The sequence below is a fragment of the Podarcis vaucheri genome, assembly GCF_965113315.1.
Source record: "Podarcis vaucheri genome assembly, chromosome: 4".
In the NCBI taxonomy this organism is placed as follows: Eukaryota; Metazoa; Chordata; class Lepidosauria; order Squamata; family Lacertidae; genus Podarcis; species Podarcis vaucheri.
The window spans coordinates 35,362,094-35,434,182 of NC_138762.1; positions in this window are offsets into that span (position 1 = coordinate 35,362,094).

Genomic DNA, 72,089 nt, shown 5'->3' on the forward strand with positions numbered 1-72,089 from the left:
ATAGGGAGGCCCACCACCATAGGCAGGTGGTGGCCTAAGCAAGGGCAAAGTTGGTAAGTCCAGGGTCCCAAACAGACAAGAAGGCAAAATAATGGAGGATCAGCACCTTGGAGAGGGACTGAGGTGCAGGTTTCAGTACCAAGTTAATAATCCTATAACTGAGGCAGAACATACAAGTTGTCTCAGCAATGTCCTGGGGCATCTGTCTGATCTTTATAGCCTTGGCTAAGTATTTATTGAATCTAGCCAGTTAATGGGCCAGTGTCTTCTTCTGCAGCTGTTTTCTTAGACTTGTTAGTATGCCTCCTTGGGAGTCTCTTGATTTTCCAAGGAGTCTGTGGACCAAACATTGTAGTTCCATGGATTACAGCTCTACATGGGGGGTCATCCTTTTCTTCCTCAGGGCTGTTGAAGGACACTGTCTCCAAGGATTCCTGGTCTGGCGTCATGACACAGATCTTGTCAAACAAGCATCATGTCATTTGCTGCTAAGACAAAAAGCTTGGTTGGATCTCCTGATCAGCTGGCCTTTAAGGCTGGCCTTTATACGAGTTGAAGAAGGAAATCTACCCCTTCAGTCCAAAATTTACTTTTCCATAATTTGGTAAGAAAGCTTTCATGCAAGGGATGATTTGGCGCTCTGGTGATAGCAAGAGGGTGGGGATAAGATTCCTTCCAAAAAGAGGCAGCATGAACATGCACATTGCAGTTGTCATGTGGTGCATGAAAATCAGGCACGTATGGTACCATATTGGAAACAACCCACTGTTCTCTTTTCCCTACTGTTGTTTTTTTGCTGGATAAGCAAGAGGCATCTTATTATCAAAGAGCAAGGATGTCTGGTTCTCAAAAAACCATAAGGAACAATTCAATCACAGACACCCCCCCCCCAGTGTCCTGTTGCAGAGGACCACCTCCTGATTTACTGTGGCCTCCTGAAGAAGAACTTCTCTCCACCCCTCCTTCCACGCAATAGGTCATCTTTGCATTTCCCTTCCTTCCCTTTTTCTCCTATCAGCTCTTGCACAGGAAACCACACTGCTTTGCAACAATGCGCATTTCCATCCTAACTTCCTTCGACGTTGCCGAAAGTCAGCATGCTGAATTTATGCTGAGCCGTCTGATTGTTTTCATGACGACTTTTTGGATTTATTACAGTAGATATTGAATTGGTTGTTTTTGCTACACACTGCTTTATGACGAGCGTTTTCTTAAAAGCCTGTTATTTATTAAACATAAGGATGAAATCCTAAGGACTCGTTTATGTGTGTGCGTGTGCGTAAACTGAAGGTGGTTGAATTGCATCATTCACTGCCTTGAGAGGCTTGTGATAGCAGGTTGGGTTTATAGAATCACTGAATTCTAGAGCTGGAAGGGACCACAAGTTCAACCCCCTGCAATGCAGGAATCTTTCACCCAATGTGGGACTTGAACCCACAACCCTGAGATTCAGGCCTCATACTCTGAACCTATAAAGCTATTCTTCAGGGGGCAAACAGTTGTCTTGTATTCCTTTGTCATTTTCTGGTTCCTTTGGCAACTATTTCTTTCCCCATGGAAATCACAGAAGAGAAATCAAAATCTGCTAACTTGAGGACTGAAGTAGTTTCCTCTCTGATTTGTCTGGGGAGTCAAGAGGCCAAAGTGGTCTGCTCATGGCTTCAAATCTGTCGCCATACTAAATTTTCAGCCATACTGATATCAAAGTGCTCTCTGCATCCTACAAGAGTGAGAACTGATGCTTTCAATGGGCACCTCCCAGGAACTGCAGGATTTCAGGGTTAAATTTATTAGACTTCCCCCATTAACCTAAATTTGTTCCATGCATCTCCACCTAGTATCCCTTCGCCATTTTTGGCATGCTGGCCCCATCTGAATATTCCTTGCATAATCCATCTTCTATTTTTTTTAAAAAAATGATATTTATTAAAGTTTAACAATTACAAGAAAGAAAAGCAAACAATAAGAGAGTTACAATACTGCAAAAATATAAGAAAATACAATAAAAAGACAGTACAACAAAGCAATAAAAAAGAGAAAACAAAAACATTTAAAAGGAAAAACAAACAAACAAACAAACAAAAAATACATCCGGTATTTTCATATCTTTATCTTTCATTTACTTATTTCCTCGACATCTTCACACCTCCCTTTTTTGTATTCTAATTCAATTAGCTGTTTCAGCAAATCCTTTCCCTCTTTCTCAGATTTTGTTCTATAATTTATCTTAACGCAATTTAACCTTAAATTCTACACTTTGACCCATTAACAATCCATTTTTACTTAATTCTTTGTAACCTTTCTGCTAAAACCATGTAAGTTCATTCCAGCATCCTTCTAACATTCATTAATTTTACAATATTTCTGTAAATATACTTTAAATTTTTTCCAATCTTCTTCCACCGACTCTTCTCCCTGGTCTCGGATTCTGCCAGTCATTTCCACCAGTTCCATGTAGTCCATCAGCTTCATCTGCCATTCTTCCCGGGTAGGTAGATCTTGTGTCTTCCAGTGCTTTGTGATAAGTATTCTTGCTGCTGTTGTAGCATACATAAAAAAAGTTCTATCCTTCTTTGGCACCAATTGGCCGACCATGCCCAGGAGGCATAATCCATCTTCTATTTCCATAACTACCGGCATACTAATCTTTTGTAATATAATACAATTGGAGTTGGACTAAATGGGATTTGGGTTCCCTCCAATCGTGCAATTTTACGGCTGTATGATGGCACTGAAGAGACTGCTAAAATGGTCAAACCAGTTTCTATATTAAGTAAATAGCCTGTTAAGTATTGGCTGTGTTATGTAAGTTTGGGCCAAAGTGTTGCCACAGAAACTACAAGCTGAAGAAACTTCTAACAGGCGAACTGAAGGGGATAGGCCTTCTCCCCTCCCTTAGCTGGAGGTGACATAAGCAAGGGCTATGAAAGGGAACAAAGGTGAGGCAGTTTTCCAACTGGGCTGGAAAGCGACAGGGAAGCCTGATTTGGCCTCTGTGAGATTCCAGTGCTATGGCATTAGGGAGTCTCCTTAGAAACCTGGTGAGGTGGAAGTGTTCAGGAATTAAGTACAACCTGTTCTGGAAGCGGCTGCAGTCCCCCTGAAGGAACAGATTCATAGCCTGGGAATATTCCTGGATTCCAAGGAAGGCTTACGCCAGCTGAGGCTGATTTGCCAGCTACAGCTGTTCCTAGACAGGGATAACTTGGCCTCAGTTGTTCCTATTCTGCCGACCTCTCATCTAGGCTACAGTAATGCACTGTATGTGGAGCTGCCCTTGGAGACTTTCGAAGGCCGCGGCTAGTACAGAGTGTGGCTGCTAGGATGGTGACTGGAGCAGCCTCATGGGACCATGTGTCACGGATCCTGAAAGTTCTGCACTGGCTGGGCACAATACAAGGAGTTAGTACTAGCATAAAAAAGGTAAAGGGACCCCTGACCATTAGGTCCAGTCGTGACTGACTCTGGGGTTGTGGCGCTCATCTCGCTTTATTGGCCGAGGGAGCCGGCGTGCAGCTTCCTGGTCATGTGGCCAGCATGACTAAGCCGCTTCTGGCGAATCAAAGCAGCGCATGGAAACACCATTTACCTTCCCGCCGGAGTGGTACCTGTCTACTTGCACTTTGACGTGCTTTCGAACTGCTAGGTTGGCAGGAGCTGGGACCGAGCAACGGGAGCTCACCCTGTTGCAGGGATTCAAACTGCTAACCTTCTGATTGGCAAGCCCTAGGCTCTGTGGTTTAACCCACAGTGCCACCCGCGTCCCTTAGGTGTACTAGCATACACCTCCCTAAATGGCTTGTGAATCAAGTACCTAAAAGAGCACCTTCCACAATATTAACCATCTCAGACCGTATGATCAGCAGGTGAGGGCTTGGTGTTGGTGCCACCAGTGGGGTGTGTGTGCTCAGTTGGTGTTAAGCAGTGTCAGGGCCTTTTCAGTGGTAGTTCTTCACTTGTGGAATGCCCTCTCTGGAGAAGTGTGTTTTTCTCCCACACATTGACTTTCAGGAGAAACTGAAAAACATCCTCCATGTGTAGATGAACATTTGTTTGGTGAATGTGTGAACTCGCTCTTGGTCTCATAACTGGTGGTGGCAGCTGCCGTGGTTTTAATACCTAACAGATTATTTTATGTCAGCTACCATGTTAGGTGAGTCTCTTCTGTAAAGTGCTCTGAGGTGTGTTTTTTAAATGTGGTATATACATTTTATGAAATACAAACAAACAAACAATAAACCAGCCATTATCACTATCAGTACTATAACCATAATCAATACTAGTAGTACAGGCAGCATTTAACATGTCTTTAGACAGGTCATACTACTTCTGACACTAACCTATGTACATCTCAGGTAGAGAGGGGCAAATTTGTTGATTTCGGTTTTTTTGCTTTTCAGAATTTAAGTTCAGTTCTCCACATTTCTGCATCAGTTTGTGGGGTTCTTCCCCAGTTCAAATTTTTCATAATGCACATGTCTGTATGCATTTGGCCTAATATATTTTTTTTTGCAAAGCAATTCCCCCTAATCCCCCCTAATTATTTCCCCAAACATTTGCATTTTTTGTTGTTGCAAACTTGACCCTAATATATGCATTTTTATGCACATTGCTTGCCTGGAGATGATTCAGAGAACTGTGAAGGCTGTGTTTTGGCTTGCATGTTATTTCAGAAAGTGCCAATTGCCTTTAAATGCAAACTGAATCAAATTTCTCCCCATCCTTAATTTAATTTGCACGGGTGTGAGGAGTGCAGTGGGCATTTCCTTTCCACTGTCTCCTTGTAGCAGCCCCCACATCATCTCAGCCTACATTGTAATTTCAGCATGATTTCTGGGCATGCCTTTCTATAGAGTGCAAGTCCTGTTGTGTTAATTAAAATTGCCTTTCTCATCTTTTTCCTTGCAAAGACAGACTCTCATGTCAACAGATGCCCTGTCACCCAGTTAGATCAGCTTTGCAGTGAGCTGTCTGCAGAGGCTATAAACAAAAACAAAAGGGGAGTGAGAGCCATTCCGCTCCATGCAGTGATGTCTTAACATATGAAATCCCCTATGAATGGGAAACCTACCCTAAAGGCAAACACTTCGATCCACCCCTATCACCAGGGACCTTGATCTGGAAATACTTTGTCTGCTCCATGAGCATCTGACTTTGAAGTCTAGAGCTGTCCTACAGTACAATAAAGCCAATGAACAGGAGTGTATAACAATCAGCCAATCTGTGGCTCCAACAGAGTGTAAGATGAATACAGGGAATACAGGGAATTCAGGGTCAGGGAGCATGGGGATTATTTCTATAAATTTTACAGAATAAAAAAAAAAGATTTAAAGATGACAAAGAAAACAATTACAACTCAGAAAAAGAAATACAAAGACCCTTTGTACAGTTTATTCGCATGATGGTAGATTGTTCCTGAAAAAGTCTTGAAAATTGCATTTATTAATTTTGGGTGAATGTTAGTCATCCTCAGAGTAGACTCACTAATGTCAATGGATGTAAGCAGGATAGAATAGAATTTATTGAATTAGTTTGTAGACAATATAAAAACAAAGGGACACGGGTGGCGCTGTGGGTTAAACCACAGAGCCTAGGACTTGCTGATCAGAAGGTTGGCAGTTCGAATCCCGGCAACGGGGTGAGCTCCCGTTGCTCGGTCCCTGCTCCTGCCAACCTAGCAGTTTGAAAGCACCTCAAAGTGCAAGTAGATAAAAAGGTACCGCTCTGGCGGGAAGGTAAACAGTGTTTCCGTGCGGTGCTCTGGTTCGCCAGAAGCAGCTTAGTCATGCTGGCCACATGACCCGGAAGCTGTATGCTGGCTCCCTCGGCCAGTAAAGCGAGATGAGCGCCGCAACCCCAGAGTCAGCCACGACTGGACCTAATGGTCAGGGGTCCCTTTACCTTTACCTAATATAAAAACAAAACAAAACAAAAATTATATTTCAGCGCTACAGGCAAGTAGAATATGTTAAAGAAGTCCCCACTTAAAATCATGCATAAACAGATGTTTACTAAAATAACTAAAAATTAAAAAAATAGTGGGGATACATGTCACAATGAACTTATACCCTCAAAACGCAGAGGATGGAATCCATTCTAGCGCTAACTCCCTTGTTCCATCCGTACAAGGATTTCCTCTTACGCAATGGAATGTTTTCCCCTTTCCTCACTCATGAACCCAATAAATCTGCTTTTGGTATTTCTCCAACCCTCCAGAGCAGATTTGGGGAGGGCATGGGCAGCAGATGGGGTAGGACGGGAAAGTTCCTTTGCAATGCAAAATTTGGAGAGCTGCACATTTCAAAAGATGGCAATGTTTTGGTTCAAATATTCTTTTGGCAAGTGTGAATTAGGTAGACATGCCTTTAAAGACAAATTGAATTGAATTTATCCCCCACCCCTAACTGCCACCCACACAAAGCTTCTACCTGGCTTTCCCCCTCCTTCTTACCTTGCTCAGAGAAAAGGCCAAGGGTGTGTATTTTTCTTCAGAGTGATGCATTCTGAGCAAGGCGGTTGGGAGACTGCCTAGACCTGCCACTTTGCTGCAGTGGCTGGAAGTTTGGCTTTAAAACATCATAGTAGAGCAAACAGTTTCCTGGCCAACTTACCCAGAATTCATTGCTCTGAGGAAGGACCAAGTCCTGCTGCTTGGTCCTTTCTCAGAGTGTGGCGGGGGAGGAGGGGAGAAAAATAGGTTAAATGGGCAGTATGGTGACACTGATGCTTCTGTCAGCAGTAGCAACAGGTGGGGAATGGATGATGAAGGGTAGAAGGAGAGGAGGAAGAAGAGAGGGGGTGGACTCCCGCCCCAGGAGATACAGGCTCTTGTGCTGTCTCTGGTGTCATGGGTCACAAGGGAGAAGACTCAACCTTGCTGATTTTCCAAGAGACAAAATGGGTATTTGAAGCATGTCATCCTCTGAAAATCTTACGGGGAGGGTTCATAGGGGAGAAACTTTTGGTGTTCCAGTTGCTACAAAGAAGGTTATAGTTGGTCCATCGTCCTGCTCCCATTAGGACACAAGTAGCTGCATTCTGTATTGAGCATTTTCAGCTGCAGGATACATCATAATGAGTGCACCAATCATGGTTGATGGGCCTCCATCCTTCAGGAAATAATGGAGCTGTTTCAAGCCAGTGGAAGATAGTAAAATGCTTTCCTGGACTTGAACGCCAGCTAAACATCAGCTGGTATTGCCAGATTCGGTAGGAGGAGAATCTTCATCACCGATTGTGATCCAGTAAAGGGGGATATTTATCATTGATTGTGATTCACCCCTCCAGTCAAGATCCATGCTTACCAACCATAATCACTGCCCTTTGATGACACAAATACTTCCTGTGTTCCTCGGTGGTTGTCGTAGCCAAGAATACCCAAAAGATCTGTTTGCCAGTTATTCTGAAAGCATTTCCACTATATTTTAGGAATGGGGGATATAGATGGAGCAAAATAATTTTCTGATAAATACAGCTTCCTGCATTCAACTGCAGGTCTCTTTGTTATGCTTTGATTGTATAGTTTCCTTGTTTTAGTTTAGACTGTCTCTGTAAGCTATCATTTAAATGTGTCCAGCACAAAAATCTCCTCCGGTCCTTCCCAATGAGAAAACAAAAGGAAAAATAAACAAAACACCTAACTCAGAAAAGTAGAGGAGCAGCAAAGCAATGGAAGAATATACGTCAAAAGAATAGCTGTGTTTTGGAGAGTATTTTGTCTACACTTTAGGATCAGCAAACGACAATTACATTTCTCAGATGAACTGATAATTCTCTGAGTTGTTTTTCTGGATTTTCTCCTGTTTTGATATGCAGGTTGAACAGGGCCAAACTAAAACATTCTGCTGCCTGAGGCAAAGAACAAGATGGAGTCCCTGTCCCACCCCCACCTTCCAGGTACATTCACACAACCAAGTAATACTATAATGTAGGAATATTTATCCCTGTAATGTTATTATAAGCCCCAGAAACTTTCATACACACCATTTTAAATAAGTCCCGTCCCCCCCCCCATTGGTTCTTATTAAAAGCTCTGGGGGAGAGGGAAAAGGTCAACTGGTAATGTATTTTATTTGACCAAGTTTTCAGACTGCATTAGGTGAGATTTAGTGTTTGACAAAGTTCTCCCGAAGCTTGGAGTTTGGTCTAATCCACCCTAAGACATGGTCTGTACAATGAAAGGTATTACCTCTTTGTCTCTTATAGGCTAATCCACTGATAGACATGGTGGGCCCAATTAAAGGTATTAGCTCTCCCTCCTTGTCTCATGTACCTTGGGACCAGCCTTTTGACGGCTCCATCTGCACTGCAAATCATTTACTCATTGCTGGGAGCCATGCCTGATGGTTTCAAGTGCAGCTCAACCTTTATGCTTCATTTCACCCTTGGATTTCATTGTGATTAATTCCTCTGTAAGACATCAGGATGCTTTAGTTGAGATTCCTTCATAGCAGGGGGTTGGACTAGATGACCCTTTCCAACTCTACAATTCTAGTGATTTATATGACTCTAAGTGTCATGGCTTCTCCCAAAGAATCCTGGGAACTGTATGCCTCACAGAGCTGCAATTCCAGCACCTTTGATGAACTACAGTTCCCAAGATACTTTGGGGGAAGCATTGATCTTTAACTGTTTAGTGTGGGTGCAACCCATTTCACTGCCAGGTATACATAGATTTTTAATCTGTTACTTCTATGGCAATTCTAATGAAGTGCTTTGCACATTTATTTTCACACAGTAATTTTTAATAAAATATGCCTCTATTAGTCCCATTTTACAGATGAGGAATGGAGATGGAAGAAGGGAACGAATTACTTGCGGAGATCACTTTCAGGTCTCAAAGCCCCATGTTCATTACACTACACTATGCTCCGCAAATGTGAGATATAGATATATAGCTATATATAATCAAAATGGAATCCAAACAATTCTTTGAGGCTTCCTTAATACATTGCACAACTCAGATCTATTTCCCCTGAACACTGAACTCACTGGGCTGTACTTCTGACCAAACATGCACAGGCTTCAGCTACGCTACAGTGAATTGCGGACTTGAAAACTCCCAGTTTTCAGCCTCACCTCAGCCATGAACTCATTAGGGGGCAAACCACTCTTGGCTTCACCCAATGGCGGGGGGCAGGGGGCGGGGGGCTGGGGGGGGAGAGAAATCATTCTACTTTACAGAGTTGTTGTAAGAATTGTGGAGATAACATATGTGAAAGTGTTTGAACACTGAAAACATGTGTTGTTATGCTATTGATCTGTTTCCTCTGAACATGGGTCACTAGCTGGTCAGACAGGTGCCTTCTTTGTTTTTTGCAATTCAGACAGGCAACAAAACCCAGGTGGTTTACCTATTCAGCCTTGGGTGAGACATCATACATGGCTAGTGGTCTGCATTTGGCTTCGATAGATCGCCAGAGGAAGTGTTCAGAGGACATCCCTAAAGTGTCACAAGCGGTTGAAAAACCACATGCCTTGACCTTGTCCTGCTCTTTCCAGCTGCACACTGGGCGACTGTGAGGAAGGACACTACTCACAATGTCAGTGGGGTGTGTACGGCCGTGGGGCTGTGGACACAGTTTCACAGCCCCCTTGCACATTGTGAACTGTCCTGAGAGCATTTATGTGCTGAAGAGGCAGGACAGAAACAAATAAAACAAGGTAAAACTGGTGATGGTTTCTGTGCAGCTGGCAACACCATGATGCTTCTACTTTTGTTGGAGAGAGAGTACCATGTTGGACCTTGTTGGGGGTGGGAAACTTTTACACATTGTGTTGAAAGAATGTTGTTGGAGAGAACAGTAGCTTGATCTGAGGTACAGTATAGCCAAAGCTGACCTTTGTCTATGCTTAGCCATGGTATCTGTGAGGCAATAAGTTTTCCACAGAGCTGTGGCTGCAGCTCTGAAGTAACATCCTCTCTAGAAGGCTCCCAGTGCTAAAGTGTTGACTTGAAATACAGGTACGAGCAGTGGAAAAACACTGGGGTGAGGCACTGAGAGGCAACAACAGTATTCCCCTTGCGACTGAACGGTGCCTTGTCCCTTCCTTCAAGGCTGCTGTTCTGACTTGAGGCCTTGGCCATCGCCACTTGTTATGTAACAGAACTTGGCACCTGCCTTTGGGATATGCCATAGGGAAATGACGCCTTTTGGAATTGTTTGAAGGAGAAGCAGTGAAGCTGACGTAGTGAAACAGAGCCAAAGGTCCTGTCCTTAAATCTCTTGTACTAAACGTGCTCACTATAGGTAGTACAGTGGTATCTCAGGTTACATATGCTTCACGTTACATACACTTCAGGTTACAGACTCTGCTAACCCAGAAATAGTACCTCGGTTAAGTACTTTGCTTCAGGATGAGAACAGAAATTGTGCTCTGGCGGCGCAGCAGCAGCAGGAGGCCCCATTAGCTAAGGTGGTGCTTCAGGTTAAGAACAGTTTCAGGTTAAGAACGGACCTCCGGAACGAATTAAGTACTTAACCCGAGGTACCACTGTACTAGAAAACTCTATTACCTCCACCACCACCACTACTACTACTGAATCTGTATAAATAGTAGCACCACTTATTATGTATAAGTTCTGCAAGTAAAGAATATTTGTATATTTCCCCCTGTCTTGCATATTCTTACTGGTTGGCATAATTATGGCTGCAACCCTAGCCATGTCTCCTCAGAAGTAAGTCCTATTGAATTCAATACGGATTACTCCCAGGCACATGGGATTAGGAGTGCAGGTTTATAGTAATTTTGATAGTCCTTGAAACTGGCAAGGAACTACACAGGCCCATGACAGTTCAGTCCCAATGAAAGCTGAAGTCAAGGGTTGTCATGGTTGGGCCGCTGCCAAAACCAAGGCCTCAGCCAGGATGGGACAGGGGGTCCATTGCCAACTAGTGCCCTGATCCACCTTCTCTTTGTTGCCATTGCCTGTTTACTTGCTCATTCTGAGCGTCTGCTGACAGGAGAAAGAACAGCAACTTCTGTTCAACTTGTTCTTTTCCTTCTGAGCGGCTGTGCACATTGAACCCAGATGAAAAGTCCAAGAGAACAGGCAGCCATCACAGTGGCAAGGAGGTGAATCTGCTCTGGTGGTGATTATGAGGATGACGATTAAATTTATTACCCATCCTTCATCAGTAGGTCTTGGAGCAGGCTACAACAAGTTAACACTGAGGATTGAGAACAGGGGGGAGGGGAGGAACCTTTCACAGAGGTAGGGTGGGTCAGGGCAAAGAGGTGCATCTTGAGCATTCACTGAAAATGCAGTTCCCAGAGTGCTTTAACAATCAATGCCTCTTCCCAGAGAACTCTGGGAATTGCAACTCTGTAAATGGAATAGGGGGTGGCACTGTGGGTTAAACCACAGAGCCTAGGGCTTGCTGATCAGAAGGTTGGTGGTTCGAATCCCCACAACGGTGTGAGCTCCCATTGCTCTGTCCCAGCTCCTGCCAACCTAGCAGTTCGAAAGCACGAAGTACAAGTAGATAAATAGGTATCACTCCGGCAGGAAGGTAAACAGCGTTTCTGTGCGCTGCTCTGGTTCGCCAGAAGCGGCTTAGTCATGCTGGCCACATAACCCGGAAGCTGTACGCCAGCTCCCTCGGCCAGTAAAGTGAGATGAGTGCCGCAATCCCAGAGTCGTCCACGACTGGACCTAACAGTCAGGGGTCCCTTTACCTCTAAGAACTCTCAACACCCTTATGAAACAACACTTCTCAGAATTCTTGGGGGGGCACCATGACTGTTTTTAATGGTATGATGCTGCTTTAAATGTATTGCACAGATGGGGCCTGAATGGCAACCTTTGGCTATGCTGGTTAGGGCTGATGGGAGTTGGCAGTCCAACAAGATCTGGAGGGCCACAGGTTCTCTATCCCTGCCCTCCTTAAAGAGCACTCCTGTCTCACCAGACCAAAAGTACAGATGGAACTCTCTGCCTTAACAGCTGGAAGCAATTTCTTAGGGTGTCTTGATAAGTTGGCAGGCTTCTCTTTTCACAGAGCAGCAATTATGAGAGAGGCCAGAGTGGTGGTGGAGATGGTGGAAGAATCCATTTAAAAAGGTTTTATACATGGAATTTGGCAGTACTGACTCGGCTGACCTTTGGCCACATTGGACTACCTCTTGCATTGAGCCCCTGGACAATTCCAAGCCACTTGTGTTTTGTTTTGTTTTAATTTTAAAAGTAACCTAACTATAGGCAAAATTATATGCGGAAGTGTATCTTTTACCTATAACATGCATTAAAAAGTCAGGTGCTATATTTCTGTAAATTTGTGGTATGTATTAGCAATCAGACTTACTTTGTGTGTGCATCAGGGCGAAATGCAGCTATTGCTAACTCAGCTCCCTGTATTATAGAAATACTTCATTGCCCCCCCACCCCCCTCAGATCTTTAAGTCAGAACTACGGAAAGGCAACAGCACTGAATGCAGTACTCAGCTAACAACCCCTGAATTGAAGGGCTATTTTTAGGGCAACTTACTCTCATTCCTATTGAAATAAAGAGGCCAAGTAGTTCAATACAAGTCTCCATTTCAGGTTATTTATAGAGACAAAGAGCTGAGTTGGCAATAGGTGTATTCAGTGGTGGATGGTGCCCAGGTTTGGTGGAAAACAGGGAAACCAACAGTAGATGAAACCAAAGACAGGCAACTCCTTTTGGCCTCATCCTCATCCCTGTTGAGTTCTGTAAGGAGAAGGAAACTGAACCAGTATCATCTCTGGGCTGATTGCAGGTGGGAAGGCAGGCAGGCTGGGTCACTCACCTGCCAATCATCTGATGCCCTGATAACACCAGGCGACTGCTAGGTGTGCGGTCTCACCCACCTGTCATAGTTGACCCAGCGGGTCCAGGGCGGGGTCTGGTTTGCCTACAGGAAATGATCATCAGCTGATGAGTGGAGAATTCAGTCCTGCTCTCTGTGCACCTTGCAGGGAATGTGTTGGCAAGCAGAACTCGGCCCATCAGCTGATGTCACCCAGTGGCGCCGGTTGGTTGACAGGTGGGTGCAGTTTTGAGGAAATGGCCTTGTGGGCCAAAATGGCAGGTCAAGATTGGCCTGTGGACCAGAGGTTTCCCACCCAATGCTAGATGAAGACATGTGATAGTGAACATGTGGGTTGCCTTGTTGTTCTCCTCACGAAAGTACATTTCCATTGGAATTATGCAGCATGAGAATGAAGCGATCCTTTTATTTCCAACTAAAGGATTAGAGAATAAGCTGTTTCATTTCTTGTTTAGATGCACATCAGCATATAATGCTTCCTGTGTGGGGTTTGCACAATTGTTTCAAGGCATTCATCCTCCAGGTCTTTCGTACTGGTAATTACCAAGTTGTTAGCCTGTCTCGGACTTGACACGAAACACGGAATTGTACCTCCCCCTCTTTTGTAGCACTGTAGCCATCAAACCAAACCGAAGCTAGTAGCTACACCTACAAAGGAAGGAAGCAGTTGGTATGTTTGAATTCTAGCCTTTTCAACAGACAACAATATGCTTTTGTGCCTTTCTTCCAGGGGTATATCTTTATAAAACCTTAACTGTTACAACCTTCCTAGCAGGTGACTATTATTATCTCCAAATAACACACAGCAAAACAGTCTGTCAGTGGCAGGTTCTAAAAGGAATCCAAGCCTCCTGACATCTCTATTCTCTCTCCCTCTAACTTGCAGGACAACACAGGTAAAATGAAAGAGAAACTTTCCCCCCTGCCCTTGGGAAAGGGCTACAATTCCCAGAGTGGTTTAACAACCAATCTCTCTTCCCAGGGAACTCTGGGAATGACAGCTCTATGTGGGGAATACAGGGTCTCCTAGCAACTCTCAGCACCCTTAACAAACTACACTTCCCAGGATTCTTTGGGGGAAACCATGATGGTTTAAAGTGGTAAGATACTATTTTAAATATATTGTGCAGATAGGCCTGCGTACAGGCAACCCCATTTTGTGCACATTCAATGCACACACAACCATGTGTGTGGTGTGTTCAGCACCAGAATACAGCAGAACTGAGGCGGGGTGGGATTACACGTGCTCCACTGACGTACACAATGGGTTTGACTCTCTCATATAATTTTAGAATTGGAAGGGATCTTGGTTTAACCTTCTGCTCCTTGCAGGATAAAACATAGGATGCAATTGCAGTGTCCTTGGCTGATGGCTGTCCATCTCTGCTTAAATACCTCTAGTGAAGGAGAGCTCAATACCTCCCCAGGCAGTCTGCCCCAATATCAAACAACTCTTGCCATTTATGAAGTTTCTCCTAATTTTTAGCTGAATGTATGATATCCAAGCATTGGTTCTAGTCCTGCCTAAGCTGCCTTCAGGAGCAACAGGGAAGAGGTCTTCTCCATCTTCTGCAGAACAGCTTTTGGAGACAGCTTTCATCACTCCCTTTAACCTTTCCTTTTCCCAGTTAAACATACTTAGCTCTTTCAACAGTTCCTTGTAGGGCTGGCCTTTGAGTAAGTGTGCTTCAGGATGGCAGCTTAAAACTCTGACCTCAAACCAGATGAATTCCTGCTCTGAGATCTGAGATCTCACTAGGTATTGTCCAGTCCACACATGGATGCCACCCTACACCCACTGCTTTATGGTATATCTTTGCTCAGATTAATCCCTTCTTACAAAAGATGATCCCTGTTTGCTCAGACTAAATGTCAATATATCTCAAATTCCAGCATTCCACAGGTTCAACCAGAAACCAAAAGCGAAGCTTGAAGGCAACAGTCCTCTCCTTCTGTTGTTCCCTAGCAACAATTAATTAAACATTAATAGTTTGATTGAGAAATGGAGTATCTTCGTAATGGCATAACCAGTTGCACGAAAATGTACGCTGTTAGGGACAATGTAAACGGAATTTTGTTGTTATCCTTATCTTTCATTCTCTCAGTATTCTATTATCATTTCTCTTAATATTTTATCTTACTGTATTTCAGTAAGAACCACAAGCAGTATGAAAGTCCCTGTGTGTGAGAGACAGGGAAGGGGAAACCTCTCAGGGTTAGCGACTGGAAGAAGAGAGGGATGCCGCTAGATGAGAGCTGGTAGGACACATCCTTTTCTGTATGGGACAAATGTTAAGATATATTTGTGAGAGAGAATCCTGTATTTTTCTATCTCTTCTTTCTTCTTTTATTCTCTCTTTTTAAAAATATTTTTTGGTTAACTAGTTTGTCTTTTATTGTACTGTGAAAAGTGTTAATAAATCTTTATTTTAAAAAATAAACAAAAAGGGAAAACAATTATGTATTGTTAATCATTCTGCTTTTATTGTTATGAAATATCAATAAGTGCCAATTTTTGAGGGGGTTAAAATAAACAAATAGGGCCTTGAATTTCATGTCTTCCAACCACAATTTGCCTTCAGTTCCTTCAGGCATGGTTATGATTGTACTGTAAATGTGCCAGTCTTGTCTTGTAATGGGGACTGACACTTAAGTGAGACTGTTGTTGTTGTTGTTTAGTCGTTTAGTCCTGTCCGACTCTTCGTGACCCCATGGACCAGAGCACGCCAGGCACTCCCGTCTTCCACTGCCTCCCGCAGTTTGGTCAAACTCATGCTGATAGCTTCGAGAACACTATCCAACCATCTCGTCCTCTGTTGTCCCCTTCTCCTTGTGCCCTCCATCTTTCCCAACATCAGGGTCTTTTCCAGGGAGTCTTCTCTTCTCATGAGGTGGCCAAAGTATTGGAGCCTCAGCTTCACGATCTGTCCTTCCAGTGAGCACTCAGGGCTGATTTCCTTCAGAATGGAGAGGTTTGATCTTCTTGCAGTCCATGGGACTCTCAAGAGTCTCCTCCAGCACCTTAATTCAAAAGCATCCATTCTTCGGTGATCAGTCTTCTTTATGGTCCAGCTCTCACTTCCATACATCACTACTGGGAAAACCATAACTTTTACTATACGGACCTTTGTTGGCAAGGTGATGTCTCTACTTTTTAAGATGCTGTCTAGGTTTGTCATTGTTTTTCTCCCAAGAAGCAGGCGTCTTTTAATTTTGTGGCTGCTGTCACCATCTGCAGTGATCATGGAGCTAAGTGAGACTACCCATTGGTTAAAAGTTGTCTTTGAAGCTCCAAGTAGACAGGCTACTAAATGTGCTGAGCATTTTATTGGATAATTAGCACAATTAAAGATGGAGAACAAAAAGGGAGCAGGGGCTCTTAGCGCATCAGTCTCTTTATGCTTTTCCAGAGACAGATCCTTTTGTTTGTCTGTTTTGCATCACAAAGACCCTTAGCTGCCAGAAACCATTCCAGCTCATTAGCTTTGCCTTCTTCAAATGGGCTGTGATAAACCACCCCCCACAGCTTGCAATCATTTTGCAGACAGTTTTCCTTCATAGAATCATAGAATTGTAGAGTTGGAAGGGACCCTGAGGGCCTTCTTGTCTAACCCCCTGCAATGTAGGAATCTCAACTAAAGCATCTCAGACAGATGGCCACCCAACTCATGTTTACAAACCTCCAATGAAGGAAGCTCACAACCTCCCAAAGAAGTTCATGGGTACATCGGTCCTTCTTTCCCATGTAGCATTGCATGCCATCCTAACCTCTGAGCGGTGTGAGACGCCATGGGTTCAAGGAGCTCACCTAGGGCTTGGTTTCCTTGGAATGAGGGACAGCGGAGGTTGTAGCGTCTTTATGATATATGGTTTATTAACACACATCTACAGCCTGAGTCTATGATGGAGGGGCTCACAGCATTAACACCCAAGAAGGCCTTGCTTCTCCCATAGCCACAACCTAGGAATTGAAGAAAAATCAGGATGTCTCTCCCTCACAGCCTGCAGCCTGTTTCTCACCCAGCTCTCTTGCACAACTATATTGCTTTTGTCTTTCTCACTACCAGCCAGGTGAGGGAGGGGGCCCACCCATTTGCCCATTGGCACAGAGCAACTGCCTTTCTTATACTGATGACCCATACATAGGGCCATTAACAATGGGATCCTCCATTAGATTTTAACCCTTGCTGGATCCAGGAATTAGAAGGGACTCAAGACATCATGCAGCCTAACCCCACAGAAACCGACAACAGTATGATTTTCTTCCCTGTTTTTAGAGAGGGTTGCAGCCTTAATATACACACATGTGCCTCTCAGAGCAATTCCCATTGTATTTTATGGGACTTGTTTCTGAGTAGAGATGTAGTGGGGGGAAATTGAGCCTACTTTTTATTACCAAAAATAATAATCCAAAAATGGGTTATAATAACAATAATTTAAAACCATATACATATAAAGCAACAGGATTCGGGTGGCCTGTAACAATATTAGAGGTGGATGCCCTCCATCATGGAGCTTTTAAGAGAAACAGACTGGTGAGAAATTCAGTACTGTAGTGCAGTTGTTGCAGCTCCCAGTTGTGATCTATTAACTGATGTCGTCTACTGAGCTGAAACCTGAGGGTGCTTTTCTTAAGCAAACTCTGAACATAGCAACTGCTACTACTGCAACCATCCATTGTGCCTTATAAAGAAAGGCACAAAATTGCTCAGGGACATTTGGAAATGAAAAACACAGTTGCCGCCCCCTCAGAATCCACACACATCCAAAGGTCTAACAGCTTTCACTTGCAATTCAGGCATAACAAAAGCATTTTTATCAGCTGAGGATATGGACACAGCAATTAGATGTGTAGGTGGAAGTTGCACGCTGCCCTAGATTGAGAAGAGAGAAGGGGGCATATGCCCTGGGTGGCAGGTGTAGGGGTGTGTGTGTGTAACAGCACCCTACCCATGGGCACAGGCAGGATTTATATTGGGGGGCAGGACCCCCACCTGCCATCATCCTCTGTCTGGCAGTCCCCCCCCCACCTTCCCTTTCCACACCTGTCACTGCCTGAAGCAATGCAGAAGCAAGCCCCTTTGAAATGGGCTTTTTTTTACAAGGTTTGTTCTCTGCTGGGGGAAGTGGAGGAGGGGAGGGTCATAGCTCAGTGGCAGAGACTCCGCTTCATATACAGAAGGTCCCAGGTTCAAACCCCCCCACATCAAGCAGGGCCAGGTTGTGTAGGCAAGACTGAGCTAAGAAGTGACGTCTTAATTATTTATTTGCCAAATCTTATCCAGCTTTTCTTCAAGGGAAGCTGGGGCTAAGCTTCCCTGGAGGCCTCTCATCCAAGTATTAAATGCAGACTTGCTTAACTTGATTTGAAGTGGAGGGAAAATCCACCTGGATCATTACTGCGCTTTAAAATTTGTTAAGGTGTATCCAGGCAATAAGCATTGGAAAATGATTTTTTCCCTGGACCAGTGACTTCCAATCTCTTGTTATTTTGAATTTGCAGGTTTGCAGCTTGGAGTTCACAAGCAAAGAGTGGGGGGCACTTTGCAAAATTTGTAGATCTGGCACTGATTGCACAGTTCAGTCAATTTCCCCTTGAAAGCCAAGTACAGGATTATCGCCGCATAAGCTCTAAAGCTTGTGTTCTCTTACCAACAGGTGTTGATAAATTAAATGTTATCACCTTACTTGCTTTTGTGCCTTCTGGGGCTGATTTCAGCAAAATACGGGGGCAATGAAATCCTTGCTTGTTGATCTGCGGGTAGTGTAAGCTACTGTACGGATGCCAGGCAGGCAAGGTGGACTTTTTTTTCTCCCCAACAATCGCAGCTGAAATCTTTAATGGAAACATAAGGAGTGTGTCTTCTTTGGAATAAAGGAGCTGGACTCCTGATGGCAACTGGGCTGCTATTGCTCCAGCAGCCGCTTCCGAAAAGAAGAAGTGAGAAGAGTCTACTGACCTTGCCAAGCCTCTCCTACTTGCAGAGACTGGTGGAAGAGAGGCAAGAACTGAGGCAGGAATGTGGTAATACAGCAGAGAAGCATCACTAGAAAAGAAAATGGGCACAATCTGCAAGTCATTGCAATCAAGAGTAAGACAGCCACTGGTAACAATGGTGTTTTATGTGAAATTTCTGGAGTCCAATCTGGAATATATTCAATAATGGGCTTTTAAACTTTGCCAATAATCTTTCCCCACCCAGTGCAAATCTTTTGTGCCCTCCACAGTGGCACTCCAGAGAATTAGCAGGAATGCCATGGGAAATCCTTGGGGCCAAGCACTGAGGGTAGCTTTAAACATTACAAAATAGTGCCGACAAAGGCTGCCTAGTTTTTTTTGAGATAATATCTGGCTGACCCTTCGTTGTGTGATCCCAGGGTGGAATAAAACTAATGTAGCACAATTTACAATTTACAAATACAGCATTTTTTTCAGGAAACAGCCAGAGAACTACAATCTCAGCTCCTCAGTTGCAGCAATGCTGTGAATGACTCATGATTCATCTTTTTGCACATTCTGGGTAATGTGCAATGCATGGACGTGAGATGCACATAAAAGGAAGGAATGGAAAAGAGAATGTGCGCATTGTACACACATTTTCTGTCCTCATGTTCTTGGCAATATGAAACTGTGTATATTCTAACTTGGGAATGACACACAAGCCACCTTCACTTGACTTTCCTTCTGAATTTGTAAGTCACTCACAGCACAAGGCACCGAAGCTGTGACCTTTGGCCCTGAAAAAAACTGCCTTGAATTTGCCACTGCTGGGAGTAAGGGAGCAAAACAATATAATCAAAGGCTGTTGTTCTGAAATGTCTTTGGAGCTCACAAATCCAATTAACTTTAGAGCCTGCAGATGGGTTTAAGGTTGCAGCCTAAGCTGCAAACAGAAACAAAGCCACTGAAGAAAAGGTTGAAGAGATAAAGGACAATTGTTTTTAAAGTAAAGTATTACTGTTTGGAGTCATTTGAAAGAAAGGTAAAAAATGATGCTGAATGGAAGGCAGGGATAATCAGATTAAAATGCTGTAACCCCAGCAGCATAGGTCAGCACCACATAAAATCGGGGCTAGGCAATGTATAAAACCAGGGTTCAGTGGCGTAGCGTGGGTTGTCAGCACCCGGGGCAAGGCAAGTAATTTGCGCCCCTAACCCGTGGATTTGCGCCCCCTAACCCTAACCCCCAGATGTTGCGCCCGGTGCGGCCGGCCCCCCCTGCACCCCCCACGCTACGCCACTGCCAGGGTTAGGCAACATCTCCAGATTTTTTTGACTACAACTCCCATTATCCCTGATCATTGGTCATGCTGGCTGTGGCTGATGGAAGTTGTAGTCCACATTTGAAGGCCGCTACTAGGGATGGTGGGTTTTAGGTTAACTTCACACTTACTCTTATTCTGTAGTGAATTTGTATACCACCCCCCATCTGAAGGTAACAGGGCAGTTCACAACATAAAAATACACAATACGTAATAAAACAAAGACAAACCAATAACTCCCCTCTCACAAACACATTTAAAAGGCCTTAGAATGTTAATCAGGCAAAGGCCTGGTTATAGATAAGTGTTTTCAGCTGGTGCCTAAAGATATTTAGTGAAGACGCCTCATGAGTACATCCCACAAGCGGGAAGCAACCACAGAAAAGGCCCATTCTCGCGTTGTACCCTCTGGACATCTCATGGAGAAGGCAAGCAAAAACGAGTCCCATGTTACAATCACAGGGTCTGGGTTGGTTCATATGAGGAAAGGTGGTCCTTGAGGTACAGTGGTACCTCAGGTTATAAACACCTCGGGTTACAAACACTTTGGGTTACAGACTCCACTAATCCAGAAGTAGTACCTCAGGTTAAGAACTTTACCTCAGGATGAGAACAGAAATCACGAGGCAGTGGCAAAAATATAGGTCCATCACTGGTTGCAACATAAGAAAAGTAGTCAGAAACAATAAATACAACATCAAAAATACACAACCAAATTGAACAATCCCCACGTATATAATAATAAGATCTAAAATAAAGACACAAAAAATTATTTTCAGCAAGATCCCATTCCACAAGAAACCCCATAAACAAGTCTCCAGTCCACCTAAAGTAAGAGGGTGAAAAGCAAACATGAAGACTAACAGCACGCTCCTAAACATGTCTAGTCATAAGTCTCACTTTCAGTGTGCTTGCTCCCAGGTAAGTGTGCAAAGGATTACTTGGTAAAGCATCGCGGGAATCCAAAGCATGCACGCCTGTCATTTAGAGAATGCAAGCTGGAGGAGGCCTGCAGGAGTAAAATGTTTTGATTCCTATTTAGAGGTATGTCTGTATCTTGCATCCTCAGTTACATTCCTAGGATGTATCTGCAAAACTTTCTTTTTAAAAATTGGGCTCTTTGAACATTTTTACACTATTTATTTTTATTTCAACAATTTCCGGAGGGGTAGCCATGTTAGTCTCTTGCAGCAAAACCAAGAGAGAGGCTTGTGGCACTTACAAAGCAATGGCAGGATGTCTGTGTTACCAACAACTGTTTTTTGGTGAATTGCCATTTCTAACTGCATAACAATCACTATCTGCTCTTTTCTGCCTTTTATTTCCCTCGGACGTCACTGTTTACACACATGCACACACGACCCTTAACCGCCAAACCATGTCTATATATCATATAGCTGACAACTGGGAATCTCACTTTATACAACTGATGAAGTGGACTATAGTCTACAAAAAGTTTATGCTACAATAAATAAGTTGATCAATATGGTGCCACAAGACTCTCTGATGTTTTTGTTTTACATTTTGCGTTATGACCAGTTTGTTCAGAGACACAGTTCACTGAAACAAAGATCCCAGCACTATATTCTATTAGCAGTTCTTAGAACTTTTTTTCATGTCTGCATAATTCAGCACCATCTAATGCCTTTCCTCTCTTGTGGGTTTCCGACTTTGCAAAACTCAGTTACTGTGTGAGATGTGTCAAGGGTTATTATCCTGCTTCATTTTTTTTTTTACTTCTGTAAAAAAGAGAGTAAGCCAAAAGACAGCCCATAATCTTGAAATGAAGTGGGTATGTACTAGATCAGCCATCCTCAACCTTGGGTCCCCAGATGTTGTTGGACTACAACTCCCATCATCCCTAGCTAGCAAGGACAGAGCTCAGAGATGATGGGAGTTATAGTCCAACAACATCTGGGGACCCATACACAGCAGTGCAGGGACAGATCAAATAAAAATGTAAACTGGAAAGGAGAGGTGCTGTATTGGCTGATGGAGCCATATGGTAGTACATGTCCTCTTTTGGGATTCAACTTTGTGCTGTACATAGTTGAAAACCATTTACGGTACATTTCTGTTCTGCCTGCTGAAGAGTTCTATGTAACTCAAAAGTTTGCTTACTTTAATGCCAGAGGGTCTGATTAAAGTGCTATTCCCTTACTGATGCCGTATTTCTTCTTACCTGAAGCAACCACTGCAATGGCTGACGCTTTGCAGCCCTGGCATGGTTTATTTTCCTGTTATTTGATTTAGTTCACCTTGTACTCACAGGCTTTGTACTTTTGCTGTAATCTTCCACTACTACAGAGTTGACCTATTTGGGTGTGGCTGAATAGGAACCCAATATCCTTTAGGGCACCTTTTTGCAGCACACTTCTGCGACTCATTTGCAACTTGGAAGCTTTTAGAGGTTTTGTTTTGGAATGGGCGGGAAGCAGAAATAATATTTTGCTTTGAACATGGAAGAGACGTCTCTTCAGAAATGTCAAAAAATTAATATGGTTTTCTTACAAGTGTTCTGTATAAGGTGTAATATATGCATGGCATGCCAAGGCTGTGGTTTTTTTCTTTAAAAAATATACATTAGCATTTCAGAATCACAACTCCGGTTCCCACTTCCTCAGTTAAGGATTAAAAAAAGACTTTTAACTTTTATTTCTTGGGTCCTTTCTGTGGGCAGGGATGTCTGGCAAGTCACTGGCAACACAATTCTAAGCATGTCTACTCAGAAGTAACTCCCACTGAGTTAAAGGGAGCTTACTCTCAGATAGGCATGTATAAAACTGTATCTACGTATAGTCATCTAACTGTGTGGAGTGGGAGCCAAATTCAACATGAATTCTTTAGAGAAACTATTATTTAAAATTTCCCTTTCCTTCTGAAGCATAATGCAGCAAAGCAAGATACAGTTTCAGAAAAATAATTAGGTCTGAAAACATGAACTTGAAGCAAGGCCGTTTCATACATTCCAAGAAACAAAACCAGGTTTTGCACTGAGTGTTCACAGAACAAAGAGCCACTGCTAACCCTGACTTTCTGCATAATACATATCTTCAGATTCCTATTTGTCACACTTAATAAACAGCTTTCTAGATGTGCTGTCCATGTGAGTGGGGATGTGGACTCCTGCCTGCATCACAATGCTCAGATAAGCCCCATTGAACCTACTGGAATTTTCCATCAATGTAATGCAGGCATAGGCAAACTTGGCCCCCCAGATGTTTTGAGACTACAATTTCCATCATCCCTGACCACTGGCCCTGTTAGCTAGGGATGATGGGAGTTGTAGTCCCAAAACATCTGGAAGGCCGAGTTTGAGGAAGCCTGACGTAATGCATCACATCCAGGGTCATTAACTGGTACTTAAAATACTGGCGGTCCTTTACTTTTGGTTGGATAAGGGCTCTTTCCCATCCTAGGCAGATATTATTTCCATACATTTAATTCATGTAAGGAGGGCGGTGGAATTTCCCAGTAGCGGATGTCATAGTGAGGCAAAGGCACTTACCTGACCTCCCAGCAGGCAGGCCACTGCTACTTACCAGGAGGGGCGAGGCAATGGGGAGGGTGGTGTGGTGCAAACATACTGGCAGGAGATTGGCTCCGCTGATGCATTTGCACTGCGCTGCCTTCCCAGCCACTTCCTCCCCCCAAGTAAGCGGCAGCAACTCCCTTGCCACGAGGTCACGAAAACACCTCTGCCCCACGACACCATCTGCTACTGCCTGCTCCAGACTTCTGAATACAGCTGACATCTGTGCAGCTGGAAAACAAGGGCTCTGTACAAACATTGAACTGAGCACAAGGGAGACAGGGGAGCAGGGAGCACAGGTGATCCTATTCTCTCCCTCCATTTGTAGTGAGATCATCTGCACAAGGCTATGGCCTTTCTGGTTTCTGGGCTTATATGAATCATCCCTGCCATATTTTAAAAGCTTGCTTCCAGGTTGAATTAATCTCCGCTTATCTCTCCCAGAGCCAGAAAGCCATCCAGAATGTAATTGCTCTCTACAAGCTCCCAAAAATATTTTTTCTGTAAAAGCTCCAGGGCACACACAAAAACACCATGCAAAGGGATTTTTGACACCCACTTTGGAGGAAAGACATTTATATCTTCGCCACCTTTGAAATATGTGGCCACACACACACACACACTGGAGAAAAGTCTCCTCATGTAGAAATACACAGACTATGTTTTCTTTAAACCCATTTTTGGAAGCAGGGATGAGAAACATAAAGGACAAAAGAAATATTTTCCCCTCCTGACCAGAGTAGTCTAAATGTGTGCTATCCCAAGTTGGAATGTTTTCAAGAATAAGTTGTTACTTGATTTCTGCCCTAGTACTGCCTGTTCGGTCAGGTTACTGGCAGGTCAAATCTTCTACAGGAGTGCTGGAAGTATGAAGATGAATCTTTGTAAAGGGCAGGCGGGGAGAATGGGCCAGAGGGGAAATGGTTAAACATGTACCTCTTTGTTCTTCCTTTCTCTGCTCTCGGGCTCATTCTGTCCAGCATAATTTTGGTTGTTAAAAACTGCTGAATAAAATATATAGGCACACAAAACTCCATGTAAGGTGTAACAACACCCCCTTTAAAGTTACTTGGGGAAATAATGACCTGTCATTTGCCAATCAGAAGGTTTTATAGCTAAACAAGAACTTTAACTTGGCATTCCTTCGGTTTACAAATGGCCATGAGGAGGAGTTTGGAAGATTTCCCTTTCATTTTAGATTAATTGCATTTTGTCATGACATTCAAGCTCAGAAAAGCCATAGCCTGTGAAACTGGCTAGTTTAAAACAAAAGCAAAAACCATAGTTAAGATTCACCACTGTTTAAGGTTCAAATGCAACGCCAAGCTAAGGTTTAAACTAAAATGGAAGTGGGTGCTCCCCGTTTTGATGTTTTATTGTTTGATATTTAATATACTGTTTGGAGCCACCCAGAGTAGCTGGGGAAACCCAGCCAGATGGGTGGACTATAAATAACAACAAAAACAACATTATTATTATTATTATTATTATTATTATTATTATTATTATTATCATTATTATTCCTGCTGCTACTACTACTACCTCTTGTGACAATGCCAGGGGAGGAGGAAGGATGGGGGAATGTACAAGCCCAAGACTTGCAAAGCTAAACCATGGTTTTAGTTTAGTGCTATGTGCAGTCTTTAAGCCAGAAGACCTATTGTTGACTTGAGAATAATAATAACAATGGGTTGGATCCAGACTTACTCTCACCATATAAACTGACCCAGACTCTTCATCCATCATCTGAGGCCCTTCCTTGTGTGTCTCCTTCATGAGAGGTCCAGAGGGTGGCAACACAAGAACGGGCTCTTTCTGCAATGGCTCCCCGTTGGTGGAATGCTCTCCCAGGGAAGTTCATCTGATGCCTTTATTATATATCTTTGGGTGCCCAGCAAAAACATTTCTCTAAAACCATATCTTTGGCTGATTAATATTCTACAGTCTTTTAAATGTGTTTGTGGTGGTGGTGGGAGCTATTGTTTTGTTGTTTTCATTTTAACCATTTATTTGTATTTTTATCTTATCTTGAGAACCACCCTGAGACCTTTTGATGAAAAGCAGTATATAACTCTAATTTATTAATAATAGAAGAGGAGACCCACCAAATTTAATGGGATTTAAGTTTGTAATGACAAATTTAAATCCCATCGATTTCTAAGCATAACTAAGTCAGGCTTCAAGTCATTAATAATGCTAACAATGAAATCTTAGATGCCTAAGTCTTTTGTATTTGGGTCTGAAATTTGGATAAGCCTCTGGAAATTTCCAAGCTGGAAACAAGACAGACATTATTTCAATGGATTAACCTGAAATATCATCATTTTTGATCAGGAACTGAAGCTAGAGAGGGGCAGAAGAGTAAAGATAAGAACTTGCATTAATGAAAAAAGTGGTTCATAGTGGATAAGTTAACCAGTAACCGGGTCAAGATACAACTACAACAGTTTCCAGCTGGCCTGGAAAGTTTCTTCTTCTTGTGTAAGAGTTAAATTCTTGCTTAAGGGGAGATGTATTTTCTCTTTAAGTGGTAAATTTCATTCCAACACGAATTAATGAGCTTTCAAATCTATTAACCCTTAAATAGAAGCTATGTGTTAAAAGAAACCCTCTTTGTTGAAAAATGAGAGAGAGAGAGAGCACGCAGAAAGGGCTATGAAACAGGTTGTAAACTCACAGCACCTTAGTGTAAGGAGTGCCCTGGACTGGAGGACACATTCTGAAACTTTAATACTTTGACAACTTTTTCCAAAGATAAGAAACAATCAGTTGTTTTTGCAACCTCATATTCAGTTGGTGAGCATTTATTTTCACTGCTGTCATAGGCAGAACCCTTTAATATGCATTGTTATATTGCATCTGTCTGTGGGTGAGCCAGATTGGAATCCTTGCTCAGCTAGGGAGCTCACTGCTTAGCCTTGAGGAACTCACTTTCCCTTAGTCTAACCTACTTTACAGGCTGTTGGAAGAATAGGATACTGCTTCAAGCTCTTTGAAGGGTGACCAAATGTAATCAATAACCAAATGCAAGCAAAAGTTAAGCAAAAGGAATAAATTAAGCAACAGGGGGCCAATGCAGAGGTCAGTTTAAATGGGATGGCCACTGAAAAGCATTAACTGAACCATGCAGAGTGTAAAACTTCAAAAGGTTCTTAGCCTATGCACTTGTCTGCATGGGTAGCAGTGTCTAGCTGTATTCACATGCAAGCAATGTTTGCATGAGTGAAGAACCACGTGCGGCACCAACAGGCATAAATGCTTTCCGCTAAGCATGTAGCTTGGGCCTTCCTAAGAACGGTGGCAGGCTCATAGAAGAGCAATACAAATTCAGCACAGATACCTTGAAATAAATGAAGGTAAAAGAGCTGACAGGAGGGGAGATCAGCAAATCAGCCTAGGACATGTATGGTGGTGTCAGAAGGGAATGTTAGGAACTATATAACAAAAGTAACAGTACCCCATCCATCTAACTGGGTTGCCCCAGCCACTCTTTCAGCCCGACTTTTACACAGAAGCCCATGACTGAGGTTCCATATGATGAGAAGCCTCCAGGTGACTGTAGCAGCTCACAGTTCTCACAATGGCTACAGCTCTCTTAAACCTTTTCTTCCAATCCACTATCATGGCTGCTGCTGCCTGTCCACCTGTCTGTCTGTCTGTTTACCTTCTACAGTGCCAGGCTTCTTGGAGCAGCAGAGAGGGTGAAAGAAATTGTTGCTCACCACAGCTTCCTTGTCCCTCTCTGCTGCTCTGAATCTAAGAAGAGGCCGGGCATTGCAGGAGCGAGTGGGCAACGCTGGGACAGTGACACAAGGGGGCTCTCCACCTCTACCTGCTGCTGCAGTTGTCAAAACTTGCTAGCTGCTACAGTCACCAAAGGCTTCTCCTGGAGAGAAGCCTTGTTCATTGGCTCCTGAGTAAAATGAGTCATAGAGGATGCTAAAGAGAGAATTTTTTGAGGAGCCAGAGGATAGCAATGCTGATGAACTTCAAAACTTAAAGGCTCATAATTTGAACTTGCAAGCTCATAAAATTTTTATTACAAGGCAAGCCACTTTTGCCCTTAAACTCTTGATCTGTTCATAATTAGAACGCGGATATATCACGAGCTTATGTGCCTATTTGACATCCGCATAGCCTGTTCCATATTCATGAGATGAGGTGCTCAGAAGACAATAGCTGCTGTTGGCACATGCTGAGAAGTTGGTTGCTTTAACTCCTTACTCTCATGTGAAATCTAAGTGTCCTTGATCAAGGAAACTGACCTGAACTTTTTTTCTAAAAGAGAATTTAGAAATTACCCTTGGCTCCTGTGCAGTCAAATGGTTTGGCAATGCCACACACTACTCTGTGTTTGGTTAGAGTGGAATGGATCAATGCCATCTCTTACGTGAACTTAACTACTGGGAGTGTTCCTCTGAGGTCACTAAGAAGGCCTCTGTATTTGTTTTATGGCTTGTATGGAAAGAACTGCTTCTTGGACCACGTGCAGTTTGAGGTGCACTGACCTCCCAGCTCAGGCACAAAATATGTGTGTGTCAATTTACAATCCTCAAAAGTTTTTTTTAGAAGAGTGTTCACTGCAACACAGTTTGCAACACAGCTTGAGCTGTGGGGAAATTTGCACATCACCGCATTTCGGTAATGCTTGAACTTGTGTGTCAGCCAAGAACTCTTCTCCAAAACTCCTGCTACCTCTGCCTCCCTGCGGCCTCCCAAGCTGAGTTCATGGGCTAATGTCTTGATAGATGATTCCAGATGAAGGAGACAAATGCAAGGATTATTGTTCTCCATTTGAGAGAATCAAACATGGGAGTGACTCTGATCACTACTCATTGTACTTAGCTACAGAGATGAGTAAGTGCAGTGTTGTAGTGGGCAGTGAGAGAAATGATGGAACTTGCATCGCCTTGCAATTAGAGAAAAGAGGTTTTGAAGTTATTTTTATTTTTTATTTCGGTTATTTATATACTGCTTTTCAGCAAACACACACATGCAAGTTCTGAAAGCACTTTAACTCAGTAAATTTGAGTGACAATTTAAAATGCCCTAAAATGTAATTAGAATCAGTGTACTATAATAATAATAATTTATTATTTATACCCCACCCATCTGGCTGAGTTTCCCCAGCCACTCTGTGCAGCTTCCAACAAAAGATTAAAAATACATTAAAACATCAGTCATTAAAAACTTCCCTAAACAGGGCCACTCTACAGTGGTTAGAATGTCAGACTTGAACTCTGGAGACCAGGAGTCAAATCCCAATTCAGCTATGAAGTTCACTGGGTGACTTTGGGCCAGTCACAGCCTCCCAGCATAACCTGCACCACAGGGTTGTTGTGGCAGGTTAAATCAGGAGGGGGAGAGCCATATATGCCACCTTGAGCCCCTTGAGGAAAAAAAGGTAAGATATAAATGAAACAAAGTTTTCATGGCAGTTTATTTTTTGTTCTTGTGAAGACTTGTGGCTACACCACCCTAAACACGTCTGTTCGTGTCTGATCTCAGAAAATGAGCAGGGAGAAGCCTTGTTAGTCTTTGGAATACCAGGGGCCAGAAGACACCTTGAAGGAAAGACACATTAGGGTCTGAACACAGATGTGAAATGAGGGTGCTTCTGGCATTATGGTGGAGACTGCAGGTGAATTACTGTTTCTGCTACAACTGCCACACCTTCTCTGCTACTTTGTTGTTGTTTAATCGTTTAGTTGTATCTGACTCTTTGTGACGACCCCATGGACCAGAGCACGCCAGGCACTCCTGTCTTCCACTGCCTCCCGCAGTTTGGTCAAACTCATGCTGGTAGCCTCGAGAACACTGTCTAACCATCTCGTCCTCTGTCGTCCCCTTCTCCTTGTGCCCTCCATCTTTCCCAACATCAGGGTCTTTTCCAGGGAGTCTTCTCTGCTACTTACAAGCACTTTATTTACCTGCTGCAAACATGGTTTGAAGCAGTTATTCAGGCACTGAGGAATATCTTATATAACATGTGTCAAACTGACAAATGAAACTCCTCATTGTTAGGTGAAGAACAAATGTGGTGAACTGGAATACCCTATTAAATGACACTGAATCTACAGAGTTCTTTCAAGTGCCGTCGCTCACCACCAAGAAAATACATAGTTCACCATAGTTCATTGGATATGCTTTCCTGTTGCTTCCTTTGCGAACTTCCTGTGAATTCATGGACATCAATGTCCGAAGTAGTGGAGGATTCCTTTTCTCAGTCTTCACCACATTACCTTCATGCTTTGGGGCTTCTCAAATTTCTCTTCCTGTGCTTCACACTCTACATTTTCTGATGACACTATGGATGACTACCCACAATTCTCACTGTTCTGCCCATTACCTCTTTCAGAGGAGGGAGAAAAGGAAAATGTTTTTTGAATTGCAAAGCAGAAGCAGATACTCTTATTAAGGATCACGCTCAGCTCTCTGTTTCTCTGTTTTTACCATTTTCAAACATCTCCCTCATCTCTATACCCACCTGAATCTGCTATAGTCTCAAGACAACAACACAAGTCCCTTCGCGTTCCACCTCCCAATTGCCATCACAGATGTGTTTCTTTACCCTCCTCCTCTGATGCAACTGTGCTGGGTGGTGGAGATAGACATGAGCAAGGCTGCGGTAGAGACCAAACTGGGAACAAATAGCTCTTCTGTGTTTCTCATGGATTCAGCTGTGGCCCAAAGAGATGGTCTGATATAAATCTAGGAGCACAGGGATTGGCCAGGTACTGACTCAGACCACTGGGTCCTTTGTAAATCAACCGCCTGTACTGTCTATGACTTTGCAGGGCTTCAGATGGGGACACTGGAAAGGTTAGAGAACAAACCTAGGACCTTCTGCATTCAGTGTATGTGCCATTCCACTGAGCTATGGGCTTTCCCTAAAGGCAAGGATGGCGCACAAAGCACGGCTGGCCATCAGCCATGGCTTGGGGAAGGAGATGGGTTATGGCGAGGGGATTTCATGAGGGCCATCTACAGGGGCTTGGACACATTTGCCCCACTGGTCTGTTCTGTTCAAGCACCCTACAGGGGCCACTAGATGCTTATAGGAATCCCAGCAGCAGGACATAACAGCAACAGATGTCTACCTGGCAGCCAGTCCCACTGGTGTATATAGGCCAAGGACAGAGGCTAACAATAGAAGTCCAACAGTTCAGGAAACATGGTCCAGGTTCAATACAGCAAGCCAAGTCCAATTTCCAACAGTCAGGGCAGGTTCCCACCTCTGTAGCCAATTCAGGATCAGGGAACCTGGGGTTCAGTCCCCAAAAGCAGGCTTGTGGAGCTCCTAGGGCACCCAAGCTGTGGTCCATCAACATGGGAAGTTGAACAGACACAGCACCTCAGCTCTGCTTCCTTTTTATCCCTTGAATCTTGATTGCAGCACCTGAGTTTGAGGGGGCATGTGACCCCCACCTGTCCGGAGCCTAATGCAGCTGAGGAATCCCACCACTCCTCCCAGAGCTAATAATCCCCAACTGGCCAACTAGTGAGCTAGGCTGTGGGTTCTTGCCTGTCTCAGCCTCCTAGAATGCACCTTCCGTTGCCCCCGATGCCTCAGAGCCCACCATGCTTATGAAGACAGGGCCTCCTCTGGCTCCTGAAGGAGCGTTTCCACCCCCATCGTTCTGCCTGCACACTGAGGTCCAGGGCTGAGGGCCTTCTGGTGGTTCCCTCACTGCGAGAAGCAAAGCTACAGGGAACCAGGCAGAGGGCCTTCTCAGTAGTGGTGCCCGCTCTGTGGAACGCCCTCCCATCAGATGTCAAAGAAATAAACAACTATCTGACATTTAGAAGATATCTAAAGGCAGCCCTGTTTAGGGAAGTTTTAATGTCTGATGTTTTAATATATTTTTAATCTTTTGTTGGGCGGGGTATAAATAATAAATTATTATTATTATTATTATTATTATTATTATTATTATTATTATTATTATTATTATGGTCTTTCCCCTCTGTTTCCTGTGCACTGACTCCCCCCGCTCCCCTCACCATCCCCTCACTGAGTTAGACCTACTGACCTGGTGTAATTCTTATAGGAAACCAGTATCTGACTTAAATCCAAATTCTCCAAAGTAATGAAGACTGATGTTTTGTTTAGTGCTGTCCAACAGTGACTTTTCTTGCACTTTAGCAGAAAACTGGCTTGTGTCCCAAAGGATCCAAGAGCCGAGACGTACATTTCTGCATCTTATTCAGAAAGCCCTGGTTCTTGAACATTAGATATGTGGTTCTCTGGTTGACATTTCTTCCATAGTCCCACACTTCTGACTCAACTCAGGAAATCTACTGTATTTCATGTCATGCTTTGATTAATAACGGGTGAATTCGCCTTGACTGAGTCAATTCAGAATTGACTCAGTATTTATTTATAAGCTTTCTTGGCAAGCGTTAAAGAAAGAACAACTCCCCTGTTTCTGACTGGGTTGACGTGCCGACTCAAAAGCAAGGTCCACTGAGCTGAACGGGATTTACTTCCGGGTAATATAGAATTGCAGCCGTAGAGTTCTCTCCTGGCTTGCAGTGTTGACACAGGTGTGCTGATGGGATGAAGAAAGGCTGCAGCATTTGGGACTTTTTAGTTCAGAGAAGAGGAGAGTGAGAGGCGACATAATACAGTGGTACCTTGATTTTCGAATGTACAGTGGTGCCTCGCAAGACGAAATTAATCCATTCCGCGAGTCTCTTCGTCTAGCGTTTTTTTTGTCTTGCGAAGCAACCCTATTAGCGGATTAGCGGATTAGCAGATTAGCGCTATTAGCGGTTTAGCGGCTATTAAAGGCTTAGCGGATTAGCGGCTAAAAGGCTATTAGCGGCTTAGCGGCTTAGAAAAAGGGGGGAAAGGGGGGGAAAATCGGAACACTCGCAAGACGTTTTCGTCTTGCAAAGCAAGCCCATAGGGAAAATTGTCTTGCGAAGCAGCTCAAAAACGGAAAACCCTTTCGTCTAGCGGGTTTTCCGTCTTGCGAGGCATTCGTCTTGGGGGGCACTACTGTAATCCATTTTGGAAGACTGTTCAAGTCCCGAAATGTTCAAAAACTGAAAATTCAATACGGAAGCCACGTTTCCGGTTCGACTTCCGAGGCACGTTCGAAAACCGAAGCATTTACTTCCGGGTTTACCAAAATGTTCGTCAACAGAGATGTTCGAAAAGCGAGCTATCACTGTAGAAGTTTATAAAATTATGCATGGCATTGAGAAGGTGGATAGTAATTTTCTCTCAACTCACTGACATCCAAGGAAGTTGAATGTTGCAAGATTTAGGACAGATAAAATAAAGCACTTCTTCACGCAATGCATAGTTAAACTCTGGAATTCACTCTTCCTGGAGGCATTAATGGCCCCCAACTTGGATGGCTTTAAAAGAGGATTGGACAAATTCATGGAAGAGAGGGCTATTGAGGGCTACTAGCCATGGCATTGATGCTCTTACCTCCACAGTTGGAGGGAGCAATTCCTCCAAGTACCAGTCGCTGGAAACAACTGGAGGGGATAGTGCTCATGTGCTCGTTTTCTGCTCCCTGGTTTCTCACAGGCCTCTGGTTGCCCACTGTGAGAACAGGATACTGGACTATTCTTAGGTTTTAAAGGGAGTGGTAGTGGGGAAAGTGCAGATACAGGGGCTGATGTTAAGCCAAGACAGAATACAGAGCAGTGTGAACAGTAACTAAAATGCTAGTTAATGAAACAATGGTAAACGTGCTAAAATACGTTGTGTAAACATGGGAGGCGATGCTGTGAAAAATCGAACATTCCTTGGCTCCTGCATTGCTGGATCTCTGATCAGAAAACCGAGGGTGCCAATGAGTCCAAGGCATGCGTTGAACATTTATTTCCTTATAACCATAGGAACCGAGGTCCATCTAACAGGCCTGCCATTCCAATGCACTTTAAAAATCATTAACAAAAGGAACTGATACTGAGCCAGTTCTTTTCCCAAGTGTAGACTTTAGCCCAACCAAGTACAGCCAATTCTTTACTGGAAGCTAACTTGGCTATCTGTGAGATCAAAGGCAAGAATTTTTATTATGTCACAAGATTCATCTGCTGAAGTCCAGTAACTGCTAAGAAATCTTGCGCCTCCTTCGGTGTCTGATGAAGTGAGTGGGCTGTCACCTACAAAAGCTCATGCCACAAAGAGGGACATTGTCACAAGGGAGAGTAAAAGAAACTCTTCAATGCAACCGTAAAAGTGTAAAAAAAATTGCCCAGAATTCATATTTGCTATACAAGCACTCCATACCTTCCCTTCAGCATAAAGAATAATCATGGCCAGACAATCATATAAATAGTGCGAGAAAAGATGAAAAGGGGATTTGATGGATCATGTGTGAAAACAGGCTGCAGTCCTGAACACACTAACTAGGAGGTAGTGATGGAAGTGAAATTTGATTCAGGTTGATTTTGACACAAAATGACCCAGCTTTCCAAAACATTATGCAAATCAAAACACAGCTAATCTTCACAATATGCACTTCATTGAATTTTATGATATGGTTTGTCAATCAAATAATATGTACAATAATGTATTTGTTATGGGGAAATATATTGTTATGAGTTTGCGGGTGCTTGACTTCTGCTAAATTCAAGTTACCAATAGGTGCTAGAACTTAATTGAGGTTTGTGTGTTAAAACTGTGTGTCACGCTCTTATGCCTTAGAATCTAGACCTGTGTGCATTTAAGCCTGTGTATTAGATGTTTCTAAATCCTCTGGAATTAGAATGTGTTAAGGATTGATTAAGCCAAGCTGGTGTGTCCTGTGATATAAGAGCTAATTAAGGCAAACTAATTTCCTTAGGAAGGGATGCGGGTTGCGCTGTGGTCTAAACCACTTAGCCTAGGGCTTGCCGATCAGGAGGTTGGCAGTTTGAATCCCCGCGATGGGGTAAGCTCCCGTTGCTCGGTCCCAGCTCCTGCCCACCTAGCAGTTCAAAAGCACATCAAAGTGCAAGTAGATAAATAGGTACCGTTCCAGTGGGAAGGTAAATGGCCTTTACGTGAGCTGCTCTGGTTTCGCCAGAAGCGGCTTAGTCATGCTTGGCACATGACCCGGAAAAACTGTCTGCGGACAAACATCGGCTCCCTCGGCCAGTAAAGCAAGATGAGCACAGCAACCCCAGAGTTGTTCACGACTGGACTTAACTGTCAGGAGTCCTTTACCTTTACATTTTTAATTTCTTTGGAGGTGATAGCCTGGGGCAATGATCTGTTAGCATGGCAAAGGATCAAAAGAATGGCTCCTCTCCCTGTGTTAGAAAAGGCCAGAGTTTATGGACTTTAGGAGTTAAGCAATGGAGTCAGTAAGCAGTGGGCTATAGAGAGAGTCAGAGAGCAACGTTTGGGATCTGTTAAAATCCCAGCTTATGGAAAAAGCCGGAACCTCTTGGAGTGTAATGCTGTACACCCCTTCACTGTATGCTCAGGTTTTATATATGTGTACATGAACCATATGCCTCAACGACACCACAGTCCCTACTGTGCCTCATTTATCCAAAAGGAAAAACAGACCCTTGGTAAGAACACCTGGAATCTTGCACTGCTGTAGAGATTGGGGTGACATGTAACAATATTATGTGGGAAATTGCTTGCAAAATGTGTTTATCAGGCAAAATTGCATTAAAAAATGTGGCACATTAGGAGAAGGTTGCGCTAAAATGCTGACAAATTTTCATGAGGACTTTTTAAAAAATTGCAGAGAACCAAAGTGAAGAATGAAAAAGAAGAGAAACTGCAATTGACAGATTCATCAATCCCTACCAGGATTGAACACAGTGCGAAGACATGCATAAGATTACATAGTTTGATTACTGTTTAATGGCAATTTCCAGAGGTGTACACATAAACATTTTATGGCATAAGCTTTCGTGGACTACAGCCCATTTCACTGGAGGCATGAAGTGTTTTCCTCAGTTGCAAATAACACTTAGTACATTTGATGAAGCAAACTGTAGTCCATGAAAGCTTATGCCATAAAAAAATCGTTACTCTCACAGGTGCCACAAAACTATGTTATTTTAATTAATGGCAGAATCTTCTGTGTTGAAGCAACTGTTCATAGGGCCAGCACTAACATCTCAACATTAGTCTGCCTTCTCCTAGACACTAAACTCCCATTCCTTTGTTGAAAAATCATTGTGGATTTGTCATTGGGACTTGTCATTCTTGCTGTGCGTTTGCCCCTGCCCTCCAATAAAGAGCAAACAAACAAACATTATTTCAGAATGGAGCTTTAAAGAAGAAAACTGGAATAACTTTACCTCTGGGCATGTTCAGAGCTCAGAGTGTGTTCTCCCAATTTCACAACAGAACAAGTAGACAAACATGAGATTTGGAGCACTTTCTGGATTAGCCCTTGCGGTTGTTTTTCCTCCCAAATAATTTAAAAAGGCCAGGTTAGGCACACTTGTTTAAGCGTGTGACTAACACCGTATGCAGTTTGGCTATGAGGCTCACTCAGAAGTTCATCTTGGCACCTTGGGCATTCGGTTGGGAAGAGACCCTGTTGGTCCTTGACATTCCATGAAATGTGAAATGGAAAGGAAGGGATACCGGTCACATCAAGGGAAGGCCCTTAGCTCAGTGGTAGAACATTTCCTTTGCATGCAGAAGGTCTCAGGTTCAATCCCAGCTTTTTCAGGTAGAGCTGGGAGTGTCCCCTTCCTGACACCCTGGAGAGCCACTGCCAGTTAGTGTGGACAACATGGCACTAGTTGGACCAGTGATAGAAGGCAGCTCACCATCCATTATGGCTGTGAAATGTCCTACGATGCATATAGGATATGGGATTGAGCAATCAAGGTTAGCTAAACCGGTTTCTCTCTCCTTCATCAAAGGACTCAGCATTTTCCTCCCCAAAAAGATTTCCTGTTTCCAAATATCATGTGTCAATAACATTTATACTTTCGTGCCCTATTGCATCAATGTGAGTTATGGAGCAAAGTGGAGTGGCATTTGTTTTTAAACCCTTCCAGGCGATTGTACCACACACTTTCCCCTTCTTTCCATTAAGTGGACATTCATATCCTGAGAAATGAATCCCAGTCTGTCAGATGTATTGGTTCCTCTAATATATTTTGGATTTTCAAAATGTGAGTCTCTTTGAACAGAGAATTGGAACCATTGAGCTTGAGGTAACAGATATTATGCTACAGAGATGCAATCCTAGCAAATGGATTCTTCCTCCTATAGGGAGATGGCAATTGGGGAAACTCCTGTATAATTTACTTTGAAGACTGAGGAGAACATGAGTATTGTTATTTGTATCCCACCTTTAGTTCAAAATAGCTCAGAGGAGCTCTTTATCACAATCCCTCTGTGAGATAGTAAGGTTAGGCTGAGAGACAGCAAGTTACTTGAAGTCACTCAGTTGAATATCATGACTGATGCCCCCCCCCCAATTTGGTTGCCTTTCTGCTAAAACAAGAGATGGGCGGAAAATACAGTTTGGTGCTCATTTCAACATGAACCTATGTAATCTTTTATTTCTTCAGCCTTGAAAATTTATTAAAAATCAAAGAACCCAAAACCTCTCTTTCACTCTCTCTCACACACAGCTTCTCACATTCTATCCACACAAAATGAATCTGAACATGGTATTTTAATAAGCCAAGGTTTAAAAATCCACAGAAGCATAGAGTATAACCTGAGTGGTAGCCAGTGCAATTCTTTGGTTCACCATGATTGAAATGAAACAGGATATCTGTTTCTCTTAAGCCTATTCTGCTTTTAAAAGACTGCTATTTAGCACACCAAAGTTTCAATTATGTAGGTTCATATTCAATATTGCTAGTATGTAAGAGTGAATAAAGGTCTATAATAAATCCTTGAATACAGGCTTATTCAAGTTTATATCTCTTATCATACTATTGAAACCTTTCACAATATTAAAAAAAAATGGCCGGAGCAAGAGATCCAATATTAAGTAGGGCTGAGATTGTGGTAATTCAGAATCCTACTGCTATTTCTAAATCCCCTGGAATCAGCAAATGTTAAGGGCTAATTAAGGACAAATGTTGTCCCCATCTTTAAAAAGGCGGAAATGAAGACCCAGGTAACAAAGTCAGCTTGATGTTGATACCAGGAAAGGTCCTAGAACAGATCATTAAATGTTTGATCTGTGAGCACTTAGAAAAGGATGCTGTGATTACTAAGACCCAACATGGGTTTCTCAGAAACAAGTTAGGAAAGACAAATATCATTTCTTTTTTTGATAAACCTTGGTGGATCAGGGGAATGATGTGAATGTAGTGTGTCTTGATTTCATTAAGGCTTTTGACAAAGTCCCCCACGGTATTTTTGCAGAAAAGTTGGGATTCAATATGACCTTAACAGATTGGAAAACTGGGCCAAAACTAACAAAATAAATTTCAATATGGACAAGTATAAGATTCTGCACTTAGCCAGGAATAACCAGCTGCACAAATATAAGATGGGGGACACCTGGCTTGCCAGTAGTACATGTGAAAAGGATCTAGGGGTCTTAGTAGACCACAAGCTTAACATGAGTCGATAGTGTAATGCAGCAGCAAAAAACGCTGCATCATGAAAATCATAGTGTCCAGATGAAAGGAAATAATAGTAATAGTACCACTCTATTCTGCCTTGGTCAGACCACACCTGGAATACTGTGTCCAGTTCTGGGTGCCACAATTTAAGAAGGATATTGACAAGCTGGAACATGTGCAGAGGCGGGCAACCAAGATGATGAAGGGTCTGGAAACCAAATCTTATGAAGAATGGTTGAGGGAGTTGGGTACGTTTAGCCTGGAAAAGAGGAGACTGTGAGGAGATATGATAGCCACCTTCATCTAAACGTCGCATGAAATGTCACGTGGAACATGGAGCAAGCTTGTTTTCTCCTGCTCCAGAGAGCAGGACCTGAACCAATGGATTCAAGGGAAAAGGGAAAAGACAGAAGATTCCAACTAAGCATCAGGAAGAACTTCCTGATGGTAAGAGCTGCTTGACAGTGGAACAGACTCCCTCAGAGGGTAGTGGACTCTTCTTCATTGGAAATTTTTATCAGAGGTTGGATGGTCACCTGCCATGGATGCTTTAGTTGAGATTCCTGCATTCCCTTCCAACTCTATGATTCAGTGTTTACTGGCATTTGGGCCTCTATGCATTCAACACCTGATTTAACCACAGTCCTTGGTAGAAATTTCTCTAGTAACGATTCGAAACTGCAATGGTCCATATCTTTCCTTTGCCAACTCGCATTTCTATGTTCCCTTGTCTTTCTTTGGCTACATTTGCCCTCCATTTCAGCCGTCTTGACATTGCCATTTGTGTAGAAGGTCTGAAAGCCACAAAAAGGTCTGCTTTATAGCGTGTGCACTTATCTTTTGAAAGGAATCTTGTTTTCCGATGTGTTTCCCCCCTTCTGTGAAAAACATCCTCCCATGTACCGCCTTGATGCAAGGAACAAAGAGAACTTGTATAAATGAACAATATGGTGGTGGAAAACAAAGGGCAGCATAGAAGCAAGAGGGCTTTTTTCTTTTCTAGGCACCCCGCCTCCCGCAGAGGCTAAATCTGTGCCATACAAACAACACAATTCAACTGGATTGAAGAGCTCCCCAGAACTGAACTGGCAGGAAGCCTAAAAGGAAACCAGTCAGGAGATCTGCCAGCCTGGGGTGGTGACACTATGAGCAAATAATGTGAATTAAAGGAACAAGGCTGCACAATCATTACATCCCAAAGAAACGTGGTAGGTTTGTAATGCTGGCTCCCAACTCAGTCTCATGAACAAATCAGGAGCCAGACCCTGGTGCATTCACTCCCTGCTTGTGGCTCCTAGTGTAGGAATGGGGTGGACTGGATCCTTAATTCCCCCACCCCACTGCAGGTCAATTTTGACAGGTGGGCAAGGTTGGCCATCTCTCCAAAGTCCATTTGAAGTCCGTTTGCAGGCACAGCAAGCAAAGAGAGGCTCAGTGGCAGCGCCACTCAGTTGATCAGTGTTGACTGCAAGCCCCCTTGACTGCACTAGGGAGCCACTTCCGGGTGGGTGGTCGCTGGCAGAGGGGACTCCCGAGTGCTACTTTCTCACTCGTTAGTTCTTGACGAGCTGAGAGCAATAACAATGAATCAGCTGTCAAGAACATCAAGGAAATAACTGCACAAAAGCTGAGTTTGCTGAATGCAGCACATTGTAAACATGGCCTCTCTTGACAGGTTGTTTGTGTACATTTTCTCTGCACTTTCCTCTCTCCTCCCTTGTCTGCTTTGGCTGCTTCAAGAAGCTTCTTTACAGGGCCCAAAAGTTGACACACATGCCCTTTCTTTTGTTTTTAATTTCTGTCCCCTGAATCGAACTCCAAAGAATGCTTTGGCAGAAAATGCTGCTGCTGCTGCTGCTCATGTGAGCTGTAGGGGATGGAATGGTGGGGCACCTGACCTCCAGTTGGTTGTGTCACTGCTGCTTACCAGGAGGTAATGGGAGGGAAGGGGTGGTGATGTCAGCATGGTGCAAACACACCAACAGAACCAAGTCGCTGCTGCATGTAAGCCAGGCACCCAGCTTTCATTTACCCCCCAGGGTGGTGTAGTGGTTAAGAGCAGTAGACTCGTAATCTGGGGAACCGGGTTCACGTCTCCGCTCTTCCATATGCAGCTGCTGGGTGACCTTGGGCTAGCCACACTTCTTTGAAGTCTCTCAGCCCCACTCACCCCACAGAGTGTTTGTTATGGGGGAGGAAGGGAAAGGAGAATGTTAGCCGCTTTGAGACGCCCAAGGGTAGTGATAAAGCAGGATATCAAATCCAAACTTCTCTTCTTCTTCTCTTCTACCCACCTAAGCCCCCAGATCCCTCTCAAAAGCTGTTCCTGAGGGTTGGGGGACTTCCCCACTGAACAGTGGGATATGGCAAGGGCTGCAATAGGTAAAGAGGACTGGCAAATCAATCAATCAATCAATCAATCATCAATCAATCAATCCCAAACACTTTTAGTCAAACTAGGAGTGAGAAACCTTTCCAGGCTGATTTTCCTTCTGGGTATTCTGAGAGCCACATGCAAGTGGTGGGGTTAAAAGTAGACAGGAGAATTAATGCGGATCTGGTGGTTGGAGATTTCCTACAACTGCTATCGTTTCAAAACATCTGGAAGGAACAAGGTTGGGAAAGCTGAGCTTTAACAAGATTTAGAATGGAGAGCCAAGTTTCTAAGGAAGCAGCCATGCCAGGGTAGAATAATAGAATTGGAAGTGCCCCTGAGGATCATTTGGTCCAATCCCCTAGATCAAACCTGCAACCTTGCATTTTCAGCAGCATGCTCTAACCAACTGAGCTATCCAGGGATTCACATTTCTCTTAAGCTGCTGCAATGAATTTTTCTTCCTTACCAATACCTCCCATCAAACCATTTTGGTACAGATGGAACTTTGATAGATTTCTAGCTAAAGAACAGAAGGATTTTGCCTGCCCTTATTAGAAACACAATAAATCATTCTGAATATACTGGATATTAAGGTCCATAAATCCCCCCCAGCAAAATTACACCTGGCTTCAGCAGCACAACTATCTGCTGATATTGATAACCTATGGGGCACACTGAACATTTTTCATGGCTCTACACTTGTCCCAAGATTTCCTCCAGACTATGCTTGTGCTCTAGCAATTCTCACAGTGTGAGATTGCATCTCAGCGAGGAGAAAACTGAACACAAAACTTTAAATACACAATTTGGCTCCTTCTGCTGCTTATTATTAATTTATTGAATGATAAAAAGAAATTGCCCAAGATGCTGATTGCAGAGATTAAAGATTAGGAAGGAAAAAACTATATGAGATTACCGTAAAAGGCATTTCCCCGTAGGGATTTGTAACAAAAGAGGCCCTGTTTTCACTAGCTTGCTACTGCCAACATTCAGCCTCCTTGCTGGAGATGCTTAAGCAATCATATCTAAGGTGACTTTGTTCCACGGCAAAATAGGAGCCATTAGATAACAAAATGGAACAGGAGCAGAGGTTCTACCAATGGGCATTGGTAGATGCATTTGAGTGAATTTCTGCTGAGATTGAAAGAGAAGAAGTGAAAACAATGCTCGTAAAATGTTACAGCATAAATTATACATCCCAACACACTTAATTACAGCATAGCTGTCTGCTGTACAGCTGCTTTATTCATCAGCTCAGTTGATCCGTATGTCTGAAAGGACACTCACACAAATGGTGGTGCATAGTTCCAAGTCCAGAGAAATTCCCTAGCCTGTCTTTGCTGAGTTTTTATACTACTTCATGTTAGATAACATAGGTCTGTGTTGAATGTTTTGCTTCCAGAGGGCCTGCAACACCCCCTTCCAAACCCTTGAATGGAGGCATTTCCACAGTTGTTCTCTACTGGTCCTTTGACACCATTTCATCCCTCTTCCCCACATTTTCTCTCTCTCCAGGTAACCCCAGTCAATCAGTTGTGGCTATATGATGATGTTCCAAAGCTAGTTCAGAGGAAGGACAATGAATCATGGCCTCACTCTGAATGGACAAGATATGTTACCTTTCAGATTTGACCACATGAAGCCAATTCAGATGCTTCCTGCCTTCATTTAGGGAGGGAAAACTTTTGTCCCATTTTGCAGTCCTCCCTCATCACAAAAAGATTACAACTCCATGCTCTTAGTCACAGGTGACATACAAACATGAAGTAAACACTGATGTGTAATGGGATCTTTATTCCAGAGTCATGGCGCATGACTATGGGTTAAACTTTACACAAGTATATGGGAGAATTAGTACCCGGAGTACCAAACAAAGCTTACAATCAAAATAATATTCAGCTTAATTATAAGAAAATAAAATAAATATTGATTACAGTGTGGACTCTTATATGATGGAAAAGGACTGGTTAAGCAAAGAGCACCTAAATTAGACCTGGAGCTTGGTTACAGCTGGGGCAGGTTGACTTAGAAGGAACCAAATGGAAGGAAGGGATGCCAAACAAAGAAATGGAGCCTAATTACTAAAATCATCATCATCATCATCATCTCGCCCATCTGGCTGGGTTTCCCCAGCCACTCTGGACGGCTTCCAGCAGAATATAAAAACCATAATAAAACATTGAACGTTAAAAACTTCCCGATACAGGACTGCCTTCAGATGTCTTCTAAAAATTGTGTAGTTCTTTATCTCCTTGACATCTGATGGGAGGGCATTTCACAGGGAAATGAGATCACTATATGTTGGTAGCAGCAGTAGAAGCATGAGTACAAGGGCAAGCCCAATACATTTTGCTACCTGAGGCTAGGGATGGATGAATCTGTCAATTCTGATTATCTCAGTTTCTCCTTTTTCCAATCTTTAATTCGGTTCCCTATATTTCTCCAGGAATTTACATTACTTTTTTCTTTAAATCCTCCAGAAAACCTCTCAGCATTTTAGTGCAAATTTCTCCAAATAATCACATTTTATATGTGGCTTTGACAAAGGTACGTATTTTTGCAAGCAACTTCCCCTAATATAACACATTACGAAATTTCAATCAAGGTCAGCATGTACAAAGGAAAGCTTTCTTGCTCCAGCTGTTCTAAGAGTCATGCTTAGCTTTTCCCAGGCAAAGTGAAAATAACTGGAGTCAAAATGCTTAGAAGAGCAGCAAGGCTGAATACCTCAACAACAAGTGTGCTTTTATTACTGATGAGATGTCCCTGCCTTTTGGCTCACCAAACTCCCCAAAAGGGCTAAAATAAATAATAAGGTTTAGAAGAGGGCTACTGGCAAGATAATCCTCTATAAAAATAATGACTGTATACCTATATACCTGAAGGAGCATCTCCACCCCCATCGTTCAGCCTGAGGTCCAGCTCCAAGGGCCTTCTGGTGGTTCCCTCACTGTGAGAGGTGAGATTACAGGGAACCAGGCAGAGGGCCTTCTCGGTAGTGGTGGAACGCCCTCCCATCAGATGTCAAGGAAATAAACAACTATCTGACTTTTAGAAGACATCTGATGGCAGCCCTGTATAGGGAAGCTTTAAATATCTGATGTTTTACTGTTTTTGATGTTTGATCTTTGAATTTATTGGAAGCCGGCCAGAGTGGCTGGGGCAACCCAGTCAGATGGGTGGCATATAAATAAATTCTTATTCTTATTCTTGGCTAAAGATAGGGAGGACTTTGTATTCTCCTTTAAAGCAGGAGACAGTTTGACAGACACCCCTCACTTGGATGACTATCATCCTATAGGTATAGGAAGAATGTGAAGTCCTGCCCACTATGGGTCATAACGAGGCTTCTCTTCTCGTTAGCCCTTCACGAAAGTAATGAGTCCACTTGCCCAAATATTTTTATTTTATTGTCAGCACATCAGTAGCTGTATTTACGGAGAGAGTGGCCTAAGTTCTGCAAAGCTTCCTAGCCACCTAGAGGGGATATTTATTCACTACAAGCAACCAAGTGCAGGCTTGCAAATTGCACATCGTACGTTCCCAATCTTGATTTAGTAAAGCTGCACAGACAATTAGACTCTGTGTACTACTGAAGAATAAACAAGTCAAGACGACTCAATGTCTCTAGGGAAACATGGTTTCAGTCTGAATTATGGATAATGCTTTTAAACGATTAATGAAACAGTTGATGAAGTTAAAATGACAGCTGTTTTTCCATACAGGTTTCCCCTCCCACTTTAAGTTCCTTACAAATGACACCTTCCTGAAATATACTCAGAGTCGAGTGTGAATTTCATGCTCTTTTTTCAGCTCATAGTAGCAATGAATGAAACTTTTCCCCAAACATCTAGCTATATATACACATTAGTTACCCAATGGGCCCTGTGTGATTGGCTAATTCCGGGCTGCTCCTGTAGGCCAATCAGGTTGCTGATTCACTTCATCCAGGAGCCTGATTGGTTGCACCTGCAGGCCAATCAGGTTGCAGATTCACTTCCACCTGGAGCTGGATTGGGTGGCTCCTGCGGACCAATCAGACTGCTGCATTCTGGATCCTATTGTTCTAGGATTCAGCTCAGTACATAACACTTGCCCAATGTGGTACCCTCCTGATGTTGCTGAACTCCAACTCCCATCAGTCCCAGTCAGCTTGGCCAATGCTCAGGGACAATGGATGTTGCTTCACAGCTACGAAACTCATGACAGTGAGATGGTGCAGGTTTAATTACGGAGCCTGACCATCCATGAGGAGGCAGGTTCGTGTCTTTGGAACAATGTGCTACCCATTTAGTATACAAGTGGTTATTCTTGATCTGGACATTCCTGTGACAGTAGTGCCATTCTGATTCTTCACTCCTCGATGGGAGATTTCAGATTTGGCAATGAACAGAAGAAGATCCCTGTGGAATCAAATGAAGGGACCATCTAGGCCAGCCTTATAGCCTCACAGCGACCAACAACTGGACTTTCCTCTGGGAAGTCTGAAGCAGGACATGAGAACAATGACACTCTCTGCTTGTGCTCCTCAGAAACTAGCTTGCAGTAGGGCTGCCCACAGCCCCCCTGGTCCACCCCACAACTCAGATCTCTTCCTCCTTGCCAATCCGGCTCACCCTGGCCCAACAGATGCAGTCCCAACTTATTTTTAGGGGTGGAGTGGGGGTCATGTTTAATTAAGGTAAAAAGGGACAATCCCAAATTAAACATATACCCAGAAGGGGGGAGGGGAGTCTCCATTCTGCAGGATGCTCCTTTGCCAGTAGTTTTTCTGTGGGGAAGCCACTTGTCAGTGAACACCCATAACCTCACAGGATCAACAGGTGTTGAGCAGAAGCCTCAATCCTGTTGGTGTCAGGCAGGAAGGAGAACCATGCACTACTAGGCTCCTACCTTCTCCTGGGGAGATGGAGCCGGTGATCAGGTAGGTCTTGGGTTTCCTGTTAGTTTCCCACCTGATGCCCTGCTCCCTGATAGCCTCAGATCACTCTGGGCCATCCAGCCCAACCCATCTTCATATCTGTTCAATCTCAACCCAGTTTGACTGATGCCTCTGAATATGCCCAGTTTGGCACACAGCCCTGCTGTTCAGAGACATATTGCCCCTACCATAGGAGGTAATATGTAGCCATCGTCACTAACAGCCATTTGATTACAGCAGTCTTCCCCTACCTGGTGCCCTCTCGATGTTGTTGGACTCTCTTCAGTGTTATTTTTCTAGAAAAAGAGGTGGCAGAACTCACCATGACCCCCCTCCTTCTATTAAAATGGCAATAGTGACCACCTGAGAGGTACCAGAACTGAGTTCCTCCTGTTGTTTGGGGCTAAGGGGAGATTGGAGAACAACAATATCTGGAGATATCAGGCTGGGGAAGGTTGGTTCATATGCAGTGGTAACTTGGTTGTTGAACTTAGTCCGTTCGACTCCTGGAACCGTTTGTCAACCAAGACGCGGCTTCCGATTGGCTGCAGGAGCTTCCTGCAGCCAATCGGAAACAGCAGAAGCCATGTTTGGACGTTCGGCTTCTGAAAAACTTCCGGGTTTGTGGTGTTCGGGTACCAATTTGTTTGGGAGCCAAGCCGTTCGACAACCAAGTTACCACTGTATTCCTAAATTTGGTCTCTCAAATTTCAGTGGCACCCTATGCAATGCTAACGCCCCCCCCCAACTTTCACACTCCGTTCTACATTATTATTGTGGTGTCTTTTGCAGCGTGGTGCCCAGTGCCAGTGCACTGGATGTGCCACCCTAAAACCACCTCTGCCACCTCTATCAAACTTCTGCACCAGCAGTCTATAAGCACCTACAGTGGTTTCCTCGAGTTAAGTACATAATTCATTTTGGAGGTCTGTTCTTAACCTGAAACTGTTCTTAACCTGATGCACCACTTTAACTAACGGGGCCTCCTGCTGCTGCCGTGCCACCGGAGCACAATTTTTGTTCTCATCCTGAAGCAAAGTTTTTGACCCGAGGTACTATTTCTGGGTTAGCGGAGTCTGTAACCTGAAGCGTATGTAACCCGAGGTACCACTGTATTTAACCAGTGCGAGTAGACAAGTTAGTACTAGTCAAAAGGGATCCAGCATGGACGCTAGGCTGCTGCAGTTGGATTCAATCAGAGGAGTGAATGCCTTGCAGGGGAGGTTGATGGAGGACCCTGCAGTACTTTTCCATGCCTGCTGCTTCATATCTGTTCAATGTTCTTTCTTTTCAATTCCAGACCTTTCAGGTTTCTGTCTAATCAACATTTAAATTATCTAAGCTGCACAGTAGCGTTGCCATGGCAAGCCCAATAGGTTACGGCTAGATAAGTCACTGTTTTTGTAGGACTTGTAAAATAGGAAGAGAAATGTACTGGAGCAGTTCTTTGAAAAGAAAAGAATGTGAAGGAGGTAGGGGCCCCTGAATATCTCCATGGTCAACGGTATTCATAACCTAAATGCAAAATGGCAGGGAGAGAAGCCACGTTTTCTTATCTAGCCTTTTTCAGTCTCCTTCCACCATCACCTTACACCCCCTTAGTATTCCCATGGAGCTGTCCAAGTTGCAATATTTTTCTTTTTCCTTTTTTTTAAAAAGAAACATAACTTCTAAGCCAGAATTCAAGTATGAATCATTCCTTTCTTCTCCTCCCTAAGCTTTTGATACCAGCCAGAGAAAGTTTAAACAATGCTTTTTTCCCCCGTCTGAGGAGTTGCCAAGCCTGGCAAAATGAGTAGGACTTTTAGAAGGACTTTGTTCATGCGAGGCAAAAATATTATATTGGAGTAATTTATCCTGAAGGCTACAAATGGCTCCTTTAGTTGGCTCTGGCCTCAAAGGCAACAGGGATCCCGCCCTCATCTCCACATCTTGATTAGCAAAGTGACACACAGTGAGCAGAGAGGTTTGTGGACAAACGCAGTCTCCTTGGGCTGAAGAACTGTGGCTCCAAATCACTCATCTCTTTAATAAAGAAAGGAAGGAAGGAAGGTGCTTGTTTATATATTTCATAATATTTATACAGTGGTACCTTGGGTTAAGTACTTAATTCGTTCCAGAGGTCCGTTCTTAACCTGAAACTGTTCTTAACCTGAAGCACCACTTTAGCTAATGGGGCCTCCTGCTGCTGCCGCGCCGCCAGAGCATGATTTCTGTTCTCATCCTGAAGCAAAGTTCTTAACCTGAAGTACTATTTCTGGGTTAGCGGAGTCTGTAACCTGAAGCGTATGTAACCTGTATACTGCTTGATTATAAAAAAACACTTCAAAGTGGTTTACAAACAAGTAACACAATAAAACTGTTATGTACTGAAGTTCTCACCCTGGGCCAGCAGGGGGATACTGTAGATAGTTATGCAAATGAAGGATCGAAAAGTGACGTTCAGTGATTGGATAGTTTTGTATGCAAATGAAGGATCGAAAAGTGACGTTCAGTGATTGGATAGTTTTAGAACATTGCAACAGTTACAATTGTTCTGTAGCTCTATATAAGCAGGCTGACTGAGCTCCTCAGCTTAGTTCTGTTCCAGCTTACAAAATAAAGAGCTGCTTTGGAGAAATTGCTGTGTCGTCTGCTATGTCAACCCACAACTTAACAAAAACCAAGAGAAAAACAAAATACAACTAGCCATCATGTTAGTTACCAACCATCTTAGCATGTGCAAAGTGGCAAAACTGTTGGGGACACTAAACACACTAGCAAGAACACAATGCAACTGATTATATTGGCTACTGTGAAATGCTTTTTCAGGCCTAATTTCAGCAGGAGGAAGGGTGGAGAAGGAGGCCCTGTGGGTTCCAGGAAAGGTCTCTATGGGCTTTGGTGGGCCCATGGGCACCTCGCTGCCAACCTCTGAGCGAGTCAGACAAACAAGATGGTGACTTTCTTTTTTTAGGGAAAACACCCCCCCCCCCCGAGGCAGAGATTGTCAGGATGCCGATTTCTCTGCTCAACATCAGATTCAGCATTCATCCAGCACACCTGGAAAGGTACTCAGAGCTTAGTTCAGGGCTGGCTAACTGGGTCATAGAAATTCATTGGCCCATCCAGTCTAATATGGCCGACGCTGACTAGCAGCAGCTCTCTCCCTATTGGGAGATGCCAAAAATTGAACTCAGGACGCTCTGCATGAAAAGCAGTTGCTCTACCACTGAGCTACAGTGCTTCTGCACCTAAGATGGATGACAAAAATGATGTGCAGTTTCATAGGCACCTGTAAAGGCATCATCTGAAAGGCAAAGAACTCAAAAATAGCTCAATAGTGAGCCAAATAAATATGGCTGTGGATTTCAGGAGATGAGAAGAGGAAAATTGAACAGATGGAGAGGTGAGATTAAGATGTTTGCGAGCATCCACTGGCAAAGAATGGCTTGAGATAAGACAACCACATTCCCCTCAGAAAGCAGAGATTCCCGTCCTTCCCACATAATGATGGTGGTGATGATCAAATCAGCTGGGGTCTGATAACAAATCTACAGACTCCAAATGCCTACATCTTTTCGTAATCCTGTTTTGAAATACATTTTTGAAAGAGTATTTCTGATTTGGCCACCTGTTGTTGATTTTTTTCTTTTTTAAAAAAATCTCTTGAGCATTTCAGCAGATGACTAGAATAGGCTAAAACAATCTTGAATTTAAACCTTTCCTGGAAACCATGAAGGGGACTGAGTAGGCTGGTGTAGGAGGAACAATGCACTAATTTTAAAAAATAATAATAAATGAGGGTGGGCCTGCGTAATGCTGGCTAACTACTTGGTGGGAGCGGGCATGGAATGGAGTATTCTGGAATAGGTCATGGCTCAGGACTCCTGAATAGGAAGTGAACTGAGCAACTCCACAGGGAAATTCCTTGCAGACCTCTTTGGCCATGGCGTTCTGATAAGAAATGAAGGCCCAGCTTCGTTCTGCAACCTTATCACCACCGAAGCAGAGAGGCTAGATGTTCAAAGCATGCCTCATGTAAGTGGCTGGGAAATGAGTTCCACATTGCCAGTCATTTGTGATAAGGAAAACCAACAACAAATCCCTAGAGATATAATTTGTGATTCACATCAGCTTATTTGGGGAAAAGGGGGAAATGGCTCAATTTTGTATAATTCCAAATCTGTTCACTGCGCATAACTGTGATTTATTTTTCTTTGAAATGACCAGTTTGTTTGCCTGTGTGCATCTCCAGATATGACAAAGACCATGAAAGGCATTAGCTAGGTCCACAGTCAGGGGGGGGGGAGGCAGGAGTTTGAAAACTTCCTGCCAGTACAGGTGGCAAAACATAGCCCTGGCATTTGCTAGTAGCTTAGTAGCAGGAAGGATTCTCAAAGGGCTCTGGGGGCAGCAAACTGAGGAAGAGACAACACCCACCTTTTCCTGAGTGTATTCATTGAGGCTTACTCTCAGGTAAGTGGAGGCACAATGGCTGGGAAAGTTGAGGGGTTATAATAGGCTTGGGAATCTAAACAAGTCAGAGTCCCTTGATTCTTTCAAAATGATTTTCTTGCTAGAAGGACTAGTGGGGCTGCAAAATTCAAAGCAACAGCACAGAAAATCTGGGTACAAGTGATAATGTATTAGTCTCAATTCTTCTATTACTTATTTCATACACCGTCAAGCCCCTACACAGTAAAAGTGAATGCAGCAGGAAATCTCATTTTTCAATTAAAGATGCTGGTTTAGTGAAAAGTAATAATCATAAATCTTCCTTCCACTGCAGCCTCCACAGCAACAGTATTTCATTTCAGCATGAGTAACTGGGATGCAACCTACAAATTTTTACAAGTCGTGAGCAATGCAGGAAAAGAGCCCCGTTTACTTCATACAATTTAATGAGTACAGTTTCACTTATTTCCAGATATAATGATATCCACCTAATAGAGTTTAACTATTGATTTTAATTCTGCAGTATAATTCTACTCATATATGAGAGCGCAGCCCTGATGTTTTATTAAATGGAGCTTTTTCCTCTAAAGTTGTGCATAAGTGGTGCTTTTTTGCAAATCTCCTTACCGGCATGATTTTTCTAAGCTTGCTTCATATGATGATGCCATTAATTCTCCCAGATCTCATTTAACATACATAACTAGTTAAGCATGGATAAAGCTCACCAATAGGTCAAGTAAAAAGCGTCCAATAACTTCACAACCAAACGCAGTCCCAAAGCTAGCAGTCCCATCCTATGTTTTATGCCTTGTTGTTGTTTAGTCGTTTAGTCGTGTCCGACTCTTTGTGACCCCATGGACCAGAGCATGCCAGGCACTTCTGTCTTCCACTGCCTCCCGCAGTTTGGTCAAACTCATGCTGGTAGCTTCAAATTTGCCTTACCCTCCTCCAAATTCTTTTGGAAGCAGTTCCCCTTACAAGGTGCCTGGAGCTCCTATGCAGGGCCAGGTGAAAGCAGTCAGAATCTTGCTCCCCTGCCCTGCTCCATAGAAGTGAGTGAACAAATGCATGGTCCTAAAGTGACATTTTGCCCCCAAGATGCTACAAAACCTCTTAGAAGCATAAGCTGGAGAAAATGTAGCTCCACTCTGCTCCTCCCTAAGTCCCTTCTTCTTATGCCCACAATGGATTGGCAAGGTTTGAAATCTCTCCATGCTGACATCCAGGTCGGACATCTGAACTTGTATTGTTAAGCGTTCTGACACAAATTCGGCCCTCTGTCAGACTTTGATATCATACTTGTCAGCCATCATGTGAACAGCAAGCTTGACTTTTTGACAGCTGTTATTAGGCGGTTGGTGAGAGGAAACGCATGGTGGATACTTCCTCAGAACTGAACGGATTTGTTACCAGATTGTTTAGTCTGTTGATTACTGACTGAGGTGCCACACAGGTGGTCTAAAAACTCGAGGTGTGCATTCATTTTGTGAGCAAACAATTGAAAAAAAATGAGCTTCATTTGTTTCATGCATTTCTAGTATGCAAAATAACAAAATTCCATTTGTTTCACTTCTGTTTCACAATTAAGTAATCAGGGGAAAGTTTGTAAGAATGCAATTCAGATGAATGAAAAAGGAAAATACTACCCTGCTATAAATTGGTTGTTTTCAAAGGGACAGTGCATGGTTCATTCTCTATGAATGATTACAGAAAGCTGAATGTTGATAGATTCAGGAAACACAATGCAAAGTTAAACTATGGAATTCATTCTTGCAAAGTGTAGTGATGGCTACCAACTTGGATTTAGCTTTGCTGTGTTAATTTGACACATGTAATAGGAGACAAAACCCTGTTTTCATCCTCAATTAAGAGGTTCAATTTGCTGATAAAAGCCATTTCCTCTTTGTTGAGGAATGAGGCCTTTCAGATCATACAATGTAGCTCAAATTTGGGTCTCAGAATTGCTTAAAATCAGGGCCTCCAGCCCATGCTTCTCTCAAACTCCGAAGCGGAGCAGCTGTAAGCACAACAAATATTCCTTTGCATTGCTGGCTTGAATTCAAGCAGATGATGCAAAGGATGCCCTTCTGCTGGCATTTCTCGAGATGCAACAGCAAAGGAAATGTTTTACGTTGGGCCTCCTGAGGTCATTGTGATATCAGGTGATACCCACCTGTCAAACTAGCCCACCAAGGGGAGGGGATGTCTAATAAATGAGCTATTGCAGACATGTTTTTAGGGAAACTTGTAAAAGAGGGAGAGAGAGAGAGAGAAGGCAGGCAGGCAGAAATTGGACTTTACAGGAATTTTAAACTCAGAAAACTATTGCCTTTGTCTACATGTTCATATACAAAATGTATGCAACCACATTCAAAATGACCCTGTTTATATATGGCTGCTTGAAACCCAGAGGCTCCAAAGAACTTCTGTTTCTTTAAACTTGTTCTGTAAAAGCTATTGAAGGGAGGGAAAAGGGAGGGAGGGAAAGACAGTGATTGTTTATTGAACCACCCAAAATAAGCCCACAAGACCTATAATTCCTCTTCCCTCACTGGTAAAAAAGCATATAAAAATACTAACTTGCAAGAAAATGAAAGATAAACAAAAGGAGGGAAACAGTAGAAATATTTCCAATGTTGTCCAAATTTAGCCAGAGGCTGTATCCACTACACGTTCCTGAGGGATTTGAATGATATTAACTTTGTGGGTATCCTTAACTAAAAGCAAACCATTATTTTCACAAAGAGTTAGGCTTGGCATTTCCTTTTTTGTGTGGAATGAATGCATTATTATTCAATAAATGTGCAGTTATTTTCCTTAGTTGCTAGCTTTCCTGAGAAGCAGTGCTTCTTCTGTGGGGTATTGCATGTCACCAAGACTCAAGCAGCAATTGTCCCTGGCCTAAAAAATGCAGTTTTGCATAGAATATGAATTCTCCATAGGATATGTGTAGATTTAACATCAAACCACAGTTGGGCATATTTTGATCAGGCTTGGAATTCCCTCCTCTTTCTCCTCTACCTCTCAAAGCTGGCTGAGATTCTCTCCTTCTGAACCTTGTTTATGGCAAACCATGGTTTCCTCTTTCATTCACCAGTGCAAACTATGCTTGAAAGAACAAAATATGGCTTGAGATTGCTTGCAAACCACAGTTTAATCCTGGTTTGCAATACTTGTTTGCACTTGTTTACAAACCATGGTTTGCATGTTTGGATGAAAGAGTTGTAAACAAGGATTACAATGAGGAAATTTTGATGTGCATGAAGAAAGAGGGAGCAGGAAGCTGGAACTTATGAGCCTGAGATTTCTCAGCTCTTGCTCAGGTAACACCAAACCATGGTTTGTTATAATGTCTGAACCTATGGTACAAGGCCTGAATAGGGCATTGGCTGGGATGTAAAATGAGCCCTCATTCAGTAACTGAGGGAAAGCTATTTTTTAAGAGCAGATGCTAATTAACACCAATTAGCTAGAAGAGAGCAAGACCAAAGAAGTGGAACCTCCAACAAGGCTCCTCCTACTGGAAACTGGCAGCCCTCCATGAGCTGCTGCCACCTGCTAGATTTCCAGCCAAATTATGCAATGTGTGAAGACTGTGCAAACATTATTCGGTTTATAATGCTGCATTCACTGTTGCCAACTTCACTGCTCAAAAATGATTTCTCAAAAACCCTTATGACTTACATTTTCTTTAGCCCTTTTCCGTGAGCTGAGCCTTGAAAAAGGAGGGAGAGAAAAAACTCCACAACTCCAATCACCTTTGGAGGCCAATTTCAAAAGGGATATTTCCCCCTTTGGCTGTTCTGTATTCCCGTTTCCCCATCCTACAGTCTTGTAGTTTCTTTCCTCTTATCATATACCAGGCACTGCTAATTAACCAGCAGGATACCCCCTCCAAATCCCACATATGCAAAAGAAGATAAGGAGCCCAAATGAACTGCCGTGAAAACCACCATCTTAGAATAAGTGAAGACTTTTTCTTCTTCTTCACGAGTGGCTACCCCACTTCCATATGAAGTGTGTCTTGGGAGCACTGAGGCAATAGCAGGGAGATGGGAATGACTGGCAGAAATCCCCCATATGATACAGCTAAGGCAATGGTGGTGCTCAATAGGAATAATCATATCTAGGCAGGCGTTGGCATCAGTGGTGGCTGATACCCCTGTGGCTGCTAGGGCAGAAGACAGGTTGGCCAAGGGTAGATTAAGGTTACCAGACATCCCCATTTTCCTAGTACTTCAAGATTCCCATAAAAGTGCCTGGCTTAAAACCGTCTATCAAAAACTTCACTCTTGTGGCCTATCCCCATAACACCTACTCACTATGGGCCCCACTAAAGCAAACAGTCTAATTGGTCAACGTCCAAAAGATATCGAGCATCAGAACAACCTGGCCACTATAAGGAAATTCTGCCCTTGGTATGTTCAGTTTCCACCTCTCCATTTTGATTCTCTGGCTCCATATCTGCACAAACTTATTATCCCAAAATACAGATGTGCTTTTACATTTGCAAGACTGGATGTTTTGCCATCTGAGGTACTTGAGGGTTGATTCCAAAAGATCCCGCCTGAGAAACATCTTCGTCCCCGTGAAGATGGTAGCCCCAAAACAGCAGCACACGTCCTCCTGTCCTGTACTCTCTACAAAGACCTGAGGAACGAGATCATCACCCCACTCATACTAACCATCCCAGAGCGCTCAACCACTGCCACAATGTCCTTACTTCTATCAGATCAAAATGAGCAGATAACAGCAAAGGTTGCTAGCTTCATAGCAGGGGCAATCAGAACAAGGGCCACTAACTGACTGCTGATTCAGGACTTTAAATTATGCTTTTATATCAAATTTCCTTTTCTGCGTATACTGTAATGTTTTACTGTTGCTATGGCCATTGGCTAATGTGAATAAAGTTTTATCTCTCTCTCCCGGGGATAGTCCGCGGATTTACAAATCAGTCCCCTGACAACATCCCTCTATTTAGTAGGAAGTTGAAAAGTGTTCCCGGATTCATTAAAAAAATCTGGTAACCTTAGGGTAGGTGGAGCCAGAGCCAAAGCCCAGTAAAGCCAACTGATTCAAGTTTTCTCCCTGTTCTACGAAAGTAACACCAAGAAGGGAGCTGAAAAGTCACTGGTTGCAAGTAACAAGGCAGGGAGGTGGGGGCTGGTTGAGGCCAGATTGGGATTTGTGTGGCAGAGTCCCATTTGTCCTAATGGACCGGCCTTCACTGCTTGTATTCCAACAGCTTCCGAGGTCCACTGCCAACTAGGGACACAGAAGGATCTGTTGTAACACTTTCAGCATTCATGTGTTAAGGACTTGACTCAAGAAACCTATGCAGCTGAACAAGAAGAGATATGTGCTGTTTCAGAGGAGTGGGAAGGAGGAGCTGTAATGCCGCAGACGACAAAGGAGAGCCAGAGGCCTGTTAAGATAGATGCGAAAAACAAGACCTGGATGATGAGAGTTTGGTTTGAGTTGGAGAATGAAGAATGGAGGGATCTCCCTATGGGGAGAGTTGAAGACCTATGGATTACAAATTTGATCAAGGTGAAAGTTGGAGCCTTTGGGACATTTGGGACATTTGGACTTAAAAGCAACAAGAAACAAGATTTGGGCTCCACTTTGTAACATGGAGGTCTGGTTGGAAGAAATATAGACCCTTTTGGGACAGAGCTTCTCCGAGACTTGAGGTCTAATATAAAGGACTACCAAAAAAAACGGCAGAGAGGGACTGAGAGAGATTTGAGGGCCTCGGACGTGAGATCTCCAGGCTGATAGTTGATGGACTGATGGACATTCTTTGGGGATCGAAACCGGGAAAGGGGGGGTGAGAGTTTTGGAATCCAAAGGGTGCATAATTATATGTTGTCTTTCTGTTATTGTGTTTTGTAATTAATATAAAAATTGGGAAACTCGTGGAAGGGAATTTGGGTCGACCTTAGATAAGGGTGTAAAGAATGAGTATTGTTGTTTAAATTGAGGTCTATAAGTTAAAACTGGTTAATTAAGATGAATTAAGTATAATAATAATAAGGTTAAAGCTGGGGATAAGAACTTGCTGAGCTAACTATTGGAATTGGAATACAAGAAGGGGAGGTGTGGGGAAGTCAGGGAAAGATGTTAAGAAAATAAGGATCTGAAACTATACTTGTTATTTGTGTTGTGTTTGTTTGTGTTTTTGTGTTTGTTTAAAATTTGTGAAATTTTAATAAAAATGTATTAAAAACAAACAAACAGAAGGATCTGTTGTAAATTGGTTTATATATGGATTTTAGTGGTTCAAACCTGATCAAGCTCTGCTTGTATTTGACTGCCTTTTGCATCAAGCACTGAGTTATATCCAAGCCACATATGCATTGTCCATCTTTTTAAACCTCGGCTAATTATATGCAATGATTTATATTGTTACGTTACGTTATATAATTTCCTTCTTCAAATATCTCAAGGGCTGTCACATGGAAGATGGAGCAAGCTTGTTTTCTCCTGCTCTGGAGGGTAGGACTCGAACCAATGGCTTCAAGTTACAAGAAAGGAGATTCAAACTAAACATACAGAAAGACCTTCTGACAATAAGAGCTGATAGAGACTGGAATGGTCTCCCTTGGGAGGTGGTGGACTCTCCTTCCTTGGAGGTTTTTAAACAGAGGATGGATGACCATCTGTAATGGATGCTTTACCTGAGATTCCTACATTGCAAGGGGTTGGACTAGATGACCCTCAGGGTCCCATCCAACTCTACACCTCTATGATTCTATGCAAAAAAATCATATCTATTATACATATCATATATCTAAAAAAATCAAGTCTCATGCTGCAGCACAGTTTGATAAGCATACTAATATAGACATATTTTTATATAGTTCTATGCATGGTTGTGTGTGTCTGTTTATGTGCCAGGTACTTAAAGAAAGCTGGAGTTTATTTGTGTATATTATGTGTACAATAATGTGCATAATATGCAAGAATTGTTTGTATTTTTAGCAGAATGGGAGGGGAAAAAACCTTTCCTACTTGCCAAGATTAAGATGGGAATTAGAAAAACAACAACAATGCTGTGCCGATAAGCTTGGCATCAAGATTTTCAGAAAATTCCCTCTTTACTGCCAACTCCCGCTGCTCTAGGTCCTAGTGCCCCTCTGCCTCCTTGCTGCCTTTCATCTGCCCTGAGGGAGAGAATGCTGGTAGAAGCAGGGGAAAGGAGCAGCAGCATTCACTTGCCTAGCTTTCCCCTCCTGGGTGGCGACGTGAAGGGGGCCCAGAAGAAAAGGGCAAGCCGATGGGCAGTGCAGAAAGCCATGAAGACTGGAGAGGAGGAGGAGGAGGAGGAGAAGGAAGGAAAGTGACAAAAGACATCATGTACAAGGGTCCACCAAAACCTGAACCAGTTCTGTAACTTGGAAGCAGTTGCTGTTTCTCTAGTGTCAGCCATGCCACATCTCTGAAGCTGTGTCCTTCTTTGTAAGGGACAGTCCTCTAATTTGCAGGTTCTCTATTTGAGGGCTATCCTGTCCAAGTCTGATTTAAATGTAAAGGTAAAGGGACCTCTGACCATTAGGTCCAGTCACGGACGACTCTGGGGTTGCGGCACTCATCTTGCTTTACTGGCCAAGGGATCCGGCGTACAGCTTCCAGGTCATGTGGCCAGCATGACTAATCCACTTCTGGCGAACCAGAGCAGTGCACAGAAACGCTGTTCACCTTCCCATCGGAGCAGTACCTATTTATCTACTTGCACTTTGACATGCTTTCAAACTGCTAGGTGGGCAGGAGCAGGGACTGAGCAACGGGAGCTCACCCCGTCACGGGGATTCGAACCGCCGACCTTCTGATCGGCAAGCCCTAGGCTCAGTGGTTTAGACTACAGTGCCACCTGCCACTGATTAAAATGTAAGGAACCATAAAAAAAGAGAGTGCAGGAGTCCTGAAGTTGCACATCAACATTAGCAGCAGCTGGTCAGCCGACTGAGAAAGCAGACAAGTCTCCCAGTGTGTATTGTACTTCTATTTAAATTATAGCAATTATCACTGATTATTTGTCTATACAAGCAAATGTTCGATTTTTATGCAAGCCAGTTCCATTTTCCGTCTTCTTTTTGTATTGATGCATAGTTATGCATCCTGAATTTGATACTGATCTGTTCTGACTTCAGGGCCGTCTTCTGGTGTCACATAATTGGTTTCCGTGGATTTCATGGTGGTTGTTTATTTATTTCTTTCACCGAAGTGGGAACTCCTTCTTGGTTTTTGTGTCACATTGATTTCTATGAAACTGTGTGCTATGAGATCGGACTTGGCATGAGGGACATGTCACATCCACTGTGGTTCCCAGTGTGTGACAACTCTTGGAAGGAAAAAAACCTGAAAATGACGCCACCTTACATCTCATCACATCTCTTGAAATTGCTCGTGTTTCATTTGTGTTGCCAATTTGATGGAAGTGTTAATCAAAAATCCATTTGACAGCATCTAGTAACAGGCTCCAGATGCCTATTTCCCCCCTCCATAACTGTCTTTCAAGAGTTTAGTTCTTTTGTTTTGATTTGACAAAAGGTTTGTGTAGGTGGAAGACCTGAAGTTCCATATGGATCCCTTAAATTATTTTAGACACACAACAATCCTCGTGTCAATATAAGAACCTCTATTAATTTTTTTCAATCCTTGTAGTAAAAGAAGCATTTTAAAAGGAAGCGGTTCTTATATTTGATTATTTTTAGTGAATCTTAACCTAGTTTATCTTCTTTCCAGTGAAGGAGAAGCTTACGCTTTCATTTTTATTTACTACATAAGCCTGAAATTAGCTTCATCAGGACATACTGCATACAAATTGATGGTGTTTATATTGGTGGAGCCTCTGAAATGTCATGTTCCATGAATAATACTGACTTTTTTTTGTTTAGGAGTTTTAGACTGAGATCTGGCTATACAAGCAGAGATATTATTACTTGCCTATCATGGATTCCTACAGGAAGGAAGTCTGAGGCATTGAACTGCTCCAACAGATTAGCCAAGTCTGACCTAGAAGTTCTTATAGATGACAGGGTTTGTGCTCCAACCTATCCATTTTTTAAGTAGTGTCTCCTGAAGGTCTGTTTGTTCAGTGCTCAAATTATTGGGGAAAAGTCTTGGGGTGAGGCTAAGGACTTCATAAACCCTACTTCCCACAATTCCCCCAGTTTTAGCCAAATATGTACCCATATCCTTCTAAAAACTCAGGGACACAGAAAGCTGTCTTCTCCAGAGTCTGACCATTGGGCTCACCATTAGCTTAGCATTGTATGCAGAGAATGGCAGCAATTCTCCAGGGATTCATAGAAGGAATATTCCCATCCCCATGTGGAGATGCCAAGGATTGAACCTGTGGCCTTCTGCAGATACACAACTACTCAGCTATGACCCTTCCCAATAGCCAAATAATTTATGGTACTACTAAACAGTAGCTATGGGGCTGTCCCAAAAAGTAAAGGTGTCCCTTCTAATTTACGCATGGCACTTTCCTCTAATTTCCTCCTTTGGCCAGTGCTCAATTGTGGCAGAGGGAAGGTCTTCTATTGAATCTAGCTTAGGAGCTGTGGTGTGTGATTGAACCTTGATAATCAATCAGTCATCCAATCAATCTCTTTGTTGTAGTCAATGGCCAGTATTCAAAGAGAAGCTTTTCTACAAAAATGTAAACTAATTCCAACAAAACAAGACCAATAACTGTATCATACTATAGAATGCTAGGCACAGAAAACAGAAAATTTCCTCCTTTGGCCAGGGCTCAATTGTGGCAGAGGGAAGGTCTTCTATTGAATCTAGCTTAGTCCCTGGTGAGTTTTATATGCAGCACCAGAAAATGTAGCCACATTCTGAAAGGGATGGGTGCATTCTGGTTGGAAAGGAGTAAAAAAAAAAGCCTAAAGTGCATCTAATCATCTCGGGAATTTCCATAAAAAGGGGTTAGGAAAAAACGTTAAGTGTCCCATGTTAAAAGAACAATACAAAAGAACATCAATTCTATCTCTGCATTCAAAGGGACATTTTCGTTAACAATAGGGGATTTGGGAAAACCTCCCCTGCAGAACTGCTGATGGGAATAACATTTAAAAGAGCCTGAGTAAAGGCTTTGCCATGTTTTGAACACAGAGCACATAAAGATAGCTCACTGGTTGATAGGACTGAAGAGCTCTGTCAGTTAACATGTTATTTCAGGTTAAGCTTAAATCATGTTGGCATTCAGCATCTGTAATGTATTGCCTGAGTATTGCTCAGGCTGATTCATATCCCATAGGGATAAGGTAACCCATGAAAAACCCATAACATTGCAGCTTTGCAGTCAATTCCCCTACCCCCAAGCTTGACAGAAAGTCATTCTTCAAGGTTAAAGGGGCCAGACTAGCTGGAACCCAGTCAATTATACTCCTTGCCTGTAGGGTTGCCTGAGCATGCTATCAAGAAGTTTAGACTCTTAATTCATAGAGTTCATCAGAACATAAGAAGTGTAGTGGTCAATTTCATAGTTAAATCATGTGCTGTGTGAAGAACAACTTCGTTTTGTCTGTATTGAATCTTCCAACAATCAGCCTTATAACCTTTAATCATAGGGGAGTTTCTCCAGCACCCGGGTCATTTTCCTTGCCCTTTGCTGTGTCCTTTTCAGTTGTATACCTCTTTGATCTTCGTCCCCTCAGTTCCGTACCAACAGTATAGAACAAAAGTAGCAGAAATGGCAGACCTTGTGTAACGGCGGCTGCTAGTACCTTCTCTGATGACTGCAGTTCTCTGTGGGAATCTTCTTGGTGACAGTTCACAGCAACTGTGTCTGCTATGTGGGAATTAACAGAGTCAAAGGACAGGCTGGGTAAACACAGACATTACACTGGCGGCCCCTGAGTGCATCTGAAGGACACCACAATTTTACAGAGCAGGGGAGGCCGGTGTGGACAAACATCTTGAAAAAAAGTTGGGTGTGTGTATGCAGGGGAAAAACAGTATCCAGAAGGGGCAGCGACTTCTGGGGGTGGGGTGGCAAGACATTCACATGACTGGGGCAGTTTTTGAGGGCTCAGTCTATCTGGGTAGAGAAACATACCCCAAAGCAGTGGCGTAGCGTGAGTTGTCAGCACCCGGGGCAAGGCAAGTAATTTGCGCCCCCTAACCCGTGGATTTTAGCACTCGAGTCTCTTCCACTAGTGCAAGCGCCCCCCCCCAGATGTTGCGCCCGGTGCGGCCGGCCCCCCCCTGCAACCCCACGCTACGCCACTGCCCCAAAGGGTCAGTTGCAGCTTCAAGATGTGTACTTATGTCTCCTTTTCCTTCTGTGGGAATGGACCTGTTTAGTTTGGGTCCTTTAGCTTGGTGCTATTTATTTACTCCCTCAAAGGTTAGAACAGAGACCACAGATTAAATCATAGAATTATAGAGTTGGAAGGGACCCCAAAGGTCATTTATTTCATCCCACAGCAATGCAGGACTCTTTTGCCCAATGTGATGCTCAAACCCATGACCCTGGGATTAAGAGGCTCTACCAACTGAGCTACCCTGGGAACATTTGCAATTTTAAGAAAGTGCAATGGATGCCCCTCCCTATTTCCCTCTCTCATCTGCTGCTCTCTCAGGATACTCCCTCCTCCAGGCAGAAAGGAAGAACGCGTGCGCGTGCGCACACACACACACACTTTCCATTAGGACTGGGTAAAAGTCATATCTAACAGAATTAAAATGGATCTCTCAAATTTTCAGGAATTTTGCAAAATCTACATTATATTATTACAGTTCCAGTGCTTGCCAGTACCACCCCTCCCCGTCTCTAAGTAATGTTGACCCCTCTCCTTGCCTTTACTCTTGCCCTCCCAGAATTAAAGTGAGAGGAGAATGGCATCCGATCAAAACTGAATGGAGAAAAGGGGAATTATTATTAATTATTGGGGACCTTGCATGGGTATCAAAACAGGTATTGGTGGGCAAACTGGTGCCCGCAGGCACTGCACTGGCAAACCCTTGAGTAATGCTTCAGTTCAGACAATTTACATCACTCTTCCTGCAACCTTTCCCGCTTCTGTTGTTTCCTTCCTTGCCACCTGTATCAACTTAGGTCCAGGGCTTCAGGTTTCTATAACTGAATCATGTCAAGAGTGGGATGCTTGGCATATTTTTTTGGTAACATGTTGTTATGCACATGATTTACGCCAAATTAAAACTGGCAGGAATGTAGTTGCGTTTATTCTAAAACTGCCTTCCTCAAAAAAAAGGAAATGGCTCTTGAGAAAACTTGAGCATAGAAAAACAAACTTACTCGCCTGCCATCATCACTGTCACAGCCTCTTTTGCTAGGTAATTGGGGAAGTCTCAGATGGTAGAGCCTCAATTACTCAGCAAAGCCACCTGGGGGCCTTGAAGCCCTTGAAACTTAGTGGATGGGGAGGGGGAAAGAAAGCTCACCTCAGCAGCGGCTGATTTATGACTCCCCCATCTCTAGTGAAGGCTGTAGGCTTCTTTATACTATTTATTCAGGTTCACAGCCCCAGGAGAGAAGGGAAAGGGGTCTTTGTCACTTTCTTGGAGTGTCTGGAGTCCAGCTTGTTGCTTGATCAACAGCCTGGTTGTCTCCTTCCTTTGGCTGCCTCTCTTTTCCTCTCCCTCTCCTCCCAAACTCTCTTGCTTCTATAGTTCTGGAGCCTGGCATGTACGTAGGTTATCTGGCCCTGGGGCACTTCAGTGTAAACATCCATCCAGGCAGGTTGGGGCACAAAGCTACAGGAGAGCCTTCTCAGCATCACAGCTCCTGACAATTTCATGTTTCCAAACATCTCTACAAACACGAGAAATGGGAGTCAGGGAAACTTGGGGACTACTTTCAAATAATGAAACTCACATTTTGGGGTTTCTAACAAGACCTTCCAGGTCTTGAGAGCTGCAGTTGCCTTGACAAGCTCGTCTCAGGTCTTGTTCCTTAAAACCTAGCTAAGAGAAATAATACAACTTGACGACTTTCCCCATGCCTTTTATAGCTATGCAAAGCATTGGCCCTCAAGTTAGTAACTTGGCAGCAGTGCAGGGTCAGGGACAGGGACGGGAAAGCATTTTCTCCTGTACCTCATTTTAATAGAAATCAATTTACTTTGTAGGTTTGTGTCTCTTGTATTTTTAGAAGTGGCTGTTGCTAAGGCAACCAAAGTAGCTGAACATTATGTTTCGCTAAGAACAATGCTTGCTTAAATATTCAGGCAATTTTCCATTGTCGAAAGAAATGCCAAGATCAGGCAGATTATGCAGACCAGATGAGGGAAGTTTAGGTTGGGCCCGTTTTCTTTTCTTGAAGAAATGCCTACGGTATGCAGTGACGACAGCCATTCCACAGCTCTAGACAAATGTATGGCAGACATATGGCAACCACAGAACACGATAACAGAAAGCAAAAGATGTCCCTTTCTATTATATTCGTCAGTAAACAGAGCTATCTATTTCAGTGTTTTTACAGTGCCTGGAGAATTTTAGCTTTTCACTACAAATATTACTATTACTAATATTATTAATAATAGTGGTAATAAATTCAAAGGTAAGTAGCAAGGCCAAGGCCTTGGAAATGCTGTAAGGATAGTCTTTAGACTAATTCTTTTTGTATAAACAGCAAGATTTGTAGACAACTTAATAAAAGAAAGAAAAAAATTCCTTTGAAGTACCAGTTTCTTATTTATAAGAAAATACCAGTTCGAAAGCACGTCAAAGTGCAAGTAGATAAACAGGTACTGCTCTGGTGGGAAGGTAAACGGCGTTTCTGTGCGCTGCTCTGGTTTGCCAGAAGCGGCTTAGTCATGTTGGCCACATGACCCGGAAGCTGTACGCCGGCTCCCTCGGCCAATAAAGCGAGATGAGTGCTGCAACCCCAGAGTCAGCCACGACTGGACCTAATGGTCAGGGGCCCCTTTACCTTTACCTTTACCTTTACCAAGGATATCAACAAATTTTTAAAACTACATATCCACAATAAAATGATCAAAATACAGATAAAGTGAACATTTTTTAAAAAACAAATAAATGTACTTAACAAAATTTCTTAATCTTGCCTGAACAAAAAAAGTTTCTATGCATGTAAATCAGCATGTGCAAATTTTATACAAGTTTGAGCCTTCTTCTCTATTTTGGGTGACTTGTAAGTGTTCTCCCAAAGTACAACTTGCGCTGAGAGTCTCCTTCTCTTGATTATGAGAAAGTAGTTTTCCTAGTGTCTTACATAGTATGCATAGTACCCAACCTAACATACCAAAGAAAGTTCAAAGCTGTGACCTTAAATATGTCCTGCAGCAACTGATTCATAGGTCTGCTATTCTCCAGCTGCATCTGCCATGAAGTAAACATGATTCATGGAGTGTATTCGATTAACCACAAAATTGTTTTGCCACCCCATAATTCACACTCCAAGTGTCTGTAATGTGCCTCAAATGCATCAGCCAAAGCTAAATACTACTTAGTTTTTAAGAAGTACCCAATATATATTTGTTTTCACATTTGCATGTTGTACCATGCAAACAATTACCTATGGAATGCTTAGAATATCCTTAATAACAGATTTATCTGGACTGAAATTAATAAACATCAGGATAAAAAATTGATTCTTCTATCCCATAGTTGTTTATAACTTTTGATTTTACACAATTATGACCATGATATCCCAGATATCTCTCTTCCATTGGTCAATAGTTAAATGATTGTGTGAAAATGTGTGCCACAATCAACATCTTGCGAGCAGAATAAAAGACTACATCTGTAGTAACTTTTGTTATGGGGTTTAATTGTAATTCAGAGCCAGAAATCTCTTTGATACTTTGCTTATTCCTATTTTTTATTTTATACTGTCCAATTTTTAACTGGACAGTAATCCCACCTTATATGGGCAAAGATGCCCTTAAGCTTTCTAAATCTCCAGAATAGACCAGATATTTGTTGAACATTTCCTTACAGTTGTTGTTCAGTTTTTTCTCAGGATGTTCACACACACATCACATATTTTTCATCTGAAATGGTGATACTGAATTTCTTCTTTCAGTTTTTTTAATACAATGTCTACACCTGATATTTGCTTTTATTAAGATCTTGTAAAGTTCTGATAGCCAGTCTTTTTGTTGTCATGAAGCACTCAGGTGGCCTACATCATTTTATTGCCAAAGTTTTGAGCCCATTTCAGTCAAAATTACACAATTAAGACATAAGCACTGTGCTGATATTGGAATCTATAACCACCATGGTGTTGGTCTCAAAGTATGGGCATAACTATTTTCATAATCATTTACTGACATATCTTCGTAGCCCATCCTAATCCTAGATCGTATGGTGGCATGTACAAATACTACAAATTTGAGAAGAGGAGAATATAATCTGTGTCTGAAGGGGTCCCTGTGAAGTTGTTCCAGGCAGTGGCATAGTGGTAAATTTTGACATATAGAAGCTCATCATGACAGTCCCCATAGCCACAACCCCATGGTGATCCAAAAATGCTGTCAGCTTTGTTGATTCATAATTATATATAAACACATACCTAAACAAACACATGCTCACACACACACACACACACACACACACAGAGCTGTATATAGTATAATACCCAATTTAATGGGATAAGTTGTGAGGCCCTCCAAGAGAACTCTGCTGAGGATGTCAACAAGAAGGAAGAAGCCATAGTAGTAGTAGAAGAAGAAGAGTTTTGATTTGATATCCTGCCTTTCACTCCCTTTAAGGAGTCTCAAAGCGGCTAACATTCTCCTTTCCCTTCCTCCCCCACAACAAACACTCTGTGAGATGAGAGGGGCTGAGAGACTTCAGAGAAGTGTGACTAGCCCAAGGGCACCCAGCAGCTGCATGTGGAGGAGCGGAGACGGGAACCCGGTTCCCCAGATTACAAGACTACCGCTCTTAACCACTACACCACACTGGCTCTCCGATCACAGCCCTCCAGCTCAAGCCCCAAACTCAGAGCTGTTGAGAATCTCCCACTGCAAGTCTCACAGGCCTCCTCTTCCTTGACTCAGGAGGAGGAGGAAGAGGTGCAATCTAGCCTGCATCAACAGAAGTATAGTGTCAAGGGAAGTAGTAGTCCTGCTCTATTCTACCTTGGTCAGACCACACCTGGAGTATTGTGTCCAGTTCTGTGCCCCACGATTTAAGAAGGATTTTGACAAGCTGGAACGCGTGCAGAGGAGGGTGACAGAGATGATCAAGAGTCTGGAAACCAAGCCTTATGAGGGATGGTTGAAGGAGTTGGGTTTGCGTGGCGAGTTCCTGCCCCCCCACCAGGATAAATAAAGACACGAGACACCATAATTTAAGGTTAAATGGGTGAATTATGCCACAACTTTATTGAATTCAGGAATGAGAGGCACTGGCTTAGGCATTGGTCCTATCGACTATCTGGCTCCAGCCCATTTGCTGGAGACACGGGGAAGGGTTAACACTATATCGGGGGAGTCTCCTGCTGAGGCACGTTGACTAGGAGCTCCCCCGGGTCACTGCTCGGGGGCGTGCCTTTGGCCCACACCTCCATAGGCTTCGGACAGGGCCACGCCCCCCGGAGTCCTTTAACGGACCACCCTTCGCTCACTGGGGGGAGGTGATGGTGTTCCCCCCCATCCTCTTAAGCCCTTCTTACTGATGCCTACCGCCAATGCCGAAGAGTTGTGACGAGTTACTACGAGGTAGGCGAAAAACCAAATGGCTGTAAATTGCCAATTGGGAAAAAATCCTACCATGCCCCTTGTGGCGACAGACCGAAGTCCATAGCAAAGTCAGAGACCAACCTAAAGCCTATCTAAAGGGAGGGAGGGAGGGAAAACGTGGGGGCTAGCCGGCGAAAAGAGGGCGAGCCCCTTCTGTGCCGGCCCTAAATAGGGCAGGCCACACCCCCCCCAGCTAGCCGATTGGCTGGCTGGGGGGGGGCAGATGCGGCCGGGATTCCCTGTTCTCGCGGGAGCTGAAACCACGTGGGGGTGGGCGTGAAGCCCGCAACCCCACCTCCTGGGCAGGCCGGAAGTGGCTATGTTTAACCTGAAAAAGAGGAGACAGAGGAGATATGAGAGCCATCTTCAAATGGCACATGGAAGATGGAACAAGGTTTTTAAGCAGACATTGGGTGGCTATGCATTGCAGGGAGTTGGACTAGATGACCCTCAGGGTCTTTCCCCTCTCCATTTCTAGATCCTAACTCTGGGGAGGCCCCTTCAGTGTCAGGGAAGGTGAGGGAACTGCACCGCACAGAATGAGCTATTAGGGGAGGAGAAAAGACAGCCATCATCTCTGAGGCACACAACTCCTGATGTTCCTTTGATTCAGCAGGGCTCTCCTTCTGTTCTCACAGTGGGGGAAGGGGCAACTTTGCAAAATGTATTTTCATGCCGTGAGGTGAGGTGATTGTGAGTTGCTGGGAGAGAAAGGGCAGGGAGGATGCAGACTGAGATAACTGAGAATCAGGAATGAGTTTATAATCAGTAGCCCTGTTCAGATGTTCAGCTGAATCTATGAGTAGGGCCAGTAAGTCACTGGATGAAAAGGAGTCTGGGTTGTTGTGTCTCAATGCTACCATCTCCCTTCAATCCTCAGTCCCTGCCAGGTGGCACGTGTGAATTATTCATGCCTCCCAGGGTACAACCCAGTCCCTGTGCAACAAAGGATTTGGCACATACTAACAAATTTTCCCAGAGGGGATGCTTTAAATTGACGAGATTTCCTATCTTTGAAAAGAGACAGATCATCTCTTTAGCAAGAAATATCCCTTGAAGGAAGAAGACAAAGGACCTGCAGTGGCAACTGTGAGAACATAGGGACTGCTGGCATGATCAAAGTCTCCTGCTCCTTTTGAGCAATTTGCACTGCCACTCTTTGGGGATTGGGAATAGAGATCCCAACCTGGATTGACTGGTGCTGTTGCTGCTGTATGACCCAATCCTCAAATTTCAGCATGACCAGATTATTTTGGTGTTAGAGATACTTCACAGTGTGAAAATAGCATTCTCATTCATGTGAAAATACAGGAGTGTCTAGCATGGTGGGGTGTGTGCTATGTACCTGCCCTCTCCATACTGTTGCCCCACCCTTGCCACTGCCCCAGTAACCATCCATGACTGCCACTGTCAGAAGGGCAGCTCCTTGGCATTGCCCTGATGTGTTGTCCGCTCCTGAAAACTTCATACCCCACTTTCCCCTCCCCAGATGGTTTACACAATACGATAACCTCAGTGGCGTAGCGTGGGGGTGCAGGGGGGGCCGGCCGCACCAGGCGCAACATCTGGGGGTTAGGGTTAGGGGGCGCAAATTACTTGCCTTGCCCCGGGTGCTGACAACCCATGCTACGCCACTGGATAACCTTTATTGTCATTGCCCCATACAGAACAACAAAATTGAAAAAATCTACATCAGACATTCAAAAACCAACAAGCCTGCGATCCCAAATATCCCAGCCTGTTTAGCCCCTAAAAACTCTGATACACAATGTTTAAACAAGGATAAAAAAGCAGGAACCTATCATTAAAACACAATTTACTGACTAAAAGCACCATCAAAGAGCAGCAGCACAAATCACCTAAATTAACAATCGCTCAGTTAGATTAAGTAGCAGCAGAATCAATAGCTTGTGTAAAGAGAAACGACTTCATTTTCTGGTGGAAAACGGAGTGGAGGATCATCTAACTTCTTAGGGCTGGCAGTTACAGGGTGCCACAGTGGGAAAAACCCTCACGTATCTTACCATCAGCTGTGCCTCATAAGGCAATGGCACTTGCAAGAAAGGTCCAAAAGCTGATCTTCAGGGACAGTGGAGTGGGATGCCTTCTTCCCCTCTGCTCATAAGCCTGAGAGCAGGACCACCAGAACACCCCTGCAGTCTACTTGCCTGCTGGTAAATTCCAGACAAGTAAGACACACAAGACATGTCTTGTGTGGGATGCCACTGTCATTGCTGTAACGCTAGACACCTTTCGCACTGCAGCAGCTAAAGCTGGTACATTGGACTAAGCCCAGTTTTGAAACTTCTGCTTGTAAAGTTCATAGCATTGACCTGCCCCAGGGATAACTGTTGGCTCCAAGCTTTGGTGGTCCCTCCCTGAATAGCCCGACATTTCTTTTCCCATCACTGTTACTGCAGTCCATTTGCTTGTCCTGCTCCTGTAGGCCCAGTCTGAGCCACTGCCCAGAGGCCAGTGACAGCAAGGAGGGGGGTTTGGGGACTCAGGCAGCTGGTAGCACCCATCCCTGCTCTACTGTAGGAGCCATAAGTTTTCTTCAATCACTTCCAGTGGAAATGGCAGCCTCTGTATGTGATGGAATGTGGAGGTGAGGCTGCTCCACACCAGTAAAGTATCCTAATGCATCCAATGAGGGTGAATGCTCAAATAATAGGTGATCTGGTGGAGCCCTAGAAGTAAGCCATTCCTAGATAGATCACGAAAGCTCAACTTCAGAGGGCTTATGTTGTACTGGACAGATTGGGCTCACAGCACAATGTCCAATATAAAAAGTGCTGAGAACATAACATAATGAGATAAGATTTTGAAAAGTAATAAAATGTTTGTTTGTTGGGTTTTATTTTAAGCTGTGGAAGTACTTGCTTTTTTGTCCTGCACACAATCAAGACATCTATAGAAAGTACATTTTGATTAAATGCAAAGCAGATGGACAGACTTAAGTGTATGGACCTACAGGCTCAAGTCCTAAAGGGGGGGGGGGAATCATTTGAAGCTTGGAAATGCTACAGCCTTAAGAGTGGAAGCCCAGGCATACATTCTTGGGAATGAATCCCACAAAAATTTCTAGGATTTGGGCTGTCAATCTGATCCAATTGTTTTAAAGAATATTTTATATCTTAACAAATTTTTATTTTTAGCTTCAGCAATTATTTACATTAGATGTCCATCTAGATTCATCCAATACATTTAAGCACCTTATGGGTTTCAATTGTGTTAAGCATCTTCCTAAGAAGCATCTTCCAGATGGAGAGGGTTTTTGTTTTGTTTTTGTTTTTAAAAGAAAACATTAACGATGTTAAAACCACCGGTGAAAACACACTTTCGTTTATCTAATTTTACAAGTATGAAGTGCTGGATTCATTGAAGCCGATGGGATCTGCAGATGTTCAACATTCACACAAGATTGGATTACTTAAAAAACTAAAGAAGATTGGAAATTAAATGAAAGCTAATTCTGCAAAACTAGCCTGGTTTCTGTGGTGAGGGGAGGGTGGAAGGGGGGGGACCATTGTTTTCCCCCTCTGCTTTCATAGTTCAGTCAATGTAATTGTTACTTTGTTCAGGAAATAATTGGGCTCCGAGTGTCTCTGTGTATTTGTAAAACAATGTGGAGTCCATTCCTGAACAACAGCTACTAGCAATCATATTGAGATTTGCATCTACACTTGCTAGTCTGCAAGGGGAGGAAACCCAATAGCAGGGGCTGCCCCTTGGCTCCTGACTCCAGAAAGTCAGTTCCACCACAGCATTGGCCACCAAGCATTCCTGGCTTGCGATGTGTATTTTCCCTAGCCATTCCTACAAGTGAGGGTGTCCAAAGCTGATCAATTGGGCTTTGCTTAAGAGCCTCCCTGCACTCAGGGCCATGCCCAATGTCTGACACCTAGAGGTTTTTGGGTGTGAGACCCTCTGGCCAGGGCCCACTCCTCTTGCACACTGAGGGACTTACCTATCTAGAGGCCAATCAGCAGCAGTTCTGAGGAAGGCCATCCTTGTGTCCTGAACCCTGGAAATAAGTCCTGCTGGTGCACACAGTCCCAAGGACCACGCTAGAGAGTAGTCAGACTGTCCAAAAGGTCAAATACCAGTCCAGTCCAGGTCCAATACAATGAGCAAAGTCAAACAGTAAGGCCAGGCTCCTGCCTCAGTAGAAGATCCAGGGTCAGAAAACCTGGGGTCAGTCCCAAAGTCACCGTCTGGTGGAGTTCCTGCAGCAGCCAAGTCATGGTCCTTTTATCCCTTTCCAACTTGATTGATGCATCTCAGTTGCTCCAGCTGAGCAGCTGTGTCTCTCCATTTGTTGAGGTGTGTGATCCACACCTGCCCTGAGTCTCATCCAGCTGATTGACCACAAACCTCTTCCTAGATCTAGTGAGCCCCATGTTCTCTACCTGGTCTACTATTTTGGGCTGTGTTCCCTTGCCAGGCTCAGTCTCCTAGAATGCACTTTCCTCTGTTCCTGACGCCTCAGAGCCTGCCCTTTCCACAGAGAGGGCGGCACATCTGTGTCCCCTTCCCCTGGCCCCCATGAGCTGTCCCTTTGATGGCCTCTGGTGTTCCATGAATGCCTCCTAAGTCCCCAACCTTTCCCTGGTGTGTACCAGCCATGGCTACACTCCTTATTGCAATCCTCTTCCCCTTGCTTGGAGTCCTACCAGTTCATGACACCTTGTTTGTGGGCTTAACCCCATGTATTATGCTACCCATTACATCTGCGTAGGGTCAGCCACCATGGCCTTCAGTTGGGGACATTTCCCTGCTCAGAATAAATCTCTGGGCTACTGGCACTCCGGCTTACAAGAGTAATGTTCACCCAGGGGCTTAATCTCTTCTGTTGATGGTTTTCCCCAGGGTGTGCAGGGAAGTGTGGATCTGCATCATGTAGTGGGTGAGGCTGCATGCTACATCAACACCATTGGGCCATCTTCTCAGTTTGGAAGCCCAGGCCCAAGTTACATGGTTGGGCCAGAGAGATATGTGATGGGACAGCCTGATGCCTTGTGTTACCGCACCAATTGTGGCTACAGTCCTGCTGGATGCAGTGGTCATTCTGCTGGGTGAGAATGACCTGGGAAACAGAAAGGCATCAACCTCACCTTTGTGGCCACTGCAGATCTTCCATCACTTCATGGAAAGCACCCCCTACTGACTATGATTTGGTCAGAACTCTTGGCATGTCAGCACTGGCAAGGCACTACAGGGCCCACATGTATTCAGTAACAAGGCCCTGTTCAGACCTGATGGGGTGCACCTCTCACCAAGCGGCAAACAAGCTGGGCTGCTGCATAATCACAATGGTCTGTGGGATTGGTTGCAGATGTGAGTGGTTTGGCGGCGAGCCGGTGGGGAAGGGTCGATTCGGGTGGCAATTAAAGCATTGGTTTGGATCCTTAGTCAAGGCCGGGGGGTGGGGTGGGAGCCGCACCCCTCTCAAATGGAGTGGGGTACCCTGTTAAAGGGATCCAGGGGGAGGTGCTTCTGTCCAGGTGCCCAAACGGGGGCCAATGGGCCATAGCACACCCTTGGATGGTAATCTTG